The sequence below is a fragment of the Macaca nemestrina genome, chromosome X (genome assembly GCF_043159975.1).
Source record: "Macaca nemestrina isolate mMacNem1 chromosome X, mMacNem.hap1, whole genome shotgun sequence".
Classification (NCBI taxonomy): Eukaryota; Metazoa; Chordata; class Mammalia; order Primates; family Cercopithecidae; genus Macaca; species Macaca nemestrina.
This window is the reverse complement of record NC_092145.1, coordinates 35,348,735-35,420,823: the sequence shown is the minus strand read 5'-3', so window position 1 is coordinate 35,420,823 and position 72,089 is coordinate 35,348,735. Positions and strand designations below refer to the sequence as shown.

At 40.6% G+C, this 72,089-nt stretch overlaps 1 protein-coding gene across 2 annotated transcripts; it reads left to right on the top strand.

The window, feature by feature from the left end:
• Positions 1-31,350: 31,350 nt before the first annotated feature.
• LOC105468413 (ATPase Na+/K+ transporting family member beta 4) lies at positions 31,351-52,909 on the top strand. 2 transcript variants are annotated; one of them, XM_011718550.3, is made up of 8 exons: positions 31,351-31,526; positions 35,804-36,056; positions 40,020-40,148; positions 40,413-40,517; positions 44,547-44,743; positions 45,552-45,608; positions 47,839-47,934; positions 48,632-52,909. In XM_011718550.3, the coding sequence occupies exons 1-8, from the start codon at positions 31,464-31,466 to the stop codon at positions 48,791-48,793; spliced, it is 1,062 nt and encodes a 353-aa protein (XP_011716852.2). In that variant the 5' UTR covers positions 31,351-31,463; the 3' UTR covers positions 48,794-52,909. The 2 variants fall into 2 exon arrangements, with proteins under 2 accessions (XP_011716852.2, XP_011716851.2); XM_011718549.3 differs by having other exon boundaries at positions 35,804-36,068.
• The last annotated feature ends 19,180 nt before the right edge of the window (positions 52,910-72,089 follow it).

Here is a 72,089-nt window from a genome sequence, read left to right as displayed (position 1 = left end):
TTTTTTCTCTCAATTGAATGATCTTGGCATACTTGTCAAAAATCAGTTAACCGGCCGGGCGCGGTGGCTCACACCTGTAATTCCAGCACTTTGGGAGGCCGAGGTGGGCAGATCACGAGGTAAGGAGATCAAGACCATCCTGGCTAACACGGCGAAACCCTATCTCTACTAAAATTACAAAATATTAGCTCAGCGTAGTGGCGGGCGCCTGTAGTCCCAGCTACTCTGGAGGCTGAGGCAGGAGAATGGCGTGAACCCGGGAGGCAGAGCTTGCAGTGAGCCGAGATCGCACCACTGCACTCCAGCCTGGGCGACAGAGTGAGACTCCATCTTAAAAAAAAAAAAATCAGTTAACCATAAATGTGACTTTTATTTTTGGATTCTCAATTGCATTCTATTGATCTATATGTCTATCCTTATGCAGGTACCATGCACTCTTGATTACTGTTATTTTGTAGTAAGCTTTGAAATTGGTTAAGCCAGAGGCCTCTGCCTTTGTTCTTTTTCAAGATTGCTTTTGACTGGGCGTGGTGGCTCACGCCTGTAGTTCCAGCACTTTGAGAGGCCGAGGCAGGCAGACTGCTTGAGCTCAGGAGTTTGAGACCAGCCTGGGTAACATGGTGAAACCCTGCCTCTACCAAAAATACCAAAAAAAAAAAAAAAAAAAAAAAAAAAAAAAAAAAAAAATTAGCCGGACATGGTGTCAGGAGCCTGTAGTCCCAGCTACTCAGGAGGCTGAGGTGAGAGGATTGCCTGAGCCTGGGAGGCAGAGGTTGCAGTGAGCTGAGGTCGCACCACTGCACTCCAGCCCGGGTGACAGAGTGAGACCAGTTGAAAAAAAAAAAAAAAGATTCTGGTTCCTTGTATTTCAATTTTTGTCCATTTCTGAAAAAAAAAAAAAAAAAAAAGGCAGCTAGGATTTTAACAGAAATTGCCTTGAGTTTGTATATCAGTTTAGAGAGTATTGCCACCTTAACAATATTAAGTTTTCCAATACGTGAAAATGGGATAATGTTCCATTTAGTTAGGTCTGTATTTTCTTTCAATAATGTTATCTGGTACACCGACAAGTGTATAAGTATTGCAATTCTTTTGTTAAATTTATTCCTAAATACTTTACTTTTTTTTTTTTGAGACAAAGTTTCACTCTGTTGTCCAGGCCGGAGTGCAATGGCACTATCTTGGCTCACTGCAACCTCCACCTCCTGAGTTCAAACGATTCTCCTGTCTCAGCCTCCTGAGTAGTTGGGATTACAGGTGTGCACAACCACACTTGGCTAATTTTTGTATTTTTTTGGTAGAGATAGGGTTTTGCCATATTGGCCAGGCTGGTCTCGAACTCCTGACCTCAGGTGATCTGCCTGCCTCAATCTCCCAAAGTGTTGGGATTACAGGCGTGAGCCACTGTGCCCAGCCTACTCTTTTTTAATGCTATTATAAATGCAATTATTTTATTACTTTCACTTTTCATTTTTCAGACTGTTCATTACAAGTATATAGGAATACAGTTGATTTTTGTCTATCTTTTATCATGGGACTTTGTTGAATTGATTTATTAGCTTTAATAGTTTTTTTGTGATTTCTAAAGGATTTTCTACATACAAGGTTATGTCACTTGCAAAGAGAGTTTTCCTTCTTCCTTTTCAATCTGGATGCCTTTTACTTATTTTTCTTTCCTAGTTACACTGGCTAGGACCTCCAGTACAATCTTGAATAGAAGCAGTGAGGGTGGACATCCTTGTCTTGTTCTGATATTGGGGAGAACGTTTTTAGTCTTTCCCCATTAACTATGATGCTAGCTGTGGATTTTTTGTAGATGCCCTTTCTCAAGTTAAGGAGGTACCCTTCTCTTTTTAGTTTGTTGAGTGTTTTTATTATGAAGGGTTTTATCAAATGCTTATTCTGCATCTGTTGAGATAATCATGATATTTTTTCCTTTCTTCTATTAATATGCTGTTATTGCAATGGTTGATTTTTATATACTGAACTAACCTTGCATTTCCTGTAATAAATTCCACGTGGTGATGAGGTATAATCCTTTTGATACATTGTTGGATTTGTTTGCTAGTATTTTGTTGAGGATTTTAGTGACTAGATTTTAAAGGAATGGATATTGGTCTGTAGTTTTGTTTTGATGGCTTTTCTGGTTTTGGTATCAGAGTAATACTGGCCTCACAGAATGAATTGGGAAGTATTCCCTTCTCTTGTATTTTTTGAAAGCATTTGACAAGGCTTGGCATTAGCTCTTCTTTTATTCTTTAAATTCTTGGTAGAATTCACCAGTGGAACTATCTGATCTTGGACTTTTTGTTTTGGGTGGGAATACGTGATTACTGATTCAATCACTTTATTTGTATAGTTTTATTCAGACTTTCTATCTCTTTTTGAGTCAGTTTTGGCAACTTTTGTCTTTCTAGAAATTTGTCTGTTTCATCTAGGTTATCTAATTTGTTGGCATACAATTGTTCATAGTATTCTCATATATTTTTTTAAAATTTCTGTGATGTTGATAGTAACGTCTCCTCTTCTATTCCTGATTATATTAATTCAAGTGTTTTCTCTTTATTTCTGGGTCAGCCTAGCTAAAGTTTTGTGAATTTTGTTGATCTTTCCAAAATATCAGCTTCAGTTTTATTGATTTTCTCTATTATTTTTATCCTCTATTTCATCTTTTCCTTTGTAATAATTTTATTTCCTTCTTTTTGTTTGCTTTGGATTTAGTTTGCTCTTTTTTCTAGTTTCTTAAGGTAGAAGCTTGGGTAATTGATTTGAGATCATTCTTCTTTTTCAATGTAGGCATTAATAGCTATAAATTTCCCCATAAGCAATGCTTTAGCTCCATCCCATAAGTTTTGTATGTTGTGTTTTTTGTTTTCATTCATCTCAAAATATTGTCTAATTTTCCTTGTGATGTCTTCCTTGACTGATTTTTTTTAGGAGTTTGTCGTTTAATTTCCACATGTTTGTGAATATCCCAAATTTCCTTCTGTAATTGATTTCTAATTTTATTCCATAGTGCTCAAAAAACATACTTTGTATGCTTTCAACCTTCTTAAATATACTGAGACTCAATTTATGGCTTAGCACATGGTCTAATTTGAAAAATATTCCATGTGCACTTGAGAAGAATGTATATTTTGCTGTTGTGGGGTGGAGTGTTCTAAAGATGTCTGTTAGGTCTAATTGGTTTATATTGTTAGTCAAGTCTTCTATTGCCTTGTTGATCTACTGTCTGTGGGCTGCATGAAGCCCAGAAAGTCTTTGAATGCAGCCCAACACAAATTTGTAAACTTTCTTAAAACATTATGAGATTTTTTGGGCAATTTTTTTTAGCTCATCAGCTATTGTTAGTGTTAGTGTATTTTATGTGTGGCCCAAGACAACTCTTCTTTTTCCAATGTGGCCTAGGGAAGCCAAAAGATTGGATACCCCTGGTCTAATTGTTCTATCCACTAGATAAAGTTAGGTATAGAAGTCTTTAATCATTATTGCTGAATTGTCTATTTCTTCCTGCAGTTCTTTCAGTTTTTGCTTCATATATATCAGGAGTCTGTTTTTAGATGTGTATATGTTCATAATTGTTATATCTTCCTGAATTATTGACAATTTTATCATTATAAAATGCTCTTCTTTGTCTCTAGTAACAATTCTTGTCTTAAAGTCTATTTTGTCTGGTATTAGTATATTTTCTCCAACTCTCTTTTGGTTACTGCATTAGTCCATTCTCACACTGCTATGAAAGAATACCCAAGACTGAGTAATTTACAAGGAAAAGAGGTTTGATTTACTCACAGTTCCACATGCCTGGGGAGCCCTCAGGAAACTTTCAATCATGACGGAAGGCAACTCTTCACAGGGCGGCAGGAGAGAGAAGTGCTGAGCAAAGGGGGAAAAGCCCCTTATAAAACCATCTCACTATCACAAGAACAGCATGGGGGTAACTGCCCCCATGATTCAATTACCTTCCACCAGTTCCCTCCCACCAATTCCCTCCCACAACATTTGGGGATAATGGGAACTACAATTCAAGATGAGATTTGGGTGGAGACACAGTCAAACCATATCAGTTACTGTTTGTAAGGTATGTCTTTTTTTCATCTTTTTATTTTCAAATTAATTGTGTCTTTGAATCTAAGTCATGTTCCTTATACATAGCATATAATTGGATCATTTTTAATTCATTCTTTCAATCTCTGCTTTTTTTTTGTTGTAGTGCTTAATCTATTTAAATTTAATATAACTGACAAAAGGTAGGATTTGTGTCTGGCATTTTTCAATTTGTTCTCTATGTGGCAGGTTTTTTTTTGTTTATCAGTTCCTTCATTACTGCCTTATTTTGTATTAAATGGATAGTTTCTAACCTACCATTTTAATTACTTTGTTGTTTCTTTTGCCATTTTCTTGGTCACTTCCCTTGGGATTGCAATTAACATATTAAGTTACAAAAACTAGTTGAAATGAATACTAACTTAATTTCAATATTGTACAAGAATGTTGTTCCAAAATAGTTCCATTCCATCACTACTCCTATGTGTTGTTATTGTTGTACAAAACCCGTCTTTATACATTGTATGTGTATCAACACATATTTGTCATGATTTCTTTATGCAGTTGTCTTTGTTTTTATTTTTATTTATTATTATTATCTTTGAGACAGGGTCTTGCTTTGTCACCCAGGCTGGAGTGCAGTGGCATGATCTCAGCTCACTACAGCCTCCAAGGTTCAAGCGATCCTCCTGCCTCAGCCTCCCTAGTAGCTGGGACTACAGGTATGCACCACCATACCCAGATAATTTTTGTATTTTTAGTAGAGACAGGGTTTCACCATGTTGGCCAGGCTGGTCTCGAACTCCTGACTTCAGGTGATCCACCCACCTTGGCCTCCCAAAGTACTGAGATTACAGGCATGAGCCACTGCACCTGGCCACAGTTGTCTTTTAAATAAAAAAAGATAAAAAGGAATGTGTTATGAGGCCTAAAATTAATATTATGTGCTGCCTTGACATGGTAAAATTGGCCTAACTGCAAATTCTCCTTCCTACTCTGTTTCCACAGATAAGGTCTTCTAGCCAAGCAACCCTCCTTATCATGCAGACCAGGCACAGTTCATGCTTATCCCTGAATATTAACATAGATTTTCTCATTGACCAAATTCTGCTCAGGCTCAGGCACCTCTGAACTCTTGCTCAGCTAGGCCTAACTTTTACAATTCCATGTGCATCTCTGCATTGTCCAATTTTAACAAGAATCCATGAAGTTAGTTTAACCAGAACATCTCACCCTTGATATCTGATCCTTCCATATCTAATCAGGTTCTTCATTTCATCCTCCATCATCCCCCAGGTGATGATGTTTCATCACCATGGCCTACCTTCAAGAAGCATCCTGCTAGGTTGGTTTAATCAGAATTCCTTTTGGCCTGGTGTAGTGGCTCATGCCTGTAATCTCAGCACTTTAGGAGGCTGAGGTGGGAAGATCACTTGAGCCCAGGAGTTTGAGACCAGCCTGGGCAACATAGCAAGACCTTACCTCTATTAAAAAAAAAAAAATTCTCATTTACCCCTGATGCTTCCTCTTAGTAATTTGCCATCCACTGACCCCTACCCTGTGCCCTGGGTATAAATTCTCATTTTCTTATGCTGTATTGGGAATTAAGCCCAATCTCTCTCTCACACCACAAGATCACATTGCAGTGGTCCCTACACCTATCACGATGCTCCTGAATAAAATCTTCTTTACCATCTTCAACCCATGTAATTTAATAATTTTTTTCTTTAAGAGTAGTGGCCTTTAGTTCCCTGCCAGCCCATAGAATTGTTTAAATGAACCAATCACATCCTCCCTCAGGAATCAAAGGCTACCCACCCTCTTGCTACTATAGAGCCTGCCTCCCACAGCTCCTGGCTGTTCACTGTTCCAGATTGCAAACCTCTTGTGGCCCTGTGTGTTTTGTGGTGTCCTTCTCCCCCAGGCTGTAAGTATATGTGACTAATAAACTGCTGTCAATCTCATCTGTCCAGTGTTGGGTGTTGTGTTTTCAGCTATACCCATAACCCTACGGTGGGATCCCTCCCTCACCAATGGGGTGGAGGGGAAGTGATCAAAACAATTGGTGTCATCAACGGGATGTACCAACAATAACCAAGGACACCTGGTCAACTTTAATTAACTGCTCATGACTAGTTAACTGGTTTAATGATATGGCAAATACTGCCTGGAACAGAATTGCTGATTGCTAGTGGACTTTGCTTTGGCTGACATGGAACTATGTTTTCTTTGCCAGATGTCACCATCTCTTCCCACTCTAAATGCTATAATCCTCAAGACAAGAACTTTTGTTTATTGACTATACCTTGGCATGATGTGCCACTGGGTTTGGCCTGTGTTGGGGAGATAGTCTCTGAGACTTCTGCCTGTGAAGGTGACAACACGGCATCCTAATCAGCTGACACCTGAGTCCCACTTACCAAAGGCAGAGCTGGAACTCTCTGATCACTGTGTATAGCCTAGTTACCATCACTGGCTGCTTGGGACAGCCATGAAACTGTTTGTGATTGCATACTCCCAAGATGGCCTTTGTAGAGTATGTGGAAAAGAAGAAGACCACCACCCTGCGGAGAATTAAGCATGGCATTTTGGTTGCGTAATAGTCATTGTTGTTCAGGCAAGAGTTGCTTCTCTCCTGTGATACTGCTTCCATTGCTGCTGTTGTATGTGCTCTCCTGATCTCCAAAGGTATTGAGGTGCACATCCATGGTGGCCCATGACCACACACTGTTTATTTAAAAATGGGAAGGAGCATTTTGTACTCGATTGCTCTCCCAATACATAACCCCTAGCCAATGTACCTGGGATTTGTTTAGTGCTGTTGCTTACCAGCACACCAAAGGGCTAATCTTGTGACAGCAGGACTTGATAGATTCCATCCAGGCCACAGACAAAATTATCTTACTGGATGTGGAGCTCAACCCCGGAGAGACCAACTGGCATTCTCTTGAAGAGGGGGCCACCACCTATGAGTCGGGCCCCAGGAACCCAAACCTGTTCCCATAACCATCAAGAAGGGCTGCATCATGGTGATTGTGCAGACAGAAACTGAAAGCAGCAACTTTATATGACTATAAATCTAAATTATTACAAAGGAATTTTGGTTTGTTTGTTTGTTTATTTCTTTTAGAGACAAGGTCTCCCACTGTCATCCAGGCTGGAGTATAGTGGTGCAGTCATAGCTCACTGTAACCTTATACTCTCAGGCTCAAGCAACCCTCCTGTCTCAGCCTCCTGAGTGACTAGGACTACAGGCACACTACACTACACCTGGCTTTTTTTTTTTTTTTTTTTTTTTTTGAGAGATGGGAGTCATTTTATGTTATCCAGGCTGGTCTTGATCTCCTGGCCTCAAGAGATCCTCCCCTCTCAGCCTCCCAAAGCACTGGGATTACAGGCATGAACCATTGCTCCTACCTATTATGAGGGGATTTTTACAGAGGAAAAAGTGTGGACAAAAAGGAAGCCTGTGTGGGAGAAAGGGTGGGTCTGTAGCAGAATTGTGGGCATAGTGCTCTTCTCCTATGCCACTCTCCTGCTTATGCCTTTATTGCAATAAAGAGCTCAAATTTCAAGCTTGCAGGAAAAAAATTAACTTGAAACAGAGGTCCACAATTTGACATAATTGGATATTATTGACAAAATAGTTTTCACAGCAAAAAGACAAAAAGGCGCTGATTGGCTTTTGTGCCTCTACAAAATAGGTTCTGAATTAACATCAACATTTGCTGAAAGAACAAGAAAAAGGGAACAAAAAAGAAAAAAGAAAAGAACAACAAAAAATCATTTGCTGAAATGCACCAATTGGCAGACCTTCATGGACTTAATCAATACTGAGGCTCGAATTACAGTTATACATGGGGACCCATTATATTTAAATAAGGTACCCCCTAAAATCTTAAGGGAGTTGCCAAATATGAAAGAGAGGACAAATAAGTATGCCTCACTTTAACCATCAGAATTAATATTTTGTCTATAAATTCCTTATGGTCATAGTACCCATTATCCTAAAATATCCTGTGGTGGGCGAGGTTACTCTGACCCACAATAAATAAAGTTAAATTAAGTCTTTCACACTTAAAAACTGGCTAAACTAAATGAGATGCCATGGATCACCCCAGTTAAAATAGTTACTATGGCCCAATGTAACTTAAAATAGGGCTTCAAGGGTTAAAATTTATTAAGACCTAATTAGTGAAGGAGTGATTATCCCCACTGCTCCTCTATTTAGCATCTCAGTTTGTCCTGTTCTTAAACCTGAAAAGAATGAATGGGGCCTCACAGTGGGTAGCTACAACCTCAGTGCTATGGTCTCATCCAAGGAGGCCCCCATACCCAATACTCAATATTATTGCAATTACTGACTCATCCAATCAGCAATTGGTAAATATCGCCCTATTTTAGATTTGGATATATTCTGTTCAGTGCCTATTTCAATAGCCTCTCCATCGCATTTGTCTTCACCACCTAAAGGACACAATACACTTTTGCCAGGCATTGCCTGGCATGTAATCTTTGCAGGCAAGATCCCAACTACACTAACCTTTCTCTAGGGGCACACGTATGACCAGGTATGACATTACATTGATGACGTCTTCCTCCAAGGAGATTCATTTGACACATTTATTAAGGACTTACAAATACAAAGGAGCTCACAAAAAGAGGGTAGAGCATTGCTCCACACATAGAGCAAAGCCCCACCACCTCTATTAAATTCCGGAACATTATTTGGTAAACTGAAGGCTACTCTATCCCTGACATTGTTAAGAAAAAACTATTGATCCTTTTAGCACCCACAGTGTTAATATGTCCATCTTTTAGTACTTTTGGGGTTCTGGAAGCAGCATATTCCTCAGTTACAAATTTAATTAATTTCACTGATGTTGTTATTTGCAAATCAGCCCACCTTGAATGGATCCTTCTCCAACAAAAAGCTCTAGAATCTGTCCAAATTCAAATCAACAGGCACTCCTGTTAGTGTCCTCAGAGACTCATTCACCATAGAAGCTTTAGCAACCTCCTCTCATGTTTTCTGGGGTCTCTGGACCACCTATGACGAACATAAGCTGTCCATAGGCTTCTGGTGCAAGAAACTGCACTGTCCTTCTCAGACCTGCACTATATACCATTAGGGCAGCAATTGCTGGCCACATACTGGACTATTCTGAAAATCAAGGCTCTTGCAGCCCCTGTACCTGTAATCTTCTATACCCAGCTGCTCATTATGCCTTGTGTTATGGAAGCAGAACCTCACAAGCACAGCACAGCTACTGAGGCCTCTTTGCTACATAATGGAGCCAAACCTGGTCACTCTAGTAAATCTTACAGGAGGGACTGGCCTCCCATAGTCTCAGTCACTTGCTGGATGCCATAATGCTGGAGGAAGTCAACCCTTTCCCAGGCCCTTGGCTACCTGAAGAACCTCCTTAGGATCAGCTGAGTGATCGGCAATAGAAATTCATACACTTTATGGATGGTATCTTGCCATCATACATGATGGAATTCAGCAGAATGTTCCTGCTTTTCCATCCCTTAACCAGAATGTCCCTGAAAAGAATGGGACCCAAGAGTCAGCACAATTAGCCACACTTCAGGCAGTCATCTTGACATTGAATGCCCTGGCCAAAAAATAGTTCCATCTGGACATTTTTGCAAACTCTTGGCCCACTGCCTAAAAGTTGCCTCCTTTAGGGTAAAGAACTCTGGGAATCTCTTGCCTCATAGATGCCCAATCTGTAAATCAAGTTCACACACATCTCTATGTATACTAAGGCCACAATACATGGCCTTACCAGGATACTTTTTATCCCCTTTGGAGTTCCAGACATTTCTCATATTGGCAAAGGCCCTCATTTCACTTCTTGGAATACATAATGCTGAGCTCTTGAAGAAAGCATTCAATGGAACTTCTACCACCCCTATAGGTCCCAGGCAGCTGGTTTAATTGGAAGCATAATGGGTTCTTCAGAGAACTCTTATTTAAGTTGTAAAGTGACAAATGGACCCCCCACTGGGTGTCACTGTTGCCGCAGACATTGATTAGTCTAAATTCATGCCCCCTGGGGACATGCTTTCCCTATACCAATACCACACAGGTCCCTCAAATGCCTTTATTGGCCACAAATGGGGATACCTCTAATGTTAATGTTTTTCTGATGACCACCTCACCATGTACCCATCTTTCTCCTGGTCAAGTGCCTACTTTGCTTCCTAGGAATGCTCTGCTTCTATTCCCCTCAAAGTTGCAGTGATCAACAAGTTTAAACTGATGTCAAGACATCAAGGGGCCAGTTGTGATATAAATCTTAAAATTAATAGTAAGTGCTGTCTTGACATCTAGAAAAATCAGGAAGATCTCAAATAGCCTAACTACAAGTTCCCTTACCCATTCTGCTCCTACTGATAAGTTACCCTAAGCAAAAAGCTCTCCTTATCACGGGGACCAGACATAGTTGTTATTTATTGCTGAGTAGCAGACCTCAGTTCCTGCCAGCCCATGCCATTATTCAAATGAGCCAATCACATTCTTCAGTGGGAACCAAGGATCACCTCATCTTCTTGATATTACAAAGTTGGCCTCTCATAGACCCTGCTTGTTCACTCTGATCCCAAACGCAAGCTCCTTGTGGTCTTGCATGGCATGTGTCTTCCTCCCCTAGGTCGTGAGTATACGTGACTAAAAAACTGCTGTTGATCTCATTTGTTCAGTGTCATGTGTGTTCAACCATTTCCATAACCCTAGGTTGGAGATCCATCCTTCACCAATGGGGTAAAGAGGTGATTATCAAAACAAAGAGTAACAAAGAAAAAAATACACTTATATTGTCTTTTATATTTACTATGTAGTTAAATTTACTGGTTTATTTGCTTTTTCATGTAGATTCGAGTTGCTATCACATGCTTTTTCATTGTGGCCAGAAAACCCCCACTTTAGTATTTCTTGTAGGCAGGTCTGCCAGCAACACTCACAGTTTTTGTTTATCTGGGAATGTCTTAATTTCTTTTTCATTTTTGAAGAGTTGTTTTGCTGGCTGTAGAATTCTTAGTTGAAATACTTTTATTTCAGCACTTTTAGTATATCATCTTACTGCCTTCTGGTGTCCATGGTTTCTGATGAGAAATTAGCTGTTAATCTTGTTGAGTAACACTTCTATCTAATGAGTCACTTCTCTCTTGCTGTTTTCAAGATTGTCATTTGACAGTTTGATTATAATGTGTCTAGATGTGGATTTTTTTGTTTTGTTTTGTTTTGTTTTTTTGAGACGAAGTCTTGCTTTGTTGCCCAGGCTGGAGCTTTGTGGTGTGATCTCGGCTCACTGCAAGCTCTGGCGCCTGGGTTCAAGCCCTTCTCCTGCCTCAGCCTCTTGAGTAGCTGGGACTACAGGCACCCGCCACCATGCCTGGCTAATTTTTTGTATTTTTTAGTAGAGATGGTGTTTTACCGTGTTAGCCAGGATGGTCTCGATCTCCTTACCTCATGATCTGCCTGCCTCAGCCTCCCAAAGTGCTGGGATTACAGGCATGAGCCACCATGCCCAGCTAGATGTGGGTCTTTTTAAGTTTATACTACTTGGAGTTCTTTTTGTTTTTTGAATGTGTAGATTCGTGTTTTTAGTGAAATTCAGAAAGCTTTCTGTCATTATTTCTTCAAATATACTTTTTCTCCTATTCTCTCTCTCCTCTCCTTCTGGGTCTCCTGTTATGTCTATGTTGGTATGCTTGGTCATGTTCAACAGCTCTATGAGTCTCTATGCTTTTTTCTTTATTTTTTCTTTTTGCCCTTCAGATTCAATACTCTCAATGAACGTAACTTTAAATTCACTAATTCTTTCTTCGATCTGCTCAATTCTGCTGTCATGTTCCTCTAGTGAGTTTTTCATTTGTGTTATTGTACTTTTTGACTCCATACTTTCCATTTCATTATTTTTATGATGTCTATTTCTTCATTGATAATCCCTGTTTGGTGAGACATCATTATTATACTTTCCTTTAGTTCTGTAGATTTGGGTTCCTTTATTTGAGCATATTTAAAGCATCTCACGTAAAGTTTTTTGTGTAGTAATTGTGACGTCTGGGCTTTCTCAGAGATAATTCCTATTGACTGCCTTTTCCTACTGCCACCTTCCCCTAACACACGCCATTATGGTCCATACTTTCTTATTTTTCTTTGTATTTCTCAATTTTTTTTGAAAACTGAATATTTTAAGTAATGCAATGTGGCAATTCTGGAAATAAGATTCTCTCTTAATTCCAGGGCATGTTTTTGTTGCCATTTGTTTTTATTACTGTTGCTGTTTAATAATTTTACTGAAGTAATCTGTAAAGTTTATATTTTTGTCATGTGTGATCACTGATGTCTCTGCTTCATTAGCTTGGTGGTCAGCTAATGATGAGACAGATACTCCTGAAGTGCCTAAAACCATTAAGTCTTCCACTCTTTATTGAGGGCTCTATGTTTATTTGGAGGCATTTGGCACTCGGCCAGTTGATTTGCAACTTTGTCTTGGCTTTCATCTCCTCCTCACGTAGGGCCTCAAAGTCGGTCAGGGATGAGAGCTTTGGATGTCCTCAGGTCTTTTCTGAACATGTTCATGGCCCTGGGAATGGGAAGTCATGTGCATATGTATTCCTTCCTATGTTCTTGAGAATTTGTCAGAGCTTGTCAAAGCCCCCATGGAGCTTTAATTTCCCCACTTTTTATTTTAAGGTTTTCTGTCAGTCTACATTGTTTGCCCTAACTGTTATCCACTTCAACAGGCAACCATGATGTTAAACAATTGCCACTTACCATTTTCAAAAAAATACCTTCAATGAAAGGCTGTTCACACTGAACAAGCTCTGAGTCAGGTAAAATAAAGATAAGCTTTGTGAGTAGAGTCTTCCAGGAAACTACCATATGGGTCAAGTAATGACAATTATATGAGTATAAGGCTTTGAAGGAGCTCTAACTCCATTCTGCCTCCTCTAGTGACTTACAGGCTCCTGATTTTCCACATTATTCTGTGATATGTTTTAAAGGCTACTGCAGAGCTGGAGAGAAGGGGATGGGCATAGAACAAGTTAAAACATTGCAGAGCTTTTTGTTTTTAGCATAATTTAGTTGTTTTTCTTCAACAAACATTTCCTGCTTCCTACGAAACTTTGGTTAATTTCCAGAGTCTAAAAAATTGATTCTGGGCCAGGTGCAGTGGCTCACGCCTGTAATCCCAGCACTTTGGGAGGCTGAGGAGGGCAGATCACCTGAGGTCAGGAGTTTGAGACCAGCCTGGCCAACATGGTGAAACCCTGTCTCTACAAAAAATACAAAAATTAGCTGGGTGTGGTGGCGGGTGCCTATAATCCCAGCTACTCAGGAGGCTGAAGGAGGAGAATGGCTTGAACCTGGGTGGCGGAGGTTGCTGTGAGCCACTGTTGTGCCACTGCACTCCAGCCTGGGGGACAGAGTGAGACTCCATAAAAAAAAAAAGTTGATTCTGGCCATTTTTTGCCACTTTTCTCATAACTTCTTTGGAAAAATTTTTCTTCCTTACTACACTATTGCTTTTCACATCACTCTAATTCAATTTTGAACTTTTGGAATTTGAGATATCTGTAAGATATCTAGGTAGAGATACTAGCTGTGTATAAAAATCTAAAGCTTGGGAGGGGGCATTCTGGTACACAGATAAAAATGTGGAAGATGTCAGAATGTTTAAAACATTGGAATGGATTAGGGATATTGTAGACACTTTTGACGAAGCAGAACAAAGTGAGAGGACTCACTTTACCAAATATCAGACATATTATAAAACTATAGTAAATGAGACAATATAATATTGGCAGAGGTAGACAAACAGACAAATAGTACAGAAAAGAGAGCCCTGAAACAGATTCATATATATGGAGATTTGTTTTGTGACAGAGGTGGCAATGCAGAGAAATAGAGTATGGTGTGTCGTTTTAAAACCTCCAGTAAACAGGTACTAAATGGAGTTAGAAATACAAGAAGTTTATTGGTAGTGTGTGAGAATCATCTCTAAAAGATAAATGAGAAAGAAGCAGAATTGGGTAGTAAGAGTATATATGAACCTTACTTCAATTAATACCCTCAAATCAGTTACCAGTAATTATAAATCTAAATCTGAAAGGTAAAATTATGCTTTTAAAATGTAAATGATTATATTCACAACAATGGTCTAGTGAAAAAGCTTTTCAGCAGTACACAAAACCATTGACCATAAAGGAAAGAACTGATAACTTGGACCACATTAAAATTAAATAGTCCAGTTCATCAAAAGATGCCATTAAGAGAATTAAAAAGTGAGCTATAAAGTAACATCTATATCTGTCTATTGTCATCATGCCTTTTCTTCTTTAATCATGATTTCCAATAGATAGATAGATAGATAGATAGATAGATAGATAGATAGCGCTATAAATATGTCCTAAATAAAATTCTAGGACCTGGAACATATACAGAATTGCTGGAAAATGATACAAAATTTAAAAATGGGTGAAAGCCATAAACAGTTACTTTACAAAAGTGAAAAATCCAAATGGCCAATATACAAATGAAAGTATTCTCCATTGTGTCTAATGAGAAGTCAGCTATCTCATTCAGGTTCCCTTGTAGGTGATGAGTCATTTTTCACTTGCCAATTTCCAGATTTTCTCCTTGTCTTTGACTTTCAGCAGTTTTACTATGATGTATCTGTTTCATATATCTTTGTTTATTCTGCTTAGAAATTATTGAGCTTCCTAGATGTGTAGGTAAGTGTTTTACAATAAATTTGTGAAATTTTCAGCCATCATTTCTTCAAATAATTTTTCTGCTTTGTTTTCTCTCTCTTATGCTCTTCTGGCACTCTCATTGCATGTATATCAGCGTCCTTAATGGTGCCCTAAATTTCCCTGAAGGTCACTTCATTTTTTATTGATCTGTTTTTCATGTTCTTTGGATTGGATAAACTCTATTGGTCTATCTTCAAGTTGACCAATTCTTTCTTTTGCCAGTTCAAATCAACCGCTGAGTCTCTCTTGAGACATTTTTAGTTCAGTTATTTTGCTTTTCAACTCCAGAAGTTAGATTTGGCTCTTTTTCATAATTTATATCCCTTTATTGATATTTTATATTTGATGTGATACTGTCATCATGCTTTTTCTTTTTAATCATAATTTCTTTTCATTCTTTAATATGTTCATAATGGCTATTTAGAAGTCTTTGTTAAATCTATCACATGGTCCCTGTCTGTCTTTAGTTGGCTCAGTTGCTATAACAAATACCATAGACTGGGTAGCCTAAACAACAGAAGTGTATTTCCTCACATGTATAGAAGCTGGAAGTAAAAGATTAAGGTGCAAGCATAGTTGGGTTCTGGTCAGAGCCCTCTCCCTGGCTTGCAGATGGCTTCCTTCTTGCTGTATCATCACTGGGGGAGAGAGCATGTGTGCAAGCTTCAGTCTTTTCTTCTTATAACTACACTAATCCTATCATGGGAGCCCTAGCCTCATGCCCTCATCTAAACCCAGTTACCTCCCAAAGACCTTGCTATGTTTTGAGTGTGTCCCCCCAATTTTATTTTCTTTTTCTTTTTTATGTTTTTAGTGATGGGGTCTTGCTATGTTGCCCAGGTTGGTCTCAAACTCCTGGGACAAAACAATCCTCCTGCCTTGGCCTCCCAAGTTGCTGGGATTACAGACATGAGCCACTATACCCGGCAAGTTCCCCACATTTTATGTGTTGGAAACTTAATCCTCAAATTGATATGTTGATGTCATTTGGCTGTGGGACCTTTAGGAGATAACTAGGATTAGAGAAGGTCACAAGGGTGGGGCCCCCATGATGGGACGGTGGCTTTTTAAGAAGAGACTTGAGCTGCTCTTGCTCTCTCACCATGTGATATCTTTTACCATGTTATGATGCAGCAAGAGGGCCCTCATCAGATGGCAGCTACTAAATATTGGACTTCCCAGCCTTTAGGACTATAAGTTAAATAAACTTTTACTCTTTTTAAATTTCTCAGTCTGTAGTATTCAGTTACAGCAACAGAAAATGGACTAAGACAGCTCCACTTTCAAATACCATCACATTGGTGTTAGGGCTTCAACATATGAATTTTGGATGGACACAAACATTTAGTCCATAGCACTGTCACAAACAGTTTCTGTTGCCTGCTTTTCTCCCCCCATGTATAGATTATGCTTTCCTGTTTCTTTGCATGTCTCATAATGTTTGTTGCAAACAGAATATTTTAGATAACATATTATAGCAACTCTGGGTACTGATCCCCGCTTAAAGGCTTGTTATTTGTATTTGCTTGTTTTCATTTTGCTTTGTTTTGTTGTTTAATGGCTGTCTGGATTATTTCAGTGAAGTCTATTTCCTATCTACCATCACAATGTGAAGGCTGTGATACTGCTTCTTAGTGACGCAGCCTTGGGTATTCCCACACTTACCCGGTGATAACAGTGGTTTTCACAGGGCTCTCTTAGTCTCTTTTTCCCTAACCAAACCTAGCTGTTAAACTCCACGAATTTTCCACTGATTGCCCTATTGTTTCAACAATGCTCTGGGAGCATAACTTGCTCAACAGACTAATCCAATCAAATTCAGACTCCCTTGTAATCAGGGGGAAAGTGTGGAAAGGGGATGAAGGATAAAAGACTACAAATTGTGTTCAGTGTATACTGCTCAGCTGATGGGTGCACCAAAATCTCACGAATCACCACTGTCATGTAACCAAATACCACCTGCTCCTACAAAACCTATGGAAATAAAAAAATTAAACAAACAAACAAACATTCAGACTCCCTTGAAAGGACAGTTCCTGAGGCAAGTATTTGAGATTTGTTCTGAAATCTTCTTCTAGTTGTCTAGAAATCTTGAAAGTCTTCTTCTAGCTGTCTCTTTTCCAGGTTCTCTCCAGCAAACTAGCCAGCTTACAGTTTAGCCTGTAATGAATGAATCTCCCATTCTCCTGCCTTTCACCACACTCTCCACTGTTTCAGAAAACACCTTTAAACTGGAACTTCTCTGCACTCTGTTGCAAATGAAGTCAGTTCATTTGGAAAGACCTTCAGAGCTTTCTGTTTATGGCCTGCTTCTCCCACAAGACAAAATTTCTGAGCCATGGCCCTGGAGCTGGGGGTGGGTAAAACAGCACACTTTTTCTGAGTGACACCCCCACTCTAGGAACTTAGTGCTCCGTGAATTGGTTTGGGCAGGGGGGCAGTAGCGTCATGTCTCCTAGGCTTGCCTCTACCTGTATGAAACCACTATCTTACAAGCCAGGGCAAGGATGATCAGGGCCCCAGTATTCTTAGCAGTGCCATGCCCAAGGTAGAGCTTCCATCTCACCAAGTGGAGGGTGGTTGGAAGAAGGAAACCCACCTCTCTTGAGTACATTCACTGGATCTTAGCCTCAGCAACAGGTAGTTGAGGGAAGGATGAAAAACGCTCACATCCTTCCCCTCCAGAGAAGATAATCTTCCAACTGGGAGCTGAAGGAAGGTGGAGCCTTGTGTCTTTGGCTGTACCAATCTGGAATTGAATTTCTCCTCACAGAGCTGGGAAAGAAGGGAGAAGATGAGTCTTGGTTCAAGTACCAAACTCTCAATGTTCTTACCGAATTTTAGTAGACTTTCTTGATTAGGTATTCCTTCATTCACTGTATGTCTTCATGCTCATTTCCAGAGACTTTTAATGGTTTGGGGATTTTTTTCATAATTTTTCATTTCATGGGAGAATGAGTCCACAGATCTCACATTCTTATGCCAGAAATGGAACTCCCATACATATATTTTTCCTGAACCATATCAAAACATGTTGCAGACATTAGGAAACTTCATCCCTATGTACTTCTGCATGCGCCTCCCAAATTAAAGACATCTCCCTATATAACCACAATGCGTTATCATTCTTGAGTAAATTAACATAGTTCTATAGTATTATTTAATGAATAGTCCATGTTCAAGTTTCCCCAAGAATCTTTTATAATTTTTTTAGGTGGGTAGGGTGGGAAGTCAGCAACCAAACAAGATTCACACACTACATTTTGTTGCTTGTCCTTTTATATTTATTTAACTTAAAACAAACCTCCTAACTTTTCTTTTCATGTTATTGAAATTTTAGAATCCAGACTAGTTTTTTTTTTAGAAGTCTACATGAGACATGTTGTTTCTTGAATGCTCTCAGTCTCTTACTTCTTGACTTAGGCAGTGGTTATCCTGTGACGTTATCTTTATAAGTTTTCATTAGGCTGTACAGTAATATTTTATGCATCAAATCTGTATATAATCAGTATTAAAAATAAATAAACTATCAAACCATGAAAAGACGTGAAGGAACTTTAAATATGTATTACTAAGTGAGAGAAGCCAATTTGGAAGGCTACATACTGTATGATTTCAGCTATATAACATTCTGGAAAAAGTAAAACTATAGAGATCATAAAAAGGCCAGTTGTTGCTAGGGGTTAGGAGGGAGGAAGGAATCAATAAAGTGCAGAGGATTTTTAAGGCAGTGAAACTATTCTGTATGCTACTACAATAGTAAATACACATCATTAATGTCATTATGCATTCGTCAAAACCCTTAGAATGTGCAAAACCAGGAGTAAACCCTAATGTAAACTATGGGTGATATTTGGGTGATAATGTTTCTTTCTTTTTAAGTTTTATTTTAGGTGCAGGGGTACATGTGCAGGTTTGTTATATAGGTAAACTCGTGTCACAGGGGTTTGTTGTACAGATTGTTTAGTCACCCAGATACTAAGACTAGTACTCAATAGTCACTTTTTCTGCTCCTCTCCCTCCTCCCACTCTCCACCCTCTGACAGGCCCCATTGTCTGTTGTTCCCTTCTATATGTCCATGTGTTCTCATCATTTAGCTCTCTCTTACAAGTGAGAACATGTGGTATTTGGTTTTCTGTGACTGCATTAGTTTGCTAAGGATAATGGCCTCCAGCGCCATCCATGTTCCTGCCAAACACATGATCTTGTTCTTTTTTTTTTTTTTGGCTGCGTAGTATTCCACGGTGTGTATGTACCACGTTTCCTTTATGTAGTTTGACATTGACAGGCATTTAGGTTGGTTCAGTGTCTTTGCTATTGTGAATAGTGTTGCAGTGAACATTCATATGCATGTGTCTTTATGGTAGACTGATTTATATTCCTCTGGGTATATACCCAGAAATGGGATTACTGGGTTGAATGGTAGTTCTGTTTTTAGCTCTTTGAGGAACTCAACACTGCTTTCCACAATAGTTGAACTAATTTACACTCCCAACAACAGTGTGTAAGTGTTTCATTTTCTCCACAACCTTGCCAGTATGTTATTTTTTGACTTTTTAATAGTAGCTATTCTGATTGGTGTGAGATGGTATCTCACTGTGGTTTTGATTTTCATTTCTCCAATGATCAGTGATATTGAGCTTTTTATCATATGCTTGTTGGCCACATGTATGTCTCAATTTAGGTTCATCAGTTGTAGCAAATGTAACACTCTGGCTGGGAATATTGATAATAAGAAAGCAATTCATACGTGGGGGTAGGGATTATATAGTATATGGTATATCTGTGCATCTTTCTCTCACTTTTGCTGTGAGTCAAATCTGCTCTAAAACCTCTATTAAAATTGTTGTATGTATATTTCACAATTTTAAAAAGGGAAAAATGTCTGGAAAGAAGTAATTATTGTTATAGTGCTCATTTTTTAGTGGGTGCATCAATATGTTAACTTTAGACTTAAGTATATTGAGCACTTCAAAGTCCAAATTCTATGCTTTTCCCATTATACCACTCTTCTTCTCTGAAACAGGTTAAGAATTATTGACTTCCCAAGGTACCCTAAATTGAGTCCTGGTAAGTGAACAGCCAAATTCAAAAATTAGCCTGGGCTAATTTTTGCAGTTGTTATAGCCTTTTCTTCTTCCCTACTTGTGAGGGTCTCCTTGCTGCCACATTGAAAGTTTCTTCCAATCCCACTCTCACCAAAATGTTTATTTCTCCTCTTGATCCCCAGTTAGAATAACTGAGAGGTAGCAACATTCTCCCCTACTCCCTCCCCAGAAGTTAATCACCCTCTGTCCCTTGCCTCATAGAGGGACAGTGGCAGAAGCTTTGGCATGCTTGGAAAGGTTCCTGACTCATGATCAAAGGGATTAGACTAAGAAAGAGGACAAGCTAATGATTAAAGTGAGAGATAGGGATAATGTTTCGTTGCTTCTATTCCTAGCAGTACTGTACTAGCATGTGATTGGTTCAAATTAACACCTGACTTTCTATCTGTGAAACTAAGGAAACCAATCTGTTTGGGCTTACAAATTACTTGAGAAAAAATGTTTCTGTTGATACCATAAGGGTGACTGACCAAAGAAGTCTGGGAATTTTTATAAATAAAATCACCATGAATCTGCTTGTAAACACCATGCCATTCCACAGCATCATTCCTTTTTTTAGCTAGTTATTTTTTAAGAACAGATTGTTTGTGTCACTGAACAGATGCAGGCTATGCTAGTAATGGAAGGAGTGGAAGTCAGTTATAAGAGAAGTGTAAGGTACAGGCCTTGTCTTCAAGGTTCGTATAATCCTTTCGGAGTGAAAAAATATTCACGTAGGAGGAAGAGTGGTAGCAATCCAGTGAAATATCGTACTAGTTTGGAGTGCATAATAATCCTTTATATGCTAGAGGAGAGAATAACCTTTGAGGAAGAGAAAGAAGACTTGTGTAACTAATTAATTATGAAAGAATGAAGACAATGTATAGGTTCTTTAGGAGTGAAGGCCAACAGATTTGCTTTCAAACACCCCTTTGGCAACCGTGTTTTCTCCTAAAGAATGATTCTGCTAATGTTAACTGAGATCTGTTCTTTCAAGTCTTCAGCAGATTCCAGAAACCTTATGTCCCCAACCCTCCTTTCTGTCACTAGTGTTGGTGCCTGTCTTGGAAAGTAACAGGACTCTACTCCTTGGACAGTGTTCGACATCCTTGCTGGTCCACAAGTTTTGATTGACCTTTCACCTAGTTAGGGCCCAGGAGTGAAGTTTGACTCCATTAAGGAAAAGCGGTAAGAGATGTAACCCTATGTGGACAGTGTCTAATTCTCAGTGGGGCAGCAGAGATCAAATGAGTAAAATGAGGAATATGTTATGCTTTCCTGATGACCAATAATTCTATGTGATTTTTTTTTAAATGTTTGTCTCCTTAACTAAAGGGCAAACTTCATGATGGTGGTGACTGTGTATTTTTCATTCTCTACTGTATTCCTAGAACCTTGCACAGAAGCTGACACATCATAAGTGTTCAATAACTATTTGCTAAATGAATGAATGAATTAATTAATTAAGTGGGACTACCATCTTGACAGGATGCAGATGGAAACTAGTAAATGTATGAGTAAAGGTGATGGGAAATAAACTGTGGTCTTCATTGGGAGCCAGAGGATGACTACAAGAACAGAAAAGGAAGGATAGAATAGTAGGGCCTTCTAGTCATAGTGGTGAGAAAGTGGGACTGGGAGAAATGAAACTAACATTTAATGTTGAGCATCTTCTAACTGTCTAGTGCTTTGACAGGTATGAACTCATTTAATCTTTCTGATGCCGGAGGTAGGTACTATTATGATACATATTTTACAGATGAAAAAAATAGAGACTCAGAGAGGTTAGGTAACTTTCTTATAATCATTATTGTGAGACAATTTCCCTTGGGTCTCATGTTTCTGTACTTCTTGTGAGTAGAGACTTCCAGACTACCTTTTCAAGGATATGTGTATAGTGAACAGCTTTGGAAGATAGCGTATCTCCTTCTGGAGCAAAAGACAGGAACACTTACTGCCCATCATAAAATATATAGATTTATTAAGTTCAGTATTGCTTTCCAGTAATGCAATCTACAGCATGTGCAGGTGTCACCTGGCCCTTTTCAAGTAGCTCTTATGAGATGAAGGAGAAAGAGATAGTGACACAAGAAAATACTTGTAGTCTGGCTAATACTATTGCTGTAAGAAACAAAGTCCCTTATCTCTGACCCAGGAGTCTCATGTCTTCTGTCAGCATCCATGGAAATGTGGTAGGTTAGCGTGCAAGATAAAAATCTCAGAACCTTCACAAGGCTTGACAATTAATACAGGTGAAATGTATCAGAAGTGGAAATTGCACCCATCTCTATTTGACTCCAGAACCTACACTCTTTTCTCAGGATGGTGGTGCTTCCTGCGCTGTGCTCAGGGGTAGTTGCTACATTATATGATATCATTCCTCCCTGTGTTTCCCCTGTACCTGTGTGTCACTGGAGCTGCCCTTACTTTTCAAGTTGGATGATTTAGGTATCCCATTACACAGAAAAGAGAAGAGGTTTAAAATATCTGATTTTCTCTCCTCTGTTACATAAATTAATAGAAGTCCTTAATTTATCATCCCATTTTTTAGTCATTCTATTTTCCCAGGGCTATGGTTCTTGCAATGGTCAGGACCTTGTGAGACAGATTTATATTGATGGACAGGAATTCCCAGAGGACACAACTGGAACACCTTATACACTTCATAAATAGCCAGCTAGTTTTAGCTCTTTGGGGGATGCTCGCCAAACTCTTCATCAAAAGATAACACTAGTCCTCCTATATCCTTGTTGGGTCATCTGGGTGGTAGTTCATGGGGTGTAGAATGGTGGGATCCCAAGATCGCATTTTCCAAATATTTCTAACCTGAAAATTAATTGTATAAGCAGTTTCAGTAGAAATTTCTAATCTTGGGAGTCCTAAGTATCCCTTATCCTCATATAGATCTTTTGTTCTCATTATTTACAAATTAATTTTCTCTTCAACAGCGTTGTGATATTAGACAATCAATCACTCTTTTCACTAAAGCTAGAGAAACAGCTGTCAGCATGGAGTTGGGTAGAGGAGAAACAGGAGGCCACAGAGGAGTGAGGCCATTCCCATTTATCATGTCCCCAGATGACTGCTCTATGGGAAGGCCTGATGATTTGTCCAGCACTTTCACCAGTGATCATCCTCACAACAGTCCTATGAGATAACTGAAGTACCAAGAAATTAAGTGATTAACTAGTCCAACATCACACTGTGTATTTATAGCAGCTCTGGGGCTAGAATTTGTTTCCCTATACTGGGTACTTAATGAGTTCAGAGGATAGTGCCCTGGTTTCAAGGAGGTAGAGGAGTAGGAACATCAAGATAAGGATTCTTTTGTTTTTACAGATTCTGGTCATGCTGCCCAGAAGATAGGGTAGCAGGGGACAGAGAGCAGGGCAAAGTTAATGCCACGCCATGCCATACCATACTTCCCTCCACAAAGGCAGGATAGTTATTTGGGTGTCTTAGGGGCTGGCGTACTGCAAAAAGATGGGGATTGGGGACCTCCTCACAGCCTTCTAGTATCTCCTCCTTGATCCTTTCCTGCAGCTGTTGCTCTTATCTAAACAGAAGATGATTGTTTAACTTCTTCACTTCTGGGCATAGATATACTAACCTGGGCTCTTCATGGGCTGGAGTCAGAGCTGGTGGAAAGAAAATGGTTCAGAAAAGGACTACACAATTTGAAGTGTCCACCAGCCTGAACCAAGCAAGGAAGACCAGAGATAGGAAAGGGAGGCATTTGGGATGCAGGCATCTATAAAGTAGGAAGGGTCTTGAGAAAGTGGGCTCAGGGTTTCTTTTGTTGATTTGTGTGTCTGCTTGGAGAGACAATGAAGCAATTGGCTTATTTCTGGAATGCCAGCTCCTCAGGTGGACAGCAACACACCCTAGAGATACTTTTTTGTAGTGTGGGCATTAGCATTAGGAGTTTTCTAAGAATTGGGAACCTCAGAAAGGGCGCATAAATTTAATTCTTTTATCATAGATAACAGAGGTCCATTAGTATACCTCAAGAAAAGAAAGATTACAAAGATACATATGGCCTAGAAAACCACTAGATTCCAAGCAGTTCTAATCAACAGCATCTTGCTCTCTTCTTCTTGCATAATGTCCTTGTTGCCTCTGTAAGTTTTTTCTAGTCTCCTCTTGCCACTGATGGGAAAATCCTCTCCATAATCCATAGGAACAGGTTCACAGGGTGATAGCCTGATTCTCTTAGCGTGTTACTATCAATCCTTTTGGGCAAAGAGCTCTTTGTGCCAGGCTACCTTACCTATCACATTGTGGAGCTCATTCCTAGTATAGTCAAGGTTACTGTCATGCCACAACTAGCTGGGTTTGCCTTCCTGAACATGGGGCAATGAGTAGAGTATTGAACATGGCAGACATCATGACTGACAGGCCTAGTACAGAGGACTTCCCTCTGAAGTTTTAGGTAAGCCTTGTAACAACTCACCTTTGAGATAATATGCTGAAAAAGAGAGAAAGAGACATAGGGCCAGTTTACTGTGTGTGTGTGTGCAGTAGGCAACTGTTCATGTCAGTGTTTCCCAAATCAAAATCCTTGAACCTCTGCATCAGATTCTCCTTGGTGCTTGTTAAACCTTCAAATTTCTGGGGCCCTATTTCAGACCTGCAGAATGAGGATTTTTTTTTCTTTTTTATTATCCTTTAAGTTCTAGGGTACATGTGCACAACATGCAGGTTGAAGCTGGGATCAGGAAATCTGCACAGTTACCAAGCTCCTCACATAACTGTATGCACAACAAGGTTGAGAACCTCTGCTCTATATTCTTCAAGCTTCACTTAAGTTATTGCCTCTTTCTGGAAAGTCCTTTCTCTTTCAGTTCTGCTTGATGAAATCCTGCCCCATCCCTGGAGGCCAAACTCAAATGTGAGTGCCTTCCTGAAGCTTTCCATTATTTCTTGTCTCCTTAACTCCAAATGGCTTCTGTTGCTACAGGATGGGAGATATTGGAGGTATAAGAAACAGGTTGCAGAGACCTGTTGGGGATATGAAAAGGCACATCTGGAATGGGGCTGGAGGGAAGGATTTACATTTTACTCTCAACTATTTTATTTGGAAAAATGTTAAAAATTGAAAGTAAATTGTGATGAAAGCCAGCATACCCTTCACCTAGAAATTGTTAATATTTTACATTTGTGCAATGCTCTCTCTCACAAACATAAATATAATACCCATATGTATGTATTCAGCTACAGCATTTGAAATTAAATTGCTACCATGCTACTTCACAACTAAATACATCAGCATGTATATTTTAAGAATAAGAGCATTCTTTAATTGTCTTGCATAATCATAATGTCATTATCACATCCAAGAAATTTAACATTTTAATAATAGTATCCAATATCAAACACATATTAAAATTTCTCAAGTTTTAATTGCCTCCAAAACATCCTAGCAGTTTGTGTTGACAGGATTCAATTAAAAATAATGAATTTCATTTGATTGCTTTTTTCTTGTTAGTTTCCTTTAATCTAGATTCTGGAACAGTACCTTTGGCTTTTTCTTCTCAATGATACTGATATTTTTGAAGAGTCCAGGTCAGTTGTCTTGTATACAACCTGGATTTGTCTGATTGTTTCCTCATGATTACATTCAGATTAAACATTTTTGGCAAGAATACTACTGTGAAGCAACGTTGTTGACATCCCATTGCATCACATCAGCAGGGCTATATGTCATTGCCCATTGCCCTGCTATTAGTGATGCTAAATTTGATCACTAAGCTAAAGTGATGTCTGCTAGAATTCTTCATTGTAAAAGTGTGTTTTTTCTTTGAAATTGATAAATAATCTGTGGAGTAATACTTTGACACTGCATGAATATCTTGTTCCCCCAGAAATTGTTTTAGAATCCATCGATTTAATTGCTGTCTTGACAAAGAAGAACCCTGAGAAGTCATGTGTGGGAGACACTTTACTAACAACATCCATGTAAGACACATGATAATAATACTGACAATAATAACAATCACCTTTATTGAGTGAACTAGGCCAAGTACTTTATATAAATTAAATCACTTGACCCTTACAAAATCTAGTGATTTTATGGATGAGAAAATTGAGGGTCAGAGAGTTGAAATAACTTCCCCAATGTCACACAGCTGTTAAGAGTGGGAACTGGGGCTGGGCACGGTGGCTCACACCTGTAATCCCAGCACTTTGGGAGGCCCGTGGCGGGCGGATCACGAGGTCAGGAGATGGAGACCATCCTGGCTAACATGGTGAAACTCTGTCTCTACTAAAAACACAAAAAAATTAGCCGGGCGTGGTGGCGGACTCCTGTAGTCCCAGCTACTCGGGACGCTGAGGCAGAAGAACGACGTGAACCCGGGAGGCAGAGCTTGCAGTGAGCCAAGATTGCGCCACTGCACTCCGGCCTGGGTAACAGAGTGAGACTACAACTCAAAAAAAAAAAAAAAAAAAAAGAAAAGAAAAGAAAAGAAAAAAGAAAGAGTGGGAACTGGATTCAAACCCAGTTCCAATTAAAAGCCCATGCTTTTAGACACTATTAGATACTCTCTAATAAGCAATAATTCTACCTAACTTCAGAGCCTCTCACTATTTCCTTTTGAAGAGTTCCAAGCCCATGGCATTCCTCAGAGTGAGGAAGCAGGGACGTGGAACTTGATTTTCTTTCGAGGAGGGAACATGCTGCAACAGAGAAATCAATTGTCATTCCTGTAGTCTTACAGCAAGTGAGCAACAGAACAAGGCTGTTGATGGAGAGACCTTAAGCTCTTGCTTATGAATCTCACTTTGATTTAAGAGGCAGCTGAGAGCCACTGTGATTTCTGACTGGTGCTTGCTGAACCCAGAGTGGGTTCAGATTGGATTAATATCACTGTCCTCTGTGTGGGGAAATGCTGCTGCTTGATAATAAGCAGGTTTTCAGAGTTTGGGAGGAAAAACCAATGTTGCCTAACAGCCCCTTCTGTGCTTAGCACACTTGATTGATTGTCCTTAGGTTTATAGCTCTCTGTCTAGCTTGTCACAGCAAAACATCTCTACTTCTTTGAATCTAGTTAGTTCAAGAAGATCTGTGACGCCCACCCTACACCCTCTACTCCCAATAAACAGAAAAAAAATCCTTGTAAATGTGCTTTAAATTTGTGTAGCTCAGTTTTCTCTGTAGTCTGCCAATTCTCCCCTGAGAATGCCCAGTGAAATGCTGCAAATGCTGCAGTGAACTGAAAAAAAATATCAGAACAAACCACAAAATCCAACAACCCTAAGACTCCTGCTTTTAGGAGCCATTTGTAACTTTGGGATTTATTGTCCAATTTATCTTTAGTTTCAGGTTATCCATTTGTTAGGGACAGAGGTGTCAGGAAAACATCTCTGCACCTGTTGCAAAATTTCATTTATGGCTGGAGACAGACACAGACACACACTAATAGAACATCATTCCAATTTTAGCATATGTGCTGTTGAATCAAGCACATGTACTTACAAAGCATCATTGAAGTTCAGCATATGTCCTGATAAATTAAACGACATCATATATAGACACACAAGACTGCAAGATTGAAAGAGTCGTAAGAGGTCATCTAGCAGGGTTCTACTTTTCACACTCTGGCAGTGGATGCTTAGAGCATCTCTATAATGAGATGCCAAAGTGTGGGCAGCTCCAGTGGTAAGTTGGGCAACTGGTCTCAGTGATCAGCTTTTGTAACAAAGGTCTTATAAAATAAAGTGAAATTCATCTCCCCTGCACCTTCTAAACTTTGGGGGCTACTTCTTTTTTTGGAGTCACTCAGAACAAGGGATGTCTTTTTCCACACAGTCCCGACCCCCTTACCCTGCAGGGACTAAAACTTTTAGTAACACAGTTCCCAGCCAGGACTCTTTGCAATGACTCTTCTCTCCCTCCAACTGCTCCACTTTGATGTCATGTGTTTCCAAGCTTCATTCTCCCAATTGGTGCCGCCCCACCTATACTGTGCTGCTCCTCCCTGACCACCAAGCAAGCAAAGGCTTCTGGGATACTGGGGCTCTGCTGGCCCACTGCAGTGCCATCACTCTGCTTGCCAAAACCATTTTAGGCAGCAGGTAAGTAAGTGGTTGGAGAGGTACATTGGGTTTCTGAGAGGCACCAGTCTAGCTAACGCAGAAATAGGCTCTAACTTAATAATCTGCTCATCACACACAGTAAGAGACACCCTGACTTATTCAAAGACACCGTGGGCGGTGCAGAGGATGAATAAGCATGATTCACTGCCACTCTGGCACCCGGGGCACGAAGAATAATAAAACCCAAAGAATTGTAGCCGCCTGAGTAGTAAATTAAGAGATCCAGGGCTCAGCTAGACTCTAGATATCAATGTTACCATGGCAATAAAGGGCCCCAGCCTTCAGCAGCTATTACAGAGCAGGCATCTAATAGGCTAGTCTGTGTCACAGCCAAAGCCCAAGGGGCTAGCAAAGAAGACCAATTAGCATATCCATTCATTAGGGGCCTCTGCACACTTCTCTTAATTCCAATTAGTTGTTCCTTTGAACCAATGTCTCTTGCCTGCATTATACTCATTAGTGCCTTTTAGCCACTAGAAATAGGTTTGAACCTCCACAATGACCTAACAATTTCCCAAGCTTTCATTTTTCCCCTAGGGGTCTAGGCTTATACAGTCGCAAACCCATAGCCCTCAGTCCTTTGAAATGAAAGCATCTCTCACTGTACAACTGTACTTGACAGATGGAAACTCTGCTCAGGAATGTGATGCGCTAAGGGTTCTTCTTGGAACCCAGTGAAGTAGGGATCTGGGGCCATTATCTGGACCTTTCAGGTCAAGGAAACCCTCTGGCCTTAGCCAGTGAGCCTGCTGGCTATGCCTGCTGGCCACTACTCAGAGGCTAGCTATTCGGGAGGGGGAATTTTGGGCACTGGGGACCAGACTGGCATCATCAAAGTCAGGCAGTAACTGTTTCAGCTTGAAGTCCTGCCCTTCAAGGTCCAGCCCAAACCCCACCTTTTCCGGGAAGCCTTCCCTGATTATTGTAGCCCTAAGCGAATTCTCCCTCCTCCATGCACTTCAAAAATGACATTCTGTGCTGAGCAGCATACATGGGCAACCAAAGGCCCTAGCTTGGCCTGGAGCTTCCTTACCCAGTGACCTCAGAGTCCGCAGGTCACTAATCTTGGAAGGGACTGGGGTTCTAGAGAGTATTCAACATTACTTGGGTGACTCCAATGGCAAACAACTCTTAAGCTCCACTGCACATGACCTCCCAGAGTCCCTGAAGACCTAACCAGTCCTTGATATGGAAAGTACACAACTGCTCTTTGACGGCTCTGGGACACATTGTGGCCAACCCACAACCTACACAATTGTGGAAATGGCCCACAAGAACAGATGCCATAAACTAGTCCATCTCATGGTAAAGGCAGAGATTATCTGAAGGATGCTACCATATCTTCCTCCCTTTGGGAACAGGGGGACCCAGTCCATAAGATTTTTTCTGTTCCCAGTTAGTTACCATTGTCAGCAACTCTGTGGTTTCATCACAGCAGGCACTCAGGACAAGGGGCTTATAGAAGCAGTTGCTAAAACCTGTGTCCAAGAAATGAGCATGTGGTTTTCTAGACTTTAATAATGTGCCCCTGAATCTGCTGTTATATTCAAAGCCTCTCCTTTCTCTCTCCCCTTGTCCCTTTGTAGCCACTGCTTCGTTTGCATCCCCATTAGCCACTTGTGGCTCCATTCTGCTAGACTGTTAAGCATATTGCTTTTTTTTTTTTTTCAAATTTGGCAGGAATCATTTCCCTTCTAACTAGTGTTTTGAGTGTAAACTCATACAGATTTCTGTCTTCCACATCCTATGGGATTTGGTTATTTTACCCCACCCAACAGCTGGCATTCCAGAACACGGCCTGGGCTATAGCTGAAATACATGGCAAATGTCTTAAGTATATATCAAACCTCCAATTACCCAGAATGCTTAGGAATGGAAGATTCTAGAGAATGAAGTATTTTGTTACCTAAAGTCATGTCACTCCTAACTCCCTTTTGTCCCCCTACTCTCAGTTTTTGAAATGTTGTAAAATGACTGTACTCTCTTTTCAGCCTTAGACCAGTTAGCCTAGCCGTTGTTTGGTTTTGAGGCTTCCGAGGGCCTGGGGATTCTCATACTTAGTATAAGGAATCACACAAAAGACTGGCCTGGAGAAGGTGTAGAAGATAGAGACCAACATCTACTGAGACCAGAGACCAGATTATCCCCTAGAATATATTTTGCTTTTAATAAAATTCAAAAAGAAGAATAAGTTTCTCTTTTTTGTAAGTGGCCTTTTTCTCTTCAGAGAAGGATATGGGAAGAGACACTGTTAAGGAAGAGTTCTGATTAGTAACATTACAGTGAAAGGAATTCTTACTTAAAATTAACTGCAATTGAAACCATTTTCATCAGAATAGCCTTGAATTGGAGTTATGACTAAATCTATCTAAGCTATTGTGCTGTTTTTCTCAGTAATGAATGTGCCCAGAATGTCAGTATCTGCAACATTCTCAGCCACTTGAGTATAATGGGGCTTGATTTGTGAAGGAAGGATCGCAAACTCCATCCAGGCCTTTTAACCACCCAGGCTCCAGTGGGGTGGACTCCAAACAGACCAAAAATGCTATACAATATTCTTAACTGTTTCTTCTAATTTTTCCTTTCTTTGGATCCCATGTTGGTTTCAGGAGTTATATATGTCTGGGAAACTGACACTGCAAAGTTCTGGCTTGTTCCCTGCCCTGATGCTAAGGGATAAATATAGATCTCAACCACTACAGAAATTTGGCCAGGATTTGGAGGGGTGTGTGTATGAGGGGCAGTGACTGATGGGGCCACTCTGACATGTGGGCTAGAAAAAGGCTTCCTTATGTCTAAGACCCTCTTTGGGGCAGTGAAGAATGAAGTAGGAGCCTGGCTTCTAAAATCAGAAAGAATAATCCACATTTTAAGAAGCTCATGGATTGACACAAATAAGAAATATTGTAGGTGGCTTAGAGTGTGTGCGGGGGTAGGGGGAGAGAGCAAAGGGAATCTTTCCTGACATCCTAGATCCTTTTGCATGAGATCAGCCTTATGAAAAAGGCAAGTTATTCTTGGCCGTCTCCCCTCACCCCCAACTCCCACCCACACCCACCCCCTGCATGCACTGATATCCAACTCTCAATTGAGAAGAACATGACTTAAGATTTCCATTGGGCCCATCATATCTCAAGCACTGGAGAAAGACAAGGGGTGGAAAGACACATAAAGGGGGGCGGGGCGGGGGGTGATTTGCTCATCCTCGTGACCCAGAATATCTCCCCCTCCTTGTAATGATGAGCTTGCTTTTCCATAAGGGCTTTCCCTTGATTCAGGGAAGGGGCCAACCAATGAGAGAGGGACATGTTAGATTATTTTGGGGAAGGGCTCATGCCAGGAGGGTTCACTTTTACCAGGCGTCAAGTGTCCCCAGCAACCAGTGTCTCCTGTACCAGCAGAAGCTCCAGAACTCTCACCCGATTGCCTGCCTCTGCTGCGTCTTTGCCCACTGAACAGTCATGAGAAGGCAACTCCGGTCCAGAAGGGCTCCATCCTTTCCTTACAGTTATCGCTACAGACTCGTGAGTGCCGGAGAGCAGAATATTTTGCTGCCCCCCACCGCTTTTTCTAATGGGGTGGGTTGGGGGCTGTGCAGACCTTGGTTTACTGCTGCCTCTCTTTGGGATGGGCATAAACAGTGAAGTTTAGGGAAACCCAGGGTTTCAAAAAGGAGCAGTGACTCCCAGCACCCCCGGGTACCCTAAATTGTTGGATAAAAGGAGGAAACCCCTCTTCCTGTGAAACAAAGATAAGGGAAGGAGAAGATAACAGAGAATAACGGGCTTATAAAATCTTTTCTTGGGAGTATAGAATTTTCACAGACCTTTTGGAGTATAAAAATTTAATTCTAATAGCAAGAAATTTAGCCAAGAGGGAAGGAAAGAGGAAGAGGAAATGAAAGGCACTGCCTACCCAGCTGTCTCAGTACCCTTGGGTGGTAGCTTCTTAGAGTCCAGCTGCTCTCTTTCTAAAGTAGAAATTCCAAACTATAGCTAAAATCATAGAATCCCCAATAGGAGCTGGGAGGAATCCTAGACAATATATCTCCAGAACCCCTCATTATGTAAAGGAGGCTACTGTGGCTCAGAGCACAGGAGTGACTTGCAAGTTAGTGGAGGAGCCAAAGTGAAAATGCAATATCCTCACTTCTAATCTTGTGCTCTTTCCATTGTATTTGCAGTATGCATCTTCCAAACCCCCGATCTGCCACTACCCATTTCCATCCTGATTGCCACGCCACACTGCCCAACATACAGACACATATACATTGTTTTGGTCTCACCGTTTATCTCCAGGGTGTATTACAAATTATTTGATCCAAAAGTTTCTTTGCATTTATTTTGCTATAAGACATTAATGTATGCCACATGCAGTACTTTTTGGGGAGAGGATTTTGAAATGTTCCCCAGAGAGGATTGTGATCTGAGCCCCAGGAGGAAACAAAGTCTAAGCCATTTTTCTTTGGGTATGGCCACTTATGTAACCAGGGAGTTAAGTGAAAACTTTCAACAGCCCGCAGAAGAAAACATACATTATTCTAAGTTCCTATCAACCTACAGAGGGCTTCTCTTAGCTTTTTAGCCACAATTCAAAGAATTATTTAATTTCCCCCAAAGTTTCTTCCAGCTCTCAGAACAGTTACAATCTGCAGGGGTATAAAACTATTTCTTACTTGCCTTCTTTTCTACGTAATCTTGCTAAAATGTTGTGTATAATTTCAGTTATTTGTCAAGTGGCTTGGATTTTAAATGCATCAGGGGATCTTGATCCTTATAATACTTGATCAAATTTAAAAAGAAATTAATGCAATCCTGTGCTAATTTCTCTTTTAAAATTAACCAGCCATTCAAATGTTTATGGTGTATTACTGCTCAATGCAGGGCACAAATTTAAAATTTATCCTTTGGGTCATACTGTTCATTTATATATTTGTTTATATGTTTATATATTTAGATTGCTCAAAATGGAGCCACCCTCTGTTCTTCAGACTCTTCTCTTTTAGGGAAACCTGATGACCCCATCGCACACCCACTACCATACCCCAGCACACTCACACACAGTATCACATGAGGGTAGTGACACTTTAGGAAAGTGACAAAACAGAATCTTAGGGATAAGCATTCTCATTACCAAAGGATTTTCTATTGGATTTCATTAAATAGTTTCACAAAGATACATTTTACATTTAATTAATGAGGATCTTTTGGGGAAGGTCTCTCTTGCACAGTGTGACCATCTCCTTTACCTGGAAGCAGAGGAGAGGAGAAAAGATTTGAGGTTCCTAAAGCAAAGCTCAGGAACCTCTCACAGCCTCTCGGGTGTGAGAGCTGTAAGGGCAAATTAGCCGTGAGAAGATTAATTCTTCTCAGGAGGGTAAAGCTTTAATGACAAGCCATCTGTAATGGGATTATCATGAGAGCCCTTATCTACAAATAAGATCAGGCTGAGGCCTAGACCAGCTGCCTCCTCTGTAGAAGGTTGAAGGCAGGCATCGTAACAAGGAAAGAAAAGAAAATTGTTCAGGAAATGTAAAGGGAATATATATTTCTCCTCAATGAAGTGTTATACTTCAAATTCACTGAGATTCTCGGGGGCAGTAGATTCTCTGGGGACCGTGATTGCTACCCACTGTGATATGCATGACAGCTCAGTTAGGGTGGCAATCTCTGTGAAAGCATTCCTGCAGAGTCCTGCATCAGGAATTTTAAGTCAGGCAGGTATCACTGATATTTGGTTAGGACATACTGGGTCAGCTTTACACTATGAAGGGCCATCGAGAGGCTAGAAAATATGGACTCTCCCTCTGGGTGCTCAAAATGTAGTTTGGGAGTTTAAATGTGTACATAGGTTCACACACAAGTGAAAGATATTAAGAACATGCATTAATCCATTCAACATTGAGTGATGGATGAAGTTTATTTTCCTAAGCCTTACACTGTGAGCCTATGTCAGTCAGCCATCCTTGATTATAATAAGCACCTAAAATCTTTTTCTGTGTGTTTTTTTGAGACAATGTTTCACTCTGTCACCCAGGCTGGAGTACAGTGGCATGATCACAGCTCACTGCAGCCTTGACCTCCCAGGCTCAAGCAATCCTCCTGCCTCAGCCTCCTGAGTAGCTAGGACTACAGGTGCATGCCACCATGTCTGGCTAATTTTTTAAATTTTGTAGAGACAGGGTCTTGCTATGTTGCCTAGGCTGTCCTTAAACTCCTGAGTTCAAATGATCCTCCTTTCTTGGCCTCCCAAAATGTTGGGATTATAGGCGTGAGCCCTAAAATCCTTTAGGAACACAGAACCTAAAGCATTGTGTTTCATTAATCTGCTAAGCTACCTCTAGGCACATGTGCTTAATGTGATAGAGGAGAAATATCATTGTCCAGGATATCAAGAGACACAGGTTCCAAGACTGTCAACTCTATCATGAATTTACTGCATGGCTTTGGCTAGATCCTGTCCCATCTCTGGGCCTCAGATGGATAAGTAAATCTTGAAGGTCCCTGTCGGTTCTAATGTGATATTTTATATAGAGCTGTACATTGGAACAAATTAGAGAGCAATTCAAGAGGGCTTATAATCAAGAGCTAGATAGTGCTGTGCAGACCGAATGCTGAGAGCTGAGCCTTGTCATTCTGTATCACTTTTACTAATTCTGAGCAATCCAATTTGCTGAGCCCTCCTCCCCCCAGCAAAGGCAGCATTTTCAGCCGAGTGCCCTCTAAATGGCCTTTGAGGAATCAGGCAGGGAGGGAGCAGCACAGAGCCCCTGGTCTCTAGTGTTTGACACATCCTACCCCAACAGGTGCACAGCCCCGCAACTCTTCTGACTTGGACAGCAGAGAAGGGAGGGCAGCCTCACTTTCTGCTGCTGCAATAAGCCTTGGCAAACCCCCAAAGAGCAAAGATACAATTCTCCGGCCTGTGGCTGGGAGGTATTTGAAACACCACTTTGGTGAAGTCTAGGTTTCTCTCTCTCCCTCTCTCTTTTTCAGTTTAATTTTCTTAGAATCACTCAGAGAAGATTACAGTTTCAAATCTCAAGTAATGGCTGCAATCAGTCAATCAACAAATATGTGCTGAGTATGAATTACGTGCCCAGCTTTTTGCCTAAGGCATAGAGGGGGGACTAAGGAAGCCTGGGGTTCCAGCTCTCAGATGGTCTTTCCAACCAATTTAAGGTAGGAAGAAATTCAAACTAGGGCAATAATCAGAGAAGCAGTTAATAACTTCCCATCTATTTTTTCTGTTGGGAAGGAAGGCTAAGTTTTGAGGAGGGGTACAGTAGTTGGCCTCTCCTCCTGATGTCCATCCCGGGCTATTTTTAGACACAACTTAAAATGGTGAAGTTGAGCAGCTGAATGTGTACAGGGTGTTAGGATAAAGCTGACTTGGACTGAAAGTTTGCCATCACGGACACAATGTCTAAGACTATTCCACCCTCTTCCTGTGTGAGTTCACCTCTGCTCTGATAGGCCAAGGTTAAGTGGGAGGTCAAGGCCCAGAACACAGTAGTGATATGAACAGTCCTTGGAGAAGAGCCCAAATGCCTGAAGCTGAGAATAAAACTTGCACCTCTATGGAAAGAATACTGAGTCAAAATGGGTCATAGAAAGGATATTTCCTCCAAAAGAACAGAGAGAAAGAAAATCCACCTCTTGTAACAACATGTATGTTTATGGGGAAGTGGAAATTTGAAGCATCTCCAAATATTGAGTCATTTCAATTTATTTTTGGCTGGTGGGATGCACCATTGTACATTTTTTTTCAAAAAGGGTGTTATGTTTTGTCACTGCTCCAGGATGATCCGGATGAAGTGAACCAGAACTACTTAGCAGATGAAGAGGAGGAAGCAGAAGAAGAGGCACGGGTGACAGTGGTGCCCAAGTCAGAGGAGGAGGAAGAAGAGGAGGAGAAAGAAGAGGAGGAAGAGGAGGAAAAGGAGGAGGAAGAGGGTCAGGCTCAGCCAACAGGCAATGCCTGGTGGCAGAAATTGCAGATCATGAACGAATACCTGTGGGATCCAGAGAGAAGGATGTTTCTGGCCCGAACAGGTCAGAGTTGGAGTAAGTCCCAATAGTTCCAATGCCAAAGTCTGGTGTCCTTTGCTTTTGGTGTGGTGTCCAGGGCTCCTTTACCATACGCTGGATGGGCTTGTCTGTGAACTTCTCTTTGCACTTCATGTAAAGGCATCAATGCCTAGGGAAATGCCTAGACTGTGGACAGATTCCATCAGAACAAACTCCACATGGTTGAACAAACTTGACTGTGTAACTGAAACTCACTGGGCTCAACATCAGTTGCAATGCAGAGAGACAGTGAGAATGAATTGAAAAAGCACATGACTTTTTAAAGTCCCAGTCCTGTCACTTTCTATCCATGTGACCTTGGACTCATCATTTTCCCTCTCTGAGTCTCAGTTTCCTCACCTGCCAAATGAGGAAAACAATCCCTGACTTGCTTCTCTCACAGGATCAGAGTGAGACTCCAATTAGATGTTAAAACTGTAAAGTTGAAAGAACTATGCAGAAGACTTCTTGTAAGATATGAGACTCAAATGCCTGCTAACCTGACCAAGTGTTTTTATGAGGCCTTATCACCTGGTAATGTCAGAGGAGAGCCAGGAGGCGTGTCCCTGGCTCCAGCTTGTGGGTGTCTTCCTCTGCTATGATAGACATGTTTTATCAATGGCAGAATTATCTTCCTTAGCATTTCCTCTTTGCATCATATGCTGCCATCATTTTTACTCCACAACTTCCCCATCACTGCCCTCCTACAGTCTTACCCACCTCTTAAACTATTAATGCTGAGCCTTCTCCTCAGGAGATTTAGCCAGTGGTAAAATTCACACTTGCCACAGTCTCTGCACAGCCCAGAAAAAGAGCAGCTGCTGGTTTGGAACTCAGTCAATCCACAGAAGAAAAAAAATAGAGGATGCCAAGGATGAAGTAACAGTCCCCTAGTGCCAAGGGTCTAGGTTGCTGAAGTTGATGGCCATGTCTTCTAAAGGCCCCTTGGCTAAGAATTCTTTCCCTCATAGTTAATGTTGCTAATTCAGCTCAGTCAAGGTGAAACAGTCAGCTCTGTTTCCTGGAATTAGGAATAGCAGGTGTGGGACTCTCATCTCCCTTCGCCCTTCCCCAATTCCCAGCCCCACCCCTGACCATCCCACAAACTCTCAACTGGAACAAATGTACCATTTAAGGAACATTCCGACATTCTGGAAGCTGCAGACAAATACTGGACACTCACTGGGGCTCCAAGGGTGCACAGCTGTTTCTCCCTTGCCTAAAGAGGACTGGAAAAACAAGCCTTGTGAAATGCAAGTGTGATTCTGGGAGGGGGAGCCTAAACAGCCAGCCATTAGAACTTCACCAGATGAGCTGATCCAAATTGCTTCTGTGAAAGACAATACATAGGCCAATAAGTGGGGATGAGGGAGGAAGGTTCAAGTGCCCAGAGAAGATATGGTAATAGCGACACTGCGTGATAGGCCATAGCCAGACCTCTGAGTAGCAGGTCTAAGTAGAGCCCAGGAATTCTTCTGTTGGGCTACCCTGGGCAAAGGGCAAATGGTAATGTTAATGCTTCAGCCATAGAGCACATGCCTTGCTGTCTTCTTTCCTGAGAACAAGGTGCCTACTTGTGCACTTACTAATGCTGTCCCAACTTGGACATCAACCTGCCCAATATATTTACCAGGCCTATGAATATAATCTGGGCCTTTTCTTTGGTACCTGCACATCCCTATTCTCGGAAACTCTATGTTATTTTACTGGATACCAACAAGAATCATACAAGGTAGTAATATTATTATCCCCATTTTACAGATGCAGAAACTGAGGCTTAGAGAGGGTAAGTAACTTGCCTATAGTCACATAGTTACTAAGTGGCAGTGCTGGGATTTCAAACCCTGGTTGGATGAACACCAGAGTTCATTCTTTTGCCAGAACACTGCCCCATTTCATGAACTCTAACAACGAACAAGGCCCTGATGTGTAGGGCCTCAGGACCTGATAGGGTGTTTTAGTGGGAGAAATGAAGAGTTGGGAGCATGGTTACTCAGTGGTCTGTCCAAGCCTGGGTGGGGGCATTGAGGAAAGAACCCTAGAGTACCTGGAGGAAAGACCCAAGTAATACTTGGACATCCAGGGCAGAAAGTGTCAGAGGGATCAATGGGTTCAGATGGGGACTGTGCTTGGTTTCGCCTGGGGGTGGCTAAGCTAACTATCTCAGTCTGTGATTACCTATCATAAACTCTAGGGCACCAACTCCTGGGTGAGGCTAAGGGGACTTATTGCTAGTGTCATTCTCCTATCTACAACTTCCTGGTCACACATCCTGGGAAAAAAGGAAGATATCTCCAAAGGAATGTACCTGTGTTCCATTGCTTTCCCTTCATCCATGAAACTGAGTCTTTTGATCTCCATGGATGGCTCTAGCTGTTGATCCATTCCCAGGATGGGCATGGGGTAAAGGAATGGAGGCAGAAACACAGGGCAAATCCCATTAGATAGCCAGTGGACAGCAGCCAAGTATCACAGGCACACAGGTGCTGTCGTTTATTCTCCAGGGACTCCAACTGAATCAATGTGTTCATGTTCCAGTTTTGCTTTAGTTCATCTTAATAAAATAAAAAGGGTCAGTTCCATTTCCAGTCAGATTACTATGGGTTTTTTCTCCGTTCCACAACACCTTTTTTGGTTAATTTTATTTGGTTCATGGTTCAATTTAAAAATTAATATTTGGATTCAGTTTGGGGTACAGCAAAGTTAAGTGGTTTGTTCCAGTTTTTGGTTCATAATTCAGTTCAAATCTGTAGGTCCAGCATCATGTCATTGCTGTGAACAGAGCCAAACGTTGTTGCCTGAGAGAGCCCCAAGGAGGGCTTGAAAACAGTTTCTCAGCAGCAATCTCAAGCTCATTCACCTCACTCATTGTTGCCTAATCCTGGGACAAACCTAGTCCTAATACAGCCCAAAGAGGGAAAATTCACACAACTATGCTTCTGGTCCTACAGCACTAATAATAATGTTAATAATAACCGATGATGACTGCCACTTATGGTGCATTTAGTATTCACCAGGCTCTGTGTTATGCTATTTATATGCATTATTCAATGCTAAGAAGTAAGTACCATTATTGTACAGACGAGGAAATTGAGGCCCAGAGAGGTGAACAGCATGCCCAAGATTAAACAGCTTGAAAGTGGTACAGTCAGGATAGGATGTAAGGAAAGACTGAATTTCAGATATTGTTAGGGATATAGATAAGAATCTGAGGTAAGTGCTGTTTTTATCCCCATCTTACCTGTAAGGAATTGGAGGTGCAAGGAAGTTCTATAACTTGCCAAAGTTCACAGGCAAGTGTCAGTGATTAGGTACCGTTTCCTCCTTTTCCCTTCCCCACCCTGTGTTAGTGTTATTTTTGAAAAGCAGAGCCATTTTATTCATCTTTGATAAAGATGAATAAAATTTGAAATAAGCAGGGCAAAACCTCACTTTGCCTTGACTGGAGGCAAGTCCAGTGGAAATTCATCAAAAGTTTGAATTATAGACTATGTGGAAAGAAATGCTGTTTTCATCACTTGCAAATACCTATAATTATTGGAACCAAGCTGCTAGGACTCTTCAGGGCATCCACTTTAATGAATAGCAAAGAATGATTTGTACTTAGGACATCAACGGTTGCCCAGAGGACTCTCAAGCAATTTGCCCTCTGCAGTACTTTAAACTCCACTCCATTGTATTCTTGTTCATGGCCATCATTTGCTCAGCAAGCCCTTCCATCGGAGATGTTGTAAAGGTAAACTGCAATTAGACCCCTGACACAATCCTCACTGACTCCAAACTGGTGAAATCTGAATAAGCAAGGACATACTGAATCTGGGGAATTTTTTTAAAGAGCCATTTTGTGGTTGGGTTGGTTCTGGTTCGTGAGTCCAAGCAGGGAGGAAGGGCTTGTAGGAAGGGCTTGTTGGCAAGCACTGACCACTCTCATCTATGATTGCTCTGCAGGCCTGATCTTACTCGTTTACTTCTTCTTCTATGCCTCCTTGGCTGCTGTGATCACCCTCTGCATGTACACACTATTTCTGACCATCAGTCCCTATATACCAACCTTCACGGAGCGGGTAAAGCCTCCTGGTGAGTGTGCCCAGATGCCCTGTGTTGTCAGAACTTGCTGGACAGAAATATGCTTGCACAGCATGTTCAGCCTCAATTAACTTTGGCTCTTCCTGGTAATGACTTAGAGATTCAATTATTAGGAGGAAAAGTAAAATGGTACTTGGCAAATTATGGTTCTTTTTATTTTGATTGCTTGGGGGGGAAATGGTTTCATGGGAATCAATTAAAAAAAAATTATCCCAAGAATGGGTTAATATATCCAAGACCTGTTTTCATTGCCAGGCGTTATGATCAGACCCTTCGCCCATAGCCTTAACTTCAACTTCAACGTTTCTGAACCCGACACTTGGCAGCATTATGTGATTAGCCTAAATGGCTTTCTCCAGGGTAAGTAAGTTCCTCTGAATAGTGGAAAGTTCTTTTGAAAGGTGGTGGGTGGGAATCCAAATTTCAAAATTCACCTGGCCCAGGAATCCCAGTCTTACTAACCCCAACTTGTCATGGTCTGTCCTTACTTTGCATCCCCCTTAGCACCTGTAGCTACAATCAGAATTGCTCTAGTGTGTGACTGCATGTTGTCTTGAAAGCATACAAGTCAATTTTCCAGCAAGATAAGCTCTTTGAGGCAGAGAACATTTTTCTTTTCTTGAACACGACACAGCACCCAGTTAAGTCCTGAACATATCCAGATGGCTCAATAATGATCATTTATAGAAGATAATTCTGGGGGGAGATAGTGGTGGGAAAAGAAGAATGTTCTCCAGAGCTGGAAGGTTTCTGTCTTCTAAACTTTCTCAAGATAAAAGAAGTCATTTCTTGGAGATGGGCTAACTTGAAGGGAGAGGGCAAGTGTCTTTATTTTATTTTATTTATTTTATTTGAGACGGAGTCTCACACTGTTACCCAGGCTGGAGTGCAGTGGTGCGATCTCTGCTCACTGCAACCTCCACCTCCCAGGTTCAAGCGATTATCCTGCCTCAGCCTCCTGAGTAGCTGGGGCTACATGTGCGTGCCATCACGCCCTGCTAATTTTTTTTATTCTTAGCAGAGACGGGGTTTCACCGTGGTAGCCAGGATGGTCTCGATCTCCTGACCTCATGATCCGCCTGCCTTGGCCTCCCAAAGTGCTGGGATTACAGGCATGATTCGCTGCGCCTAGCCAAGTGTCTTTATTTAACAGCATTCCAGAAAGGAGTTAGAGGAAGAATCTCTGGGTGGCAGTCGCTCCAACATTCTGATCCCAAATATTTTCGAGGTGCCTATCTCTATAGTGTCATCAGATAAATTTTCAGGGGCAAATGAATGGCTTTGTGGGAGACCTTTTCACAAGGTAATATCTGAGGTAGCAGCTTGGTTAAGGTTAACAGAGCACACAGGTTCTTTATGCAGCTATCAAAGAGGAGCTCCAGTGGGGTTTGCATTTCTGCACCTAATCTTTGTGGGGAAAAAACGCCAGTCATTCTGGCTTGGTTGTCCTGGCCTGGTTGAAGTGGGGTTGATCCATTCTAGGGGCAGCTACTATTACAACATGTGCACTGAATTAGGAGAACAATCTCTTGTCATGTGCTAGGAAGTGTTATTTAAATACATAAATTTGGTCATTTAACTTTAACTCTGCATAATAAAGTTGATCGTCCTCATTTTATAAATGAGGAAACTGAGACTCAGAAAGGGGGAGTAACTTGATCAAAGACTCTGGCAGCAGAACCAGTGTTTGAATCCACATTTCATGTTCTTGACACCCTTCGCTGCTGTAAGTGTTATAACGGGACCAACAACATGGGCATCTCCTGGGAGTTTGTTAGAAAGGCAAAATCTCAGACCACATTCTAGAGCTACTGAATCAAAATCTGCATTTTTAAAAAATTCACAGGTGATTTGCAGGAAATTTAAAGTTTGAGAAATGCTGCTTTTCATAATTCTACACTGCTGTCATATGACCAAGAGTTAGAAACTCAGCTTTATATCAGTAAGGCTCAGTGTTATTTTGGGTAAGTCTGAGTTTCAGATTCCTTACCTGTGAAATGAGGGGAGATGGGATCTGAGTCCATGTAGTTCTATTTTTAGCCACAGAAATGTTTTAGGCATCATGGCCAGCACAGTATCTTCTTTTGTTTCAGAATGCTTGCAAGTGATTGCAAATATATTGCCGGATTCCCTGCTGAGAAAATCCCTCCAAGAAGCTAGTAGACAGAGAAATACCAATTCTGACCTGATGATGATGGAAGCAGGAAATGTTAGGAAAAGCACTAGTTTTTCAGTTTCTAAGAGTAGATAATGTGTCCTGCTAAAAAGAAGCACATCTCTGAAATAGACATCCCAGAGTATCACTTTCACTCCCATGAGGACTGGGATTTTGCAATAAGGGTCATGTCCATGTCACATTATTTTTAATGGAACTACCTCAAGAGAAACAATGAGCACATGACTGCAGCCTCTATTTAGAAAGTTATTTGAGCATAGTTCTTGTTCTAAAAAATTAAAACAAAGCCTTGAATTAAATGTAGCTTTGTCAAAGAAAAAATAAAGGCATAGCCATAATTGGATAGATTTAAAATTCCCAGTTGCCAATTAATAATATCAAACCCAAGTCACAACCTGTGGGTTTGATATTATTAGATGAGAATTCAGCAGTACATTTTGAGTTTTACCTCTGGTAGATCATAGGTGCAAAATCTCCTCTGAAATACTGAGCTACTTTGAACATTAATACATAGGGACTGAGTCTAACAGGACTAACTGGGCTGCATCATTTAGAATCAAATTGGAAATAATGCAGTAATTTCTAAAGCCCAGTTTTATGTATAAAATTTGGCAGCCCAAAGAGTTACCTCATGGCCGGGCGCAGTGGCTCAAGCCTGTAATCCCAGCACTTTGGGAGGCCAAGACGGACAGATCACAAGGTCAGGAGATCGAGACCATCCTGGCTAACACGGTGAAACCCCGTCTCTACTAAAAAAAATACAAAAAACTAGCCGGGCGAGGTCGTGGGCCCCTGTAGTCCCAGCTACTCGGGAGGCTGAGGCAGGAGAATGGCGTGAACCCAGGAGGCGGAGCTTGCAGTGAGCTGAGATCCGGCCACTGCACTCCAGCCTGGGCGACAGAGCGAGACTCCGTCTCAAAAAAAAAAAAAAAAAAAAAAAAAAGAGTTACCTCACAAATAGCCTCTTTAAGCTTGCTCCCTGATGTATGTATCCTTTGACACATGTTACATTCCATCCAATGTAAAGGACATTAACCCTGAATGTCTCAGGTCTCAGTAGACAAGATCTCATGCCCTCACCATCCCCGTAGAGACCCCGTGGTTGTCATTGGTTTCTATCTTTTAACTTATGCTTCTATTTTGCAGTGCTAACTTCCTTCTGTAAAGGATGAAGAGCTGGCTTATTCCCTCCCCTGCCTCCTCCTCTGCCTCTCCTTCCTACTCCACCTCCTTCTCCTCCTCTTCCTCTTCTTCCACTTTCCTTCTGTCTCACAACTCATACTTCTCACTCTCTTACAATCAAGTACCTCTCACTGACTTTAAAGGGAGACATTGTAACTGCCCAGCGGGTTCACCTTGCCCACTGCCTAGACGGAGCTGATTTATCAAGACAGGGGTATTGCAATAGAGAAAGAGTAATTCATGCTCAGCCTGCTGTGCAGGAGACTGGAGTTTTATTATTACCCAAATCAGTCTCCCCAGGACTATTTCTCTATTGCAATCAAATCCATGTACATTGGGTGGGCAGTGCCCCGCCAGTAAAGACAGTACCAGAGTCGGTCCCCAGCCCAAGAGAACTAGGTGGCTGCTTGGGCTGGCCTCTGGATCCATTGCCAGCTGAGGGGGTGGAGGGGAGGGCTACTGAACCATGAGCAGGTAGCCATAAGGGCAATCCCAAAAGACCACCCAAATTTGTAACCGCCCAATGGGTTCACCTTTTTTCCTAAGTGAAGTTAAGGAAATTTAACCCAGCAACTTAGCTTCCTTATATATACACCATACCCTGAATATTTCATTCCCTCTTCCAAAATCTACCAACTATGTGCCTATTTCTCTCCCAGAAGTAGAAGGGACAGCCTTCCAAGTTTACAGTTTATCATATCTGAAAAGAAATGGTGGAAAATAGAGAAAAATTATAAAGTGACTAACATAGGACCCAGAGATGGATATCCAGAAGTTCCATGGGAATGAAAAGCAAGGGAATAGGCAATCAAACTGGGCTGAAGTGACTAGTCAGGAAGACTTCCTAGAGGGATGGCTGCCAATGAAGGCTGTTGGGTACCTGATGCCAGGTCACAGGGAGACTGAGTGGGCTTTCAGAGGCATACAAACAAGCTGGAGAAAGGAAATTTGGGAGGGAGGACTACTGAATGCATGGCCTTCCCCTGTAGCACCTGTCTAACATAACCCGTTGCCACTCACACGTGCTTTAGGTTATAATGACAGTCTTCAAGAGGAAATGAATGTAGACTGTCCCCCGGGGCAGTACTTCATCCAAGATGGCAATGAGGATGAGGACAAGAAGGCCTGCCAATTTAAACGCTCCTTCCTAAAGAACTGCTCTGGTCTGGAGGACCCAACTTTTGGATACTCTACTGGACAGCCCTGCATCCTTCTAAAGATGAACCGGGTATATTGGCTTTTGATATCTGGTGGTGATAAGTGAATGAACTAGATAGGAGGGCTCTGGCCACTCCATTTTTCTTGGGCTCTGTCTTCACACACCACAGGTTTGGTCATTTTTACTGACAGCATCAGAAATACAAATAACCAGATAAGCCTATCAGTTTCTTCTCCCCTCCCCCCAGCACTTCCTGTGGCCATTCTTCTCCTTCACTCCCAAACCTGCTGCTTGATGGCCTTTGTCAAGAATGGGGTCCTAGTCAAGTGCAGTGGCTCGAGTTTATAATCCAAGCTACTTGGGAGGCTGAGGAAGGAGGATTGCTTGAGCTTAGGAGTTCAAGTTTAACTTGGACAACATAGTGAGACCTCATCTTTAATTTTTTAAAAAGTATTTTAAATAAGGAATCGAATACTGAGCTGTTTGAAACAGGGGATTGACATGAGGGTGGCATGGGGGACAGTTCTTACATCATAAAAATGCATTTTTCTTCCATCCTGTCATGACTTAGGTGTGGCAGAGCCTTATCAGTCACACCCCTCTTGAAATTAGAAAGTTCTTTACATCTTTAGAGTTGACTTGCTGAAGTTTCCCCTTGTGTGTAAATATCAGGCATAAATACAACACGGAGTAAGTTGAGCTGCTTAGTTCTAAAGATGTTTTGCATTTTTTGCTTTTTGTAACATTTCTGAGAAGGCGAAATAGATGAAGTATATGCCTGAGGAAGGATGATTGGGAGGAGGGTTAGAAAAGCCCCAATTTTTACTGTCAAATATGTTTTGTTAAAAAAAAAAAACCACTGGTTTTCTTTTGATAGGTTGTAGGCTTTCGTCCTGAGCTTGGAGATCCTGTGAAGGTTTCCTGCAAAGTCCAGGTAAAGAGGCCTTTTGAGTAAGCATTGTTAGCACATCTGTTTCACGCAAAAGGTAGTCCATCCCTTTCAAGGACTTACACATGGATGGTAGGCTAAGGAAAAGGTTAATCTTTTCATAACTACACCTCTCTTTAGTTCCTTCAGGTTTTCCTCTTTCCAGAAAGCATTCAACTCATGTGTGTTTGTGTGTATAGTGTATGTGTGTGTGTGTCAGTCAGTGTGTCATGGTTAATACTTGTGAAAACCAAAGAATGAACCTCAGCTAGGGGCCACAGCGGGGAACAACAGTGTGCCAAGTCATTAATTGAGATTCTGTGTACACTTTTGCTTAGCTCTAATTACTTGTTTCTTTGAACTAAACAAACAGCTTTCATTAGAGTCATTAGTTTCCAGATTTTAAAACTGAATTTCACATTTTGCAGCAATGACCAGTGGTACTGGGTGTTGCAATCACAAATGACTATAAGGGAAGTATAAACAGAACTCGATTAATATGCTAATTAACTGTCCTTCGAGGGACCATTAACTTCTATCTCATCTGTACCAATTAGCTCCCTTGTAGGAAAAAGCCATTAGATCTTGGGTTTACTTCTTAAACAGGCAGTAGCTTTCTCCTGTTCTGTGACATCAGCTGCACCCCCAGACCTGGATAGTTGTCTTGCAAATACGTGAGACCTGGTAATCCCATTCTCAGTAGGAGAAATACAGTTGAAAACTTCAGTCTTCATGGTGGCAGATCAGAAAACAGCAAAAGGCAGCATTTATTCAGCCAATATCCCACATTCAGCAAGCTTTTATTGATCACTTATTATATATCAGATCCTCTGCTAGGTGTTAGAAGTGTTGAGGTAAGAGTACGGCTCTGTCTCTGAAATCAAGACAATCAAGTATTACAAGTGCTATGAAAAGTGAAGATGAGCTCTGAAAGGTCAGGCAGTCCTTGCCAAATGAACAAGGTAGGAAGCACATTCTGTTGTCATGTATATGTGTAAATATTCACAGTGTGAGGTGAGACTACAAACTATGCGAACTGATTCCCCAGACCTTCACGAAAAATAAATTTCGTTGCTTTTTAGAAGAATGTATTACAAGTAAATCATAAAGACCAACTTAGTCTTAAGCTAGCGTATTAACTGGACAGAGTTCTACTTATTGTTCCCTAATGGAAGCTGTTTGTTTTTCAGCTTACTTCAAACCTTGCTGAGAACTGTCCTTTCTAAAATTGTTTTAATGTTTTAATTATTATTTTTAGCTACCTCCTTACATATTTTATGTCCTTTTAAACACATATATTAAGAATTTCTATACATTCTATAATAAACAATACTGGTCAAATCCACACCCATTTGTGGAAATCAAGCAGGATAAGGTAATGACTAGAATAAATTAAGGAGAGATTAGTTTGTACCAAGAACAATTAAAGTATATTGACAGAAGTAATCACATGACCTTAGTGAGTAATTTACTAGTAGTGATGCACTATTTGTCCTTACTAGCCCCCAGACCTCTGTTGTTTAGGGCAAGCCGAATGTATCGCAGAATGGGCAACCCCCTACCTGACATAATGTGATAAGGGTAGACCTGTTTACTTTAATCATTTGCATACCCAAGCTCTTGTTGCTTACCCCTCTGACCCCACCTACTGTAATTAAGCACTACAGAGAATATGGTCAGAGACATGAGTCTAGGTGAGCCAACTGCAGGCTGTGTGCCTGTGTATCAGGTACCTATGCACTTGATCTGACTTCCAATAGAACCAAGCCTGCAGTGTGCAAATCATGGAGTGGGATTTACTAAATATGTTCTAACATATATCTCCCTCAGCTCCAAAGTCCAAGACTGTGTCCCAGGCTCAGTGTGATTCTTTGGAGAAAGGCTGGAGTTGTCGGGCCTCTTTCCAGAGCAGCATCAGATACTGCAAGCCCTTTGGACTGCTTCTGTCTGGGTCCCCCAGAAGCCAACAGAGAGCCATACTGAGCACCTTTGGCCTCCTCAGTTCAGGCCTTCTATTCAACATCCTTTGAACTGAAAAGACAAGGCACAGTCACTCCCTAAAAATGCTCTTCTAGGGACAGGTCACGGCTGAGCTCTGCCCCATTCTGCTTTCATGGTCTTCCTGGAACAGTTGGTTATGGGTCACACAGTGATTTCGCCTGAGGTACAACTCTTAGCTCAGACTCTAACCCACTCTGTGACCCAGCACCCCACATATACCTGCTTTTGCTTACAGAGAGGTGATGAAAATGACATCCGATCCATCAGTTACTACCCAGAGTCGGCTTCTTTTGACCTCCGCTACTACCCTTACTACGGCAAACTGACTCACGTAAGCTGTATCCCCTTTAGTCATTGCTGTCAGAAAGGGCTCAGTGACAAAGGAAGAGCTGGCTGGGATCTATGAGAATTAGGGAGCAGGAGATAGTAGAGGGGTAAATAGCTGCTGGCCATAACCAGGAGCTCCCTCTACCAATTCTTATCACAACCACACTCCTTTCCATATCCGAAAGAATCTCATATATGGCCTAGTTTAACCTTTTAAGTTTACAAATGGGAAAATTGGGGTTCAAAGAGAAAAAGTGACTTGCCCAAGACCATACAGCTAGATAGTGGCAGAGTCAGGAAAGATAAATTACTACCAATGTGCCTAAACCTGCATTAATAATCACGCTTCTGTTTCTCCCATTTGAAGCGCTGGGGTCAGTCCCCAACAAAGGGACTCAATAGACACTAGTTTTGGTTTAATTCATGGTCTGATCTCCAGAAAAATCATATCATGCTGAGTCAGAATTGGTTTTTCCCAGAGGACAATCAGATATTTGACAGTGACTTATCAGAGAAATGTATGATTTTCCCACACTTACCCAGCGCAAGGAGAGTATGTCAGTTGCTTTGGCCATTTGAGAATTGGCATCATGGGATTTGCTCAGTTCTCTTTGTGAGGGGCATCACCCTGCAGTGATTATCTGATCACTTCCCTCCTACCACCCCCCCACACTTAGAATTTATTGTTCTTCTACCTACAGGTTAACTACACATCCCCCTTGGTGGCAATGCACTTTACAGATGTGGTGAAGAACCAAGCAGTGCCTGTGCAGTGCCAACTGAAGGGCAAAGGCATCATAAATGATGTCATCAATGATCGTTTTGTGGGCAGGGTAATCTTTACCTTGAACATAGAAACCTAAGAACTTCAGGGGACCATTCTTACCAGTTCTGTTTCTGTTTTATCTCATGGTATCTCTGGTAGCACTTGAATTCTTTTTCTTCAGTTAGGACACAGCCAGATGGACATCTAAGACAGCAGATCATCTTTCCTTGCCTATGACATGTGTATAAAATGACATTGTGGAAGCTGTTTGATTTTTTTAAAGGTAGTCTCTCCTGATGACAAACAGAGTTTATTAATTTCCTTTCCCTCCACTTAAAACTAAAACCTGTTCTTGCTGCTGGTAGTCTCCCTGTAGCATAAACACAGTATCTGATAAAATTTACAATAGCCGTGCAATAGCCATCAAGGAGAATTTCTATTATGATTATAAATTCATCATGTTTTCTAAAATTCTGTTGGTTTTAGAGGTCAGATTCCTCCCAACCAGGCTAATAATCTAACATATTTTTTAAAAATCTGCCTAAGCCAGGTATGGTGGCATGCATCTGCAGTCCCACCTATTCGGGAGATTAAGGCAGGAGGATCACTTGAGCCCAAGAGGTCAAGGCTGCAGTGAGCTGCATTGCACTCCAGCCTGGGTGACAGAGTGAGAACCTGTCTCTGAAGAAAATAAAACCTGCCTGGCAAGGTCTTTCCCTGGGAATCACCACTCAGACCAACCTAGACAACCTAGACCATTATACCTAAAGACCTCTATATCCAGAGGTGCTTAGGAAGCTTCTGCCTCCCACAGACAACTAAATGCTTATTCAAAGACTAGGTTATTTTCAACTGGGAAAAAAGCAGTCCTAACAGGATATTGTCCTGGGATAGAGATGAAGACTGTCCCTGTGACTTTTTAAAGAGGTGGGGCTCACTGCAACTGGGGAGAACACTTAGCATATGGATATGATTGGTGTTTGATTCCTTGCTCTCTGGTGTAATCGTCTAAAGGCAAATATTCCTGCAAACAGGTTTTTCTCAGCTTCAGGCAGAGGAGACAACATGGAAGAAGATTCCCACCAGCTAGTTCTTCTTGGGCTATTTGTTTGACTATAGCATGGTGTTTTTTGAGACCATCAGGGGTGGTTACATTGACCTTCTGCTACAGCTCTGGAAATTGAAATCAGAGTCTGTCAATGAATACATGACAAGACAGAACGTTCCTGCCAGGCCAGGCAAAAGCCGAGACCCATTAGCAAGTTTAGCATTTACTTTAAAAATGACATGAGGCAGATGCGTATCCAGGATGTGGATCAGCCAGGTCACTTTGTCTTATCTTTGGTCACCTGATCACTCCACCGCTTCTTAACACCTCCACCAGGGGGAGGGCTGGCACAAGAAGAAGGGAAAAAAAAGCAAGCATCAGGGAATAGTATAGTGTATCAGGGTCCGAAGCAAGTTCAAATGCCACATAGGAGCATCCAAAGTCTGAATCTCCTCTACGATGTTTCCTTTCTCCCAAAACAGGGAACCGGCAGTCTGGTAGTGAAGACAAGCAAGTGGAGAAGTTATAAAATATAGTTTAATGAGAGTTAAAAACTAGTATGTGGAAAGCTATGGGAACATGAGGGAAAATACCTTGAGCTGAGAAAGTAGCAGAGGAAATTTCGCATGCAAAGCCACAGTCATGAAGAGACCATGGTGTGTCTGGGTAACTGTGAGCAGTTTATGTAACTGGAATGAAAAGGGTTCAGAGGAATGGCAGGGAGTGGCAAGAGATCGAGCTAGAGAGGTATTCAGGGATGGAAAGAGGACTTTGAGTTTTATCCAATAGGTGAAAATGAGTAATTAAAGCATTTTAATCAGGGAGGCTCTGTGATCACATTTGGATTTTATTTTACTTTATTTATTTATTTATTTATTTTTGAGATGGAGTTTCGCTGTTGTCGCCCAGGCTGGAGTGCAGTGGTGCGATCTCGGCTCACTGCAACCTCCACCTCCCGGGTTCAAGTGATTCTCCAGCCTCAGCCTCCTAAGTAGCTGGGATTATAGGCACACACCACCATGCCCAGCTAATTTTTGTATTTTTGGTGGAGACAGGGTTTCACCATGTTGGCCAGGCTGGTCTCGAACTCCTGACCTCAAGTGATCTGCCTGCCTCAGTCTCCCAAAGTGTTGGGATTATAGACGTGAGCCACCGCACCCAGCTTGTATTTTAGAAAGAGCACTTGGCAACCACTATGTGAAGGGTGATTGGAGAAGGACAAGACTGTGGAATGGGGAATAAGGAAGGAGGAGTTTGGAGAATGACTCCAAAGGTTTGAGCTTGGCTAGAACCGGTAAGATGGTGACATTGTTGATCAAGACTGGGAATACAAGAGAGAAGCAGGTTTGGGGAGATGAATTTTGAACATTTTAGATGTGATTTTCTATTGGTCAGACATTGGTGTGGAGATGTAAACACATGTAGGGTTGGGGAGAAGGAAACATGAGAACGAAAGCAACATTGGGTTAAGGGAACTTGCTTAAGAAATTTTATTTTTATTTTATTTTTTTTGAGGCGGAGTCTCGCTCTGTCGCCCAGGCTGGAGTGCAGTGGCCGGATCTCTGCTCACTGCAAGCTCCGCCTCCCGGGTTTACGCCATTCTCCTGCCTCAGCCTCCCGAGTAGCTGGGACTACAGGCGCCCGCCACCTCGCCCGGCTAGTTTTTTGTATTTTTTAGTAGAGACGGGGTTTCACCGTGTTAGCCAGGATGGTCTCGATCTCCTGACCTCGTGATCCGCCCGTCTCGGCCTCCCAAAGTGCTGGGATTACAGGCTTGAGCCACCGCGCCCGGCCGCTTAAGAAATTTTAAGCTATTTAATCTTGGGAATTGAAGCCAGTCATGTAAACATACCACACCAATCTAGTCCCTAACAGTGTTTTTTCTCTTGGCATTGTGGCGGAAAGAATTGCTGTTCCTCTTTGGAATCTCCTTCCCAGACACCTTCAAAGTCTTATTGACAGAGTAGAGGGAGGCCAACCACTACTAATAAGTAATAGAAGATATAGGATCTTCTACAGTAGGTTAATGGGAAATACAAAAACAAACAAACATACAATGAAACTGCCTCCTCTCAACCCATTTTCTTAACAAATTCAATTTTCAAAACTAACCTTTAAAAATAAAAGGAACAAAATGAAAAAGACAACAACTTTTAAACCACTTGAAAATTACCTCAAACAATCAAACTCTCAAGATTCAGTAGTAAAAGATAATAGAACGTTAGATCTGGAAAGGATATTAGAGAGTGTTTAGAAAAAACAACTTGCATTGCATCTGACTCCAGGTCCAGTGCTCTTTCTACTCTGAGCTGCTGCTTACCAGAAAGTACCATCTTCTTAAAAATCAATGAATGATATCCCAAACATTTTGAAACATATGTAAATTTTGAGTTAAAATAGTTAACATTTCACAGGAATTCAACTACTGGTGCTATATTTTATACATAATACATGATCCTGTTAAATGCATTGACTATTAGACAAGGAATTATGAATCATTTGTCAAACAATATTTCTCTTTCAGTGGAATCCATTGTGTCCACAATTGCAAAGCAATATTGAAGGGCACTAAGATAGTTTGTGTTGTCAGCTAAGACATGAAAAATATAGCTTTACTATACAGAACTGGATATGATAATATATTCATTAAAGTTATATTTTAACTGTTCAATAAACTTCTAGTAGATTAATTTAAATAGTTCCCCATACTGTGCTGCATCAGGATTTGATTTGTATGCCATCTGTTGCAATGCACTTGGTTTTACTTGCTTGTCAATGAGAAATACTATTTCCAAATGTTTTCATGGTTTTGTCCATGCTGGACTTTGGTTATGATTTTTCACCTTCTACGCCCCTGAAATCATTATCCTAAAGTAACCTTTCTTAGGCACCTATTTTCTGGGGATCAACATGTAAAAAAACATTTATATTGTCTTGAGGAGTTGTCAACAACAATAAATTGAAATAAAAAAGAAATGTACGATTTTCTCTTTCTAGACCATATCACTGATTTTCCCAGAGGAATATTGGGCAGCCATGTGGGTGGAAAACTTGACAATTGACAACCTGTTAGTTAAATATTGTTTTTCTTCTCTCTCCCCTCTTTTTGACTCTTGGGGTTTAGTCATAGGAGGATAAAACTAAAAGTTGTTTCATTTCTGGGCATTTTTTCTTTTGTAGTCTCTGTGCTCTGGTTTCTCATTAGACTGCTTTGTGAGAGCAGCCTTTTTTTTTTTTTTTTTTTAAATCAAGGTTGAGTCCTGGTATAAACTGTTATGTTTGTTTGTGTAGGAGAGGAGGAACACTAAGAGAAACTTTCAGGGGGAGGGAGGGACAGAATCAAAATTCAAAGAGAAACTTTGAAAATGTTTGATGAAAGTCTGGCTAAATGGCTTTAAGGCACATCTAGCCACAAACTGTCTCCCAGAGCAAATCTCTAATGGCAATTGCAATTAAAGACATAAATGTTTCCAATCCCTTATTCAACTCAGGGGCTAGGCTGTAGCAGGAAACTTTCCTTCTTTCCTTGGAAGCTGCCTCAGTCTAAAGTCTGCTAGGCAACAGATCCCTGATCCCAACATATTTCTAATTCTTCATTAGAGTCATTTTCTTTACTGCCTCCCTCTTAAAATAGTCATACATAATTTAACCAAACCATACAGAAGTGTGATTTACACTGTGCTTTTATCCAGGCAGAAAATGGAGATTTGGGTATTTATATGCATATGTTGGGAGGAAGGAGAGTGGATACGATGTATGGAGGCAAAGGGCAAGGGAAAATAAATGGAAACACTACTTCACAAAGTTCTTTAGTTGCAATCTAGAAGGGAAGAAGGGTTGATACTGGGATCCAAAAGTTTTAAGCAGAATATAGTAGGCTTTCAGTCTGACAGCTTACTCTGCAGAATGTACTTCCATGCAGACCCCTATATGACCATAACTCAACAAGAAATAGATAGCACACTTGACAAAAAAAAAGGATAATTGGAAGAAGATTTATTTACAAAGGGATTACTTACGGAAGCATAGATATAGGGAACCACCAATAACACAGTAACCCAGCCTAGTGAGAGCTGGACTCTTACCATCTCTTGACCCTAAGGTATAGGAGCAGGAAATGGTTATTAGAACTCAGAAGGAATGAGTTGTGTACAATTGGCTGCCTTGAGAGGAGTGGTGACTTTGTTGAAGGACTGAGCTAACCCAAGGTGATCTTTTAGGGAGAATAAATACTGCAACTTAATTTTTCTCATTGGCCAAACCCAACCAAAAGCTGGGGGTGGAGGGGGGGGACAACAAAAAAACAAACAAAAAACGATTGATGCAGACCATATAGGTCAGACTCCTAAAAAAGAAAGCAGGGTGGAGAAAGGTGGAGAGTGCATCTGGAGGGGCAAACTGGCGATATCTAGCACAGTTACTGAGTGGAGGTTCTGTGAGCAGACTCCTTGGAGCCTGGTATAGGGTTGGAATCATCTACTGAACCAACCCTAGGGACTGGGGCAATTTTATTTTCATACATACTTTGCTTCATGGCTGTGGGGTCAAAGGCATTAAGCTTTTCCATTATAGAACTTTTTTTCTCTATTCTTTAGTATTTATTCCCTTTTCAAATTTTCTCATTCATACTTTCTAATCTGGTGTCCTTTGGTATATTATTTAGAACTCTTTTGCTTGCATGTGACAAAACAAGCAAATGAACAAAAAAATTCAAATTGACTTAAGGATAAAGGGGAATTTACCAAATCAAAAAACTGAAAAGTCCAGCTGTAGTTTGGGTTCAGGCATAGCCAGGTCCAGGAACTCAAAGGTGTGATTAGGAAGTAGTCTCTCTCAACCTCTCTATTCTGCTCTCTATTAAATCAAGATAGGCAAGAGGGCTGCCTGCCTTGCCAGGCCTACATCCTCAAAGGTTAATGTCCAATTGAAAAGAAAGCTTCTCTTCCCTGAAAATTCAAATAAAAAATAAAAGATTCTTAAGCGAGGCTTCAAGTGGCTGACTAGTGGCATTTCATATTTGCCTCCTCTACTAATAAAAACTAAAATAGCGAGTAGATAATCATGCTTAGAATAGACCATCCAAGGAAGAACACTGGAATTCAACAGAAACGTGGTAAGAAACACCTAAAGCAAAGAAGGAGAGGGAAGCAAAGCAGCCTAATCAGCTGGAATCAACTGGGAGCCTGGAGAGACTCCCCAGTGCTGAGAAAGGGTAAATGAGAGGCCCCTATGGGATCCACATTCCCACCACGAATCCCTGCCATTCTAGCCAGGGGAGAGCCCCTAGATTCTTGCAGACCCTGAAACTAACCTAGAGAGCTACCTGGAAACTGCACAATGACACTGCTCCAGGGAGAGAGTCTGTGCTGGGCCCCACACTCCCTCCCATTCCTAAGCAGCTACATACAGCAAAGGGCCATTTTGAGAGCCCAGCCCACAATTGACTGCACATTGTCCTCGGGCCCAGCAGCACCCTGGCTGAGGTGCCACCCAATTGCAGTTTGCCACAGGGCTGAGGCACAAGCACGATGCAGCCTGGCACAACCAAACTTGGGATACAAGAAGAACGTGCACTCCCCACCTGCTGGAATAGGCTGCTGCCACTGAAGGCAACTTGCAGTCCCCAGTGGCAGGGCTGCAGCATGGCTGCTGCCACACCCCACTTGAGCATTCCACTGGGACCTAGGGATTGCCTCACCTTTGCCTACTATGGCAAGTGTCTGCACACACTGTCGAGGGAACTGCCCACCCCGGCATTGCCCCACACTCCATGCCAGAGCACACAGTCAAAGGGTCTGGGAACTGCCCAACCCAGTTCCACCTTTAACACCTAAGTACTCCTCCTGGTGGCTGAGATTGGGCCTACCGGCCTTGCTGATACCACCCAGCTGGCACCTACCTGAACAAGCCACCTGCAGACCTGGAGACTGGCCCACCCAGACCATCGCAGCCACCACCAATGCCAGTGTGCTCCACTCAGGACCTAGAGGGTTCTCTTGCCACTGCTACTGCCATTGCCCACACCACATTGGCTGCCCAAGGGCCCTGCCCACCTGCCCAGCCCACCACTGCCACTACCAGCATCTGAGCAAGCCACTTGGAGGCCCAAAGATCAGTACCCCTGGACCCACTGACGTTAGTGCCAGTATATACTGCCCTGGGGCCCAAGGACAGACACAGCCCATAGCTGCTGCCACTGGGGCCCAAAGACTGGCCCACCTGGTATCTCAGTCCCCAGCAAAATGTCATTAATAAACATACCTTAAGCCATCCAGGAAATTACAGATACCAGATGTTGCTTACAGCCAAAGAAATCACACAGAGGCCCGGTGTGGTGGCTCACATCTGTAATCCCAACACTTTGGGAGAGCAAGGTGGGAGGATTGCTTGAGGCCAGTGGTTGAAGACCAGCCTGGGCAACATGTTGAGACTCTGTCTCCACTAATAATGATAATAATAATAATAATAATAATAGTAAACAAAGAAATCATACAGAGACTATGCTACTGCATGCACTCAGAATCAGAGCCAAAGTGCCCTATCCAACCAACACCATAAACACATCATCATGAAAAAGTCCTCCTCTACAAGAACAAATTTAAAAAATCGGAGGGAGCAACTGCTACACCAGATGCACAAATATTAACACCAGGACACAGGAAACATGAAAAAGCAAGGAAATATGACACCTCCAAAGGAACATAATAATTCTTCAGAACAGATCCCAATTGAAAAGAAATTTATTAAATCCCAGAAAAGGAATTAAAAATACTGATTTTAGAGAAGCTCGGTGATTCCAAATAGCCGAAGCAATCGCAAGCAAAAAGAGCAAAGCTGGAAGCATCACATTACCTGACTTCAAATTATACTACAAGGCTATAGTAACCAAAACAGCATGGTACTGGTATAAAAATAGATGCATAGATCAATGGAATAGAATAGAGAACCCATAAATGAATCCACATATTTATAGCCAACTGATCTTTGACAAAGTTAATGAGAACATACACTGGGGAAAGGGCACTCTATTTAATAAACGGTGATGGGAAAGTTGAATAGCCATATGCAGAAGAATGAAACTGAACCCCTGTTTCTTACCATATACAAAAATCAAATCAAAATGGTTTAAAAAAAAGCGAGAATCCAAATTGGAAAAGAGGAAGTCAAATTTTTCCTCTTTGCAAATGATATTGAAATTTTTATATCTAGAAAAACCTAGAACATTTACTGAAAAACTCTTAGATCTGGTAAATAAATTCAGTAAAATTGCAGGATACAAAATCAACATACAAAGATCAGTAGTATTTCTATACACCTAATGAGTTAGCTGAGAAAGATCAAGAAGGTAATCTCATTTATAATAGCTACAAAAAAGAACAAAATACCTAGGAATAATCGTAACCAAGGAGATGAAAAACCTCTACAAGGAAAACTACTAAATGCTAATGAAAGAAATTAAAGAGGACATAAACAAATGGAAAGACATTCCATACTCATGGATTGGAAGAATTAATATCATTAAAATGGCCATATGCCCAAAGTAACCTACAGATTCAATGTAGTTCCTATCAAATATCAATGTCATTTTTTCACAGACTTAAAAAAATCCTAATATTTGTATGGAACCAAAAAAGAACCTCAATAGCCAAAGCAATCCTGAGCAAAAAGAAGAAACCTGGAGGCATCACATTACCTGACTTCAAAATATATTGCAAGGATATAGTAAACCAGAATAGCATGGCATTCATATAAAAACAGATACATAGACCAATGGAACAGAACAGAGAGTCCAAAAATTAATCCACATATTTACAGCCAACTGATTATTGACAAAGATGCCAAGACCACACATTGGGGAAAGGGCAATCTGTTCAATAAATGGTGCTGGAAAAATTGAATATACATATGCAGATGAATGAAACTGGACCCCTCTCTCTCACCATATACAAAAATCAACTCAGGATGGATTAAAGACTTAAACATAAGATCCCAAAATATAAAACTACTAGAAGAAAACATAGGACATTGGTCTAGGAAAAGATTTTACGACTAAAACCTCAAAATCTGACAACAAAAACAAAAATAGACAAATGGGACTATATCAAACTTAAAAAATCATAACAGGAATCTCTGAAAAAGAAAAAATAAAATAAAATAAAAAGCTTCTGCACAGTAAAAGAAACAATCAATAGAATGAAAAGACTACCTGTTGAATGAGAAAATATATTTGCAACCAATTCATCTGACAAGGAACTAATATCAAGAATATACAAGGAACTCAAACAACTAAACAATGAAAAAAATAATCCCGTTAAAAAGTGGGTGCAGGGGCCGGGCGCGGTGGCTCAAGCCTGTAATCCCAGCACTTTGGGAGGCCGAGACGGGCGGATCACGAGGTCAGGAGATCAAGACCATCCTGGCTAACACAATGAAACCCCGTCTCTACTAAAAAAATACAAAAAACTAGCCAGGCGAAGTGGCGGGCGCCTGTAGTCCCAGCTACTCGGGAGGCTGAGGCAGGAAAATGGCGTGAACCCGGGAGGCGGAGCTTGCAGTGAGCTGAGATCCGGCCACTGCACTCCAGCCTGGGCAAGAGAGCCAGACTCCGCCTCAAAAAAAAAAAAAAAAAAAAAAAAAAAAAAAAAAAAGTGGGTGCAGGACATAAATAGACATTTCTCAAAAGAAGACATACAAATGGCCCACATGTACTCAACATCACTAATCAACAGGGAAATGCAAATCAAAACCACAATGAGATATCATCTTATCCCAGTTAGGATGGCTGTTACTAAAAAGACAAAAAATAACAGATGCCAATGAGGATGTGGAGAAAAGGGAACTCTTATACACAGTTGGTGGGACGTAAATTAATACAACTACTATAGAAACAGTATAGGGATTTCTTTAAAAAAATAAAAAAATAAAAATAGTACTACCATATGATCCAACAATCCCATTACTTGGTATTCATCCAAAGGAAAAGAAATTAGTATATCAAAGGAATACCTGCACCCCCATGTATATCCCAGTACTATTCATAATAGCAAAGATATGGAATCAACCTAAATGTTTATCAAAGAATTAATGGATCAAGAAAATGTAATATGTTTGTGTGTATATATACACACACAACGTGTGTTGCAGCAACGTGGATGGAACTGGAGGCCATTATGTTAAGTGAAATAAGCTGGGCACAAAAAGGCAAGTATTGGATTTTCTCAGTCATGTGGGAGTTAAATACTTGATCTCATGGAGATAGAGATTAGAATGATAGATACCAGAAGCTGGGAAGGGTGTGTGAGTGGGAGAGGAGGAAAGAAGAGAGGTTGGTTAATGAGTGTACAGTTAAATAGAAGAAATATTCTAATATTTGATAGCAGAGTAGGGTGACTACAGTTAGCAATAGTGTATTGCATATTTCACAGTAGCTAGAAGAGAGGATATGAAATGTTCCCAACACATAGGAATGCAAATACTCAAGAGGATGGATGCTCCAACTTGATAATAATACACTCTAAGCATGTAACACTTACATATACCCCATAAATATGTAACATAGTATCAATAGAAGAATATTTTTACAAAAAAATAAAAATTCTGAGTCTCCCACTGGCTTGAATTTGATCCTGTGCCAATCCCTGAACCAATCTCTGTGGTCACTGGAAGAAACACCTCTGATTGGCCAGGCTTCGGTCACATGCCCACCCTTGGAGCTAAGAGGGATATCAACATGACTCAAACTGCCTGAGTTGACTGTTAGGGAAAGGTAATCCCCTGAGGAAAATTGAGGCGATGTGACCAAAGAGGAGTGAATGACCATGAAGTGGCAGATAGAATAGGTGTTCACTACATTTTGTCAAACAGTGTCCTATCAAATTCTACAACTACTTATGGTTATACCTGAACTTTTAGATTAAAATATTTTCAAAATTTTAACATGAAGATCTTCAAAGAACAGTTTTTTAAATCCCACCCTAGCATTTTTCCCCATTTGCTCAAAAGAAAGAAGTGGTAGGAAGAGAGAGAGAAAGAGAAAGAAACCTCCTTGACTTACTGTGCTTTGCCTTTGCCAAAGAAAATTCTGTAATTAAATTCTTCATTAGAAATCTAGTTTGTGGCCAGGCACAGTGGCTCATGCCTGTAATCCTAACACCTTGGGAGGCCAAGACAGGAGGATTGTTTGAGGCCAAGAGGTCGAGACCAGCCTGGGCAACATAGCGAGACCCCATCTCTATAGCATAAAAGAATAGCATAAAAAGAAATAGGAAAACAGTGATATCCTGTCTCTATGAAATAAATAAATAAATAAAATAGTATGAAAAGAATAAAATAGGACAACATTAACAAAAGAAGTCTAAGACTTATACTCTGAAATCTGCATACTATTATTGAAATAAATTAAAGAACGAAATAAAGGAAAAGACATTGTGCTCATGGATTAGAAGGTTAATATTGTTAAAATGACACTGCTCACCAAATTGATCTACAAATTCAATTCTTTCAAAATTCCCACTACCTTTTTTTTTTTCCCCAGAAATTGACAAGGTGATCCAAAAATTCATATGGAAATGGAAGGGACACAGAATAGCCAAAACAATCTTTTAAAAGAAGAACAAAACTGAAAGACTTACAATTTTAAATTTTACTGTAGACACCAGGTGTACTGGCTCATGCCTGTAATCCCAGTGCTTTGGGAGGCCAAGGTGGGAGGATCATTTGAGCCCAGGAGTTCAAAGACTCCTGGACTGCGCTCCAGCCTGGGAAACAGAGTGAGACCTTGTCCCTATAAAAATAAAAATAAAATTTATAAATGATAAAACTCTTAGAAGAAAACATAAACCCTCATGACCTTTGATTAAACGATGGTTTCTTAAACATAACACCAAAGGCACAAGTGACAAAAATATAGATAAATTGGACTTTATTAAAATTAAAGTCTTTGTGCTTTAAAGGACACTATCAAGAAAGTGAGAATACCACCCACAGAATAAGAGAAAATATTTGCAAATTATCTATCTGTTAAGGTTCTAGTATCCAGGATATGTAAAGAACTCTTACACTTAAACAATAAAAAGGCAAATAACCCAACTGAAGATGTATAAAGAATCCAAATAGATATTTCTTCAGAGAAGATATGCAAATGGTCAATAAACACATGAAAAGATGCTCAACACCATTACTCTTTAGAGAAATGCCAATTAAAACCACAATAAGGTCTTATGTTTACGTCTTTGATCCATTTTGAACTGATTTTTGTGAATGGTGTAAAATAAGAGTCCAATTTTATTTTTTTGAATATGCATATCCAGTTTTCCCAACACCATTTATTAAAGAGACTATTGTTTCCCCATTATATATTTTTGGCACCTTGTTGAAGATTAGATGATCATATATGTGTGGGTTTATGTCTGGGCTCTCCATTCTGTTCCATCCGTCTATGTGTCTGCTTTTATGACAGTACCATATTTTGATTACTATAGCTTGGTACTATAGTTTGAAATCAGGATATATGATGCCTGCAGCTTTGTTCTTACTGCTCAAAATTGTTTTAGCTATGTGGATTCTGTTGTGGTTTTATATGCATTTTAGAATTTTTTTTCTATAAAAAAATAACAAATGTTGGTAAGGATGTGGAGAAAAGGAAACCCTTTGACTGCTGTACACTGTTGGGAGGGAATGTAAATTGGTACAAACATTATGGAAATCAGTACAGAGGTTCCTCAAAAAATTAAAAATAGAATTACCACAGGGTCTAGCAACCCACTTCTGGGTATATATCCAAAAGAAATAAAATCACTGTCTCAAAGACATATCTGCGTTTTCATATTCACTGCAGCATTATTCAAAGTAGCCAAGATAGAAAAACAATCTAAGTGTCCATTAGCAAATGAATGAATGCACACAATGTGTGTGTATATATATATACACACACACACACACACACATACATATATTCATCCTTTAAAAAGAAGGAAATCCTGCCATTTACAACAATGCAGATGAACCTTGAGGACATTATCTTAAGCAAACTAAACCAGACACAAAAAGTCAAATATTGCATGACCTCAGTTATATGCAGAATCTGAAAACAAAAGTTGAACTCATAGTAACAGAGAATAGAAGGGTGGTTATCAGGGGTTAGGGCATGGGGGGAAAGGAGAGATATTGGTCAAAGGGTACCAACCTTCAGTTGTAAGATGAGTGAATACTGGAGACCAAATGTAAAGCATGGTGACTATAGTTAGTTATAATATATTTTACACTTGAAATTTGCTGAGAGTAGATCTCAAGTGTTCTCACCACGCACACACAGACAAAGGTAACTATGTGAGGTGATAGATATATTAATTAGCTTAATTGTGTTAATCATTTCACAATGTATATATGTATATCAAAGCATCACATTGTACACCCTAAATATATACAATTTTTATTTGTCAATAATACTTCAGTAAAGTTGGGGAAAAAGATACATTTCACACCCTCTATGATGGCTATAATTTTCATAAAATGCAAAATAGACCAGTGGTTACCCGAGGTTGGAGGGAGGAGGAATAGAGACTTCTAATGGGGATGACTATACATGTATATGGAGGTGGGCTTTAAGAGGTGATTAAGCTATGAGGGCTGCACCCTTGTTAATGGGGTTAAGGCCTTTATAAAAGATGCTTCACAGCATTTGGTTAGCTTGTTCTCATGTCTTCTGCCATGTAAGGACACAGCAAGAAAATCCTCATCAGACCAAATGCCGATGCCTTGATCTTGAATTTCTCAGCCTCCAGAACTGTGAGAAATAAATTTCTCTCTATCTATCTATCTATCTATCTATCTATCTATCTATCTATCTATCTATTTATTTTTGAGACAGAGTTTCACTCTTGTTGCCCAGGCTGGAGTGCAATGGCATGCTCTCAGCTCACGGCAACCTCTGTCTCCCAGGTTCAAGAGATTCTTCTGCCTCAGCCTCCTGAGTAGCTGGAATTTCAGGCATGCACCGCCATGCCCAGCTAATTTTATATTTTTAGTAGAGATAGGATTTCTCCATGTTGGTCAGGCTGGTCTCAAACTCCTGACCTCAGGTGATCCGCCCGCCTCAGCCTCCCAAAGTGATGGGATTACAGGCATGAGCCACTGTGCCTGGCCTCTAAATTTCTATTTTTTTAAATAAATTACCCAGCCTGTGGTATCATGTTATAGCGGCACAAATAGACTAAGACAGAACAAAATGTGGGAAGGAAGAAGGAGAAATTTCTCATATGGCAGCTTTATGTTTTAACTTTTTGAGGAGCTGTCAAACTGTGTTCCAAAGTACCTGCATCATTTTACATTTCCACTAGCAATATATGAGGGTTCCAATTTCTCCACATACTTGCCAGCAGTTGTTATTGTCCAATTTTTTTATTATAGCCATCCCACTGGGTGTGGAGTGACATCTCATTGTGATTTGGATTTCCATTTCCCTAATGAGTAATGATACTGAGCAGTTTTTCATGTGCACATTGGCCATTTGTATGTCTTCTTTGGGGAAATTATTTAAATCCTCTGCTCATTTAAAAATTGGATTATTTGTCTTTTTATTAATTTGTTAGAATTATTTATATATTTTGGATACCAGACCCTTATCAAATAAAAGATTTGCAAAATTTTTCTACCGTTTTGTGGGTTGTCTTTTCAATTTCTTGACAGTATCTTTTGAAGCACAAAAGTCTTACATTTTGATTAAGTCTAATTTATCTTTTTTCTTTTGTTGCTTGTGCTTTTGGTGTCATATCTAAGAAACCATTTCCTAATACAAGGTCACAATAGATTTACTCTTATGTTTTCTTCTAAGTGTTTTGTAGCTTTAGTTCTTACATTTAGATCTACAACTATTTTGAGTTACCACACTTAATTACTGTACTTTTCTGTAAGTTGTGCAATCAGGAAATAGTCTTTAAGATTATTTTAACAACCACTTGTTCAACAGATGGCTTTTCTGCATCCCTTGAATTTCCATGTGAATTTTTGGATCTGCTTGTCAATTTCTGTAAGAAAAGTTCTATCTCAATGTTGCTTTAGGATTTATAGTAGGTTTTCTCAACCCTCATTGGCATTTGGGGCCTCATAATTTTTTATTTTGGCTTTCCTGTACATTTTAGAATAGTTAACAGGATCCCTGGCCTCTATCCAATAGCTACCACTAGTACCTTGTGTAAAACAAAAGCCAAACTCAGCCAGGCATGGTGGCTCACACGTGTAATCACAACGTTTTGGGAGTCCAAGGTGGGAGGTTCACTTGAGGTCAGGAGTTCGACCAGCCTGAGCAACATAGTGAGATCCTGTCTCTACAGAAAATTTAAAAATTAGCTGGACATGGTGACGCATGTCTGCAGTCCTAGCTACTTGGGAGGCTGAGGAGGGAGGATTGTTTGAGCCCAGGAATTTGAGGTCACAGTGAGTTATGATCACACCACCGCACTCCAGCCTGGGTGACAGAGCAAGACACTTTCTCTAAAAAATAGAAAGAAAAGAAAGAAAGAAGAAACAAACTCAATTTCTACTGTACACTCACATCATGCTTCTGCTATCAGATATATGGGGATTTCTCCCCATCAACAAGCAAGTAATCAGTTCTTCAACAGACATCACCAGTTGGGCATCCTCTAATTAATTCAATTCTGACAGTATCTACCTGGAGATAGCATCAGATCACACAGGTTGAAGAATCAGTCCTACAGGACTAAGCCCCACTTACAATGCTGATTGCAAGACCCAGATTATTTTATCTGTGATTCTGACCAATTGGCTATAAATCAAAGTTATCACAACCCCCTCCTTGGGTTCTATTAATTTTCTTGAGGAGTTCGCAGAACTCAGGGAAACACTTAACTTATGTGTACTGGTCTATTACAAAAGATATTTTAAAGGATATAGATGAAGAGATACGTAAGGCAAGGAGTGTGGGAAGGGCACAGAGCTTCCACTTCCTCTCCAGGCGTGGCACCCTCCAGGGACCTCTATGTGTTCAGCTATCCAGAAGCTCTCTGAACCCAGTCCTTTTGGGTTTTTAGGGAAGCTTCATTAAGTAGGCATGATTGATTACATAACTGGCAATTTGTGATCAACCTTCAGTGCTGTTCCCTCCCTAGAGGCTCAGAGTGGGGTTAAAAGTCCCAATCCTTTAATTCTACCTTAGTGTTTCCATCCTAGGGGCTGCCAGCCATTAGCCTACCCATTAGCATACAAGTGTTACGGAGAATGGTGTGAGAAAAAAATTTTAACGAAAACAAAACATACAAAAAGACACACCATTTTGAAGATCCCAAGGATTTCAGGAGTTGTATGCTAAGAAACTGGGATGAAGACCAAATATATATTTCACAATATCACATAATCCCTTCAGTTTTGGAAACCAAAAAGGTCTTCAGACATTGCTGAATGTTCCCGAGGAGTCAAAATCACCCCGATTGACAACCACTGGTTTATAGTTTATGTCTTTAACATCACAATCTACCTTCAAGTTATTTATACTATTTCATGTATTGTATACAAACCTTACAATAGAATACTTCTATTTCTCTCCTCGGTAACTTTATGCTAATGTTATCATACATTTCACGTATGCATATGTTATAAGCCCCACAACATATTGTTAATACTTTTGTTTAAACAATTATCTTTTAAAGAGATTTAAATTATAAGGTAAAAATCTTATATATCTAATCACATAGTTACCATTTCCAGTTTTATTTATTCTTTTGTGTAGATCCAGGTTTTCAACTAGTGTCATTTTCATTCTGCCTGGAGAATGTCCTTTAACATTTTTTTGTGGTGCAGAACTGCTGATGGTGGTTTCTTTCAGCTTTTATATGCCTGTAAAGTTTACTTTGTCTTTGTTTTTGAACAATATTTTGAGGAGTATAGAATTCTAGATTGAGAGTGTTTTCCTTCACTTCTTTAAAGATGTTGTTTCACTGTCTTCTAGTTGATTCCTTCAAGAAATCTGATGTCAGTCTTACCCTTGTGCCTTTTCTTCCTCCTTGCTGCTTCTAAGAGTTTCTCTTTATCACTATTTCTAAGCAACTTGATATGATGTACTTGGCATAATTTTTATGTTCCTTGTGCTGGGAGTTTATAGATCTCCTTGGATCTGTAGGCTTATGGTTTTCATTAAGTTTGGGGAAAAAACTCAGCCATTATTTCTTGACATTTTTTTCTGCCACCACTCCAACACCATCCTCTCCTTCAGGGGCTCCAAATACACATTTATTGGGTCGCTTGAAATTCTCTCACAACTCACTGATACTCTAATTATTTTTAGTCTTTTTCTGTGTTTCATTTTGAATATTTTCTATTGCTGTGTCTTCAAGTTCACCAACCTTTTTCTCTGCAATTGCTACTCTGTCATTCATCTAATACAGTATATATTTCATCTCAGATATTGAAGCTTTCATTTCTACAAGTTTGATTTGGATTTGTTTTATATCTTCCATGTCTTTACTTATAATGTTCAATCTCTCCTCTAGTTTATCAAGCACATAAAATACATGTAAAAGGTTAGACAATGTACAGATTTGTGGACAGTGGTACACAACTTCACTGAAAGGATCTAAATGAAAAGAAAAAGACTGGAAGTGTAGGGGCCAAGGGTCTTGGCCCTCTGAAGTGTCACCTAAAACATAAACTCACAAAAGTCAGACTAGTTGGAGAAAAGGCATACGAATTTATTTAACACGTACGCAACATGTGCACAGAAAAAAAACATCATTGAGTGGTTACCCACCCCCAGTGTGGTTCAGAAGCTTATATACCATCCTGGCAAAACAGACTGTGGGACAGGGGAGAAGTAGAATTTTGTTGAGGGGCTTACTAGGGAGAATGAATGGATCAGGGAACAGTGACTAATTTGTACATTATCTTGTGAAAGGGCCTATTCAGGAATGGTTACATTCTTGGTCTTACATTTCCCCTCCCCGACCCAAGGAGGGGAAGAAAAAACAATTGTTCCTTTTGGTGGGTCTGGATCTTAGATAAAGGAACTTCAACTTCTTTGGGAGAGATGATTGGGAGAGGTCAGAGACACCTTGAGGCTTCTTTTGTTCACCATGTCAACATCCCCTATTTTGAGGTATTGGCTTCTGAGCACAAACAGAAGATTGCAGACAGAGTCTGGAATGTCTATCAACATATGGCAGTGGTTACGAAGTGTGAAGGTCTTTGTGTCACATGTTAATGCTCACTGGAGAGTGTCTACCATGGAAGAAGTACAGAAAAACCAAGTATACAAAATGACTTGGTCAGTTAACATCAGCCAGCCACTTCAATGCTGGCATATTGGACATGGACAGGGTAGCCTTAGTGGCGGAGGTGGAGACTAAACAGGAGACCAACAGCATGAACTCATACTTAACAAGACTGGTCTAACTGCTGCCACCTCTAATCTGCAACCTGACACCATGTAGCCTCTGGTATGGCACCACCACTTCAGGTATCCAACTGACCATTTGGTAACAATTTGACTACAGTAGATCACTTCTATCCTGGATGTACCAGCAGTTTGTTTTCACAGCAGTGAATATATATTCCTGGTATGGGTTTACCTTTCTTAACCACAGGGTCCCAGTCAACACTGATATCTGAAATCTTAGAGTATTTCATCAATTGCTGTGTGATATCATATAACATCACATTAGGCCAGGGGATTCATTTTCAGCAAAAAAGATACAGAAGTGGACCTGTGAAGATGAGATCTACTAGTTCCCTACTGTATGATACCACCCAGAAAACTGATATTTTGACAGAGTAGTGGAATTGCCTGCTGAAGAACAGCTGAAGCGCCAACTCAAAATCAATATTCTGTGAGGTTAGGGTCCTATTCTCCAGAATGCAGTATATTCATTGAATCAAATAATTTTATATGGTGTATGTCTTCAGTAAGAATACATGGGTTCAGACTGGGTGTAGTGGCTCATGGCTATAATCCCGGCACTTTAGGAAGCCAAGGCAAGAAGATTACTTGAGGCCAGGAGTTCAAGACCAGCTTGGGCAACGTAGTGAGTTACCCATCTCTATAATATTAAAAAACATAATAATACATGGGTTCAGAAACAAAGGAGTGGAAGCAAGAGTACCCATACTTACCGTCACTTCTAATGACACATTCAGGGACTTTGCTTTTGCCATACCTGCAATTCAGAACTTTCTAGGGTTAGAGGTCCCGGCCCTGAAGAGAGCTCACTCTAACTCAAACTATCTCAATTTTGTCACTATTGTCATTTTGGGCTGGATAATTCTTTGTAGTGGGAGCTGTCCTGTGCATTATGAAATATTTCACAGCATCCCTCGCTTCTACCCACTAGAAGCCAGTAGTACATTTTCCCCAACTGTGATGAAAGTATCTCCAAACACTGCCAAATGTTCCCTGGGGAGCCAAATTGCCCCAAGTTGAGAACCACTGCTCTAGCCAATGGAGAAGACAAGATTCATATTGAACTACAACTTGTGGCTGCCGCCTAGGCATTTGGACCAGCAGGCAAGAAAAGTCACCATCTTAACTTGGTCAGTCAAACCTGATTTTCAGGAGGAGGTAGGGGTACTGGTATACAGTGGGAACAGGGAGGAACTGTCCAGCAGTGTCTGAACAGAAGCAGCTGCTGGTTAGCTGCTATTCTTGCTACCAGATTTGGCTGGTAAGGTAACAAGCCCAAATGAACACACATAGTTTATTACTTACATAGACAGCATAAGCAAAATCAACACAACGTCAGCTCCCCACATCCTTAATCCCACAGGACAACACTGAACCATAGGAGTCAAGTGACAGATGACATGACTGGTAGGTCACTCTGTCATTGAAGAATCAATTCTAAACTGCAGCTTTATATTAAGGAGACAAAGGTGGATAGTGCCACACCTCATGAGACCAGGGAGGTAGATGAGAACCTGATTCATGGCATCCTCCCACAACATAGAGAAGCTGATGAGAAATAACCTTGTAATAGCTCCTTACAAGACTATTTTCTTGCCATGTTCCTGGAAGTATCATAGAATATTCTGTCAAGACTTAGGTCAGACAGATTGAGCATTGTCTATGTTGCCCACGTGAATATCTTCAACGTTGCCAGAGTGCCATGGTTGAACTATTTCCCTACAGAAATATGTGTAGAACCCAGATGATCCACTTGAATATTTCTAGGTACGACCTACCTTTCCCAGTTATGACAGGGGAAATACTGTATATGAACAGGTATGGCAATTCTGAACTGAGAAGGACATGATGATGAAGAATCAGGCCCCTCAAGGAGGAAAGGTCATACCACTAGCTAAGCCACTGAGGCAATGGAGGCTGTACATTGAGGGTGAGAAGAAGTTAGAATGGATAGTCAAAGAAGAAGATTGTAATTATCATTTGTGAACCCGAGACCAACTACTACAGTATTGGTTTTAGTTTGTAACACTAACCTCCCTCTTCTGAGTTTTCCCTCAGGAGGAAAGGCCAGCTCCAGTCCTATAGAAGCTGCTCCCCAGCTTTATAGAGAGAAATGTATCCAAGTGGCAAAAGTGATATATTGTTGCAGAAACAGAGACACAGTACCCAGATCCCTCTTTAGGAAGAACTTACTGCTCAGCTCTGGAGAGAGCAGTCAGCAGGCAGGATATAGCTGTCAGCTTATTTAGGGTGTGACTCAGCTGCAGAATCTCTTTGCTCCAGTTACACCCTTCCTGGGGCAGCCTACGATTAGTAACTGAGTGAGCTTGACATGGGATCATTCTGATTAGCAATATTCATTCTAGAGCTCTTTGCTGGGCATGCCAAGGTTTCGTTTGGCCTACATCATATTTCAGCTTCTCCATTCGCTCAGTCCTTCTTCATCCTCTTTTTGTACCCTCAACTCCATTTTAGGATCTATTTCTGGAGAACCGAAACTGCAACACAAACCATGATGTTCAGATCCTGTCTTAGTCTATTTGTGCTGGTATTTAAAAAGACCACAGACTGGGTAATTTATAAACAATAGAAATTTATTTCTCACAGCTAGGGATAGGAAGTCCAAGATCAAGGTGCCAGCATTCGGTGTTTGGTAAGAGCTTGCTGCATCCTCACATGGCAGAAGACAGAAGGGCAAAAGCACCTAGCTAGTTCCCTCAAGCCCTGTTTTAAGGGTAGACCCCTCATGACTTAATCAACTCCCAAAGGCCCCACCTCTGACTACTATTACACTGGGTCTTAGGTAACAACATATGAATTTGGGGGAGACACATACATTCAAGTCATAGCAGACAAAGATTTAGAGAAAAGAGTTTATCTTAGTATGTCTCTAGGTCAGCAGTCCTTAACTTTTTTGGCACCAGGGACTGGTTTTGTGGAAGACAATTTTTCCATGGAATGAAGTCGGGGCATGGTTTTAGGATGGAACTGTTCCACCTCAGATCATCAAGCATTATATTGTCATAAGAAGCACGCAACCTACATCCCTCACATGCGCAGTTCACAATAGGGTTCGTGCTCCTGTGAGAATCTAATGTCACCACTGACCTGACAGGAGGTGGAGCTCAGACAGTAATGCTTGCTTTCCCACCACTCACCTCCTGCTGTGCAGCCCGGTTCCTAACAGGCCATGGACTGGTATCAGTCTGTGGCTTGGAGGTTGGGGATCCCTGCTCTATACTGTCACTTTTAGTGACATGAAGTTGTTCATCATATCCCCCCTATAATCCTCATAATGCCAGGACGAATCTGTAGTGATGTCTTTTCTCTCATTCCTTATATTGGTAATCTGTGTCTTTTCTCTTCTTTTCCTAATGGGTTGGGCTAGGTATTTATCAATTTCATTGATTTCTTGAAATAACCAGGGGTCTTGCTTTTTTTTTTTTTTTAATCCTGACAATCTCTAACTTACAGTATTTTCCTTGTACTATATAATCTCTGGTTTTATTCTATTCTGAATAGAAAAAATATTTTGTCTTTTCACTCTGCTGATCATGTTTGTGCACAGAAGTTCTTAATTTTGATGTAGTCCAATTTATCTATTTTTTCTTTTATTGACTATGCTTTTGGTCTCATATCCAAGAAATCATTGCCAAATCCATCCTTCTACTTTTAAATTATTTGTGTCTTTATGTTTAAGTTGTGTTTCTTTGAGGCAACATATAGTTAGGTCTTGCTTTTAAATCTACTCTCTGGGCCAGGTGAGGTGGGTCACAGCTGTAATCCTAGCACTTTGGGAGGCTGAGGAGGGAAGATCACTTGAGCCCAGGAGTTCCAGACTAGCCTGGGCAACATGGTGAGCCCTCATCTCTATAAAGAATTAAAAAATTAGCCAGGCATGGTGATATGCACCTGTAGTTCCAGCTACTTAGGAGGCTGGGATAGGAGGATTGCTTGAGCCCAAGAAACAGAGGTTGTAGTGATATGAGATCACACCATTGCACTCTAGCCTGAGTGATAGAGTGAGACCTTGCCTCAAAATAAACAAATACGTACATACATACATCTACTCTCTGATAATCTCTTACTTAACTGGGGGAAAACCATTGATATTAAATGTGATTATTCATATGGTTAGTTAGTTTAAATCTATCATCTTGCTATGTGTTTTCTCTTTGTCTCATCTATTCTTTGTTTCACTTTCCTTCTTTTTTTACCTTATTTTGGATTAATTATATGTTGTTTATGATTTAAATTTTTTAACCTTTGTTGGTTTATTAGCATTAGCTCTCTGTTTTGTTGTTTTAGGGTCACTTTAGAGTTTATAGTATACATTTTTAAGTTATCACAGTCTACCTTAATGTGATATTAAACCATTTAGAAATTTACTACAATAGTAGTCAATTTCTATTTCTCCTCTCCTAGCCTTTGAGCTATTATTGTCATGCATTTTACGTTTACGTATATTATCAACCCTATGCTATATTGTTATTATTGTTTTAGCACTCAATTATATTTCAGAGATTTAAATAATAGGAAAACCTTTATTTAAAAGGAAGATATTTGTATACACACACACACACACACACACACACACACACACACACACATAATATATATTCTTGTCTCAAACATTTCCAGTGCTCTTTGTTCCTTTATGTAAGTCTGTATTTCCACCTATCATTTCTCTTCTGCCTGAAGGAATTTCTTTAACAATTCTTGCAGTATGGATTTGCTAATAATGCATTCAGTTTTTATATGTCTGAATAAGTTTTTACTTCACCTTCTTTCTTGATATTTTCACTGGGTATAAAATTCTAGGTTAAAAATTATTTTTCTTTAAATAATTTAAAAATTTGCTCCTCTGTCATCTCACATTATATCTGACATTAAATCTATTGTCACCCTTTTATGTAACATACTTTTTATTCTGGTTGC

What these genes read in the sequence shown, in the direction of transcription:
- LOC105468413 (XM_011718549.3), top strand. Translation starts at nt 31,464, where the DNA reads ATGAGAAGGCAACTCCGGTCCAGAAGGGCTCCATCCTTTCCTTACAGT. An exon ending in CCGAACAGGTCAGAGTTGGA is followed by an intron (nt 36,069 to 40,019) that starts GTAAGTCCCAAT and finishes ATTGCTCTGCAG; the next exon opens with GCCTGATCTTACTCGTTTAC. An exon ending in CCTAAATGGCTTTCTCCAGG is followed by an intron (nt 40,518 to 44,546) that starts GTAAGTAAGTTC and finishes CACGTGCTTTAG; the next exon opens with GTTATAATGACAGTCTTCAA.